At 29.5% G+C, this 72089-nt stretch overlaps 7 protein-coding genes across 7 annotated transcripts in view; 5 read left to right on the forward strand and 2 right to left on the reverse strand.

Moving 5' to 3' along the window:
• The first annotated feature begins 10095 nt into the window (after positions 1–10095).
• Positions 10096–10856, forward strand: LOC135952268 (uncharacterized). Its single transcript, XM_065502130.1, has one exon. It carries the CDS (start codon positions 10096–10098, stop codon positions 10801–10803), a length of 708 nt encoding a protein of 235 aa, XP_065358202.1. The 3' UTR covers positions 10804–10856.
• A 5303-nt stretch (positions 10857–16159) lies between these two features.
• On the forward strand, positions 16160–25108 carry LOC135963632 (IQ motif and ubiquitin-like domain-containing protein). Its single transcript, XM_065515567.1, has 9 exons — positions 16160–16738; positions 16808–17063; positions 17144–17361; positions 21388–21734; positions 21798–21961; positions 22593–22725; positions 24269–24381; positions 24439–24623; positions 24698–25108. Exons 1-9 carry the CDS (start codon positions 16230–16232, stop codon positions 25026–25028), a joined length of 2256 nt encoding a protein of 751 aa, XP_065371639.1. The 5' UTR covers positions 16160–16229; the 3' UTR covers positions 25029–25108.
• Positions 25109–25138: 30 nt separating this feature from the next.
• Positions 25139–29749, reverse strand: LOC135963633 (uncharacterized). The gene is made up of 6 exons (XM_065515568.1): positions 29682–29749; positions 29229–29490; positions 28461–29168; positions 27865–28389; positions 26159–26228; positions 25139–25554 (listed from the first exon to the last, which is right to left on the reverse strand). The coding sequence occupies exons 2-6, from the start codon at positions 29446–29448 to the stop codon at positions 25338–25340; spliced, it is 1740 nt and encodes a 579-aa protein (XP_065371640.1). The 5' UTR covers positions 29449–29490; positions 29682–29749; the 3' UTR covers positions 25139–25337.
• A 931-nt stretch (positions 29750–30680) lies between these two features.
• lqfR (clathrin interactor lqfR) lies at positions 30681–49239 on the forward strand. Its single transcript, XM_065515570.1, has 7 exons — positions 30681–31114; positions 41474–41675; positions 41736–41885; positions 41946–42153; positions 42231–42324; positions 42395–43263; positions 48334–49239. Exons 1-7 carry the CDS (start codon positions 31062–31064, stop codon positions 48927–48929), a joined length of 2172 nt encoding a protein of 723 aa, XP_065371642.1. The 5' UTR covers positions 30681–31061; the 3' UTR covers positions 48930–49239.
• Positions 43680–46637, forward strand: LOC135963634 (telomere length regulation protein TEL2 homolog). Its single transcript, XM_065515569.1, has one exon. It carries the CDS (start codon positions 43909–43911, stop codon positions 46525–46527), a length of 2619 nt encoding a protein of 872 aa, XP_065371641.1. The 5' UTR covers positions 43680–43908; the 3' UTR covers positions 46528–46637.
• Positions 49240–64187: 14948 nt separating the features above from the next.
• On the reverse strand, positions 64188–67527 carry Nop56 (Nop56 ribonucleoprotein). Its single transcript, XM_065515571.1, has 3 exons — positions 67373–67527; positions 66832–67234; positions 64188–65535 (listed from the first exon to the last, which is right to left on the reverse strand). The coding sequence occupies exons 1-3, from the start codon at positions 67373–67375 to the stop codon at positions 64436–64438; spliced, it is 1506 nt and encodes a 501-aa protein (XP_065371643.1). The 5' UTR covers positions 67376–67527; the 3' UTR covers positions 64188–64435.
• A 2245-nt stretch (positions 67528–69772) lies between these two features.
• Positions 69773–72089, forward strand: part of mats (MOB kinase activator-like 1) — a 4964-nt gene continuing 2647 nt past the window's right edge. The window contains exon 1 of the mRNA XM_065515573.1: positions 69773–70011. Coding sequence (XP_065371645.1) covers positions 69998–70011 — 14 coding nt within the window. The 5' untranslated portion in view covers positions 69773–69997. The remainder of the gene's footprint in view (positions 70012–72089) is intronic.

The raw sequence follows: 72089 nt of genomic DNA on the forward strand, positions 1-72089 counted from the left end.
AGTGCATTAAGTTAAATTGAATTAATTAATTAATTCAAAGCTTTAAGATATGATATTTTAAACTTGATACTCTTTTATAGAAGTTTCGATTTTGACATTCAGCCAAATTTTGCTTGAATAACGAATACTAATTTTTGGCCTTATCTGAAACCGATTCCGAATATTCATATATTTTTCGAATTTTATAAAACTTTAAAGACTTTTTCTCAGAATTTTGATTTTTTGGCTAATCAACTTACTGCAGCAAGCCCTTCTTGATTTGTTCCAAATCATGTCAAAAATTCAATTTACAAATCAAACTGTCTATTGCTTTGCGTTTGACAGTTACTTTATTTAAAGCGCGTCTAATTTATTTAAAAAAATCAAATAAAAACCCATTTGCTTAAATCATCTGGTTTTATAATTAAAATTTTGCATTTCGCAAAAGTTGTTGGAGAATCCCCGGAATTTTCCAGATTTAAAATGTTGTTTTATAACATTTTTTGAATTCTTGTTAAATATTAGTAGCATGTATTAATGGATTTTTCCAAGATCAACTTCCCTGTATTTGAGAAATTTGTTAGATAATTATTACTGAACTTGACATTTAGGGGAATTTAATTAAATTTGTTTTCATACTAAGTAAAAAATTGGAATAAAAAGATAACCTTGAATAAGCATGCAAACGAATTGAAATAATTTGAAGTAGTTGCGGTATTTTTAACAAGTCATTCAGTAATATTTGTCTGGCAGGCTAAATAACACTACAGGCAGAATAACAATTGAAATAGAAAATAATTATAAAAATTACTTACATATGTATGTACATATTTACTTTTGAAATGTTTATGTTACTTTTTAAATAATTTCGAATGAAAAAAAAATAATACAATCAATACAATTATTTTGAGAATTCCACATTAATTTGTAAAATAAAAATAAATGTTCTAATTAAAATGTTCAAGTAATTTGCACAAATTGTTTGTTAAAGAATTTAATATCATAGAGATTAAAATAATTGTAGAAATTACGTTTTAATAATTTTTTTACGAGTATTATTTCACACCAGTTCTCCAGTTTGTTTTTTAATGGGATTAACAAATGGGAAGAATACGATAGTTAGTAAATAAATTTAGATTATAAATATAATCTTGTGGGAAACTTGTAATTATTCGCAGAAAACTTTCAAACATATTAACAAGATGAAATGAGAAACATGTTATACTTTGACAACCGTTTTAATTGTTTCAAATCGATTATATTGGCATTCTCAATTAATCATATTACATCGGGGTTATTGTAAAAGATTTCGAAATCAATTTTAATATACCAACTCAAATTGTATGCCTAAGGAAAATAATGATATTAGAGTTAAGGTACTTTCACATTGTTGAAATATTTTACATACCACAAAAAATCAATACTTCTATTACCATTGAACCAACATTTATTTCAATAAACAAGATTCAGATTAGAAAATATTTCTATATATGAACATTATTATACTGTTTGACGTAATATCGAATACACATGTGTTGAAAATAGTGGTTATGTTTTTTTTCGCCAAATATTTCATCAAGGTGAATGTACGTTTACTAGCATTAAGAGCTTAGATAAACGAAGCAATGCATTTGTAATGTAAGGGGATAATGTTTATTCTGTATGTTTCGAAACGTTATTTTGAGGCTTCATTGCTGCGTTTCTGGAAGCTGCCACTAAAAATATTTTGTTCAATTCGTGTTCATTTGTTAATATTTCATTCAAATCAAATCTTTAAATTGATTTACATTTTTGTGAACAATCTTATTGACTATCGGCTATACTTCTCTTGTCACTTTACGTCAACACACTTTTTATGCTCCGTTTAATACTTTTTTCTTCTTCTAACTCTACAAATCTCACATTAATCTGTTGTCATATTTAATATAATTGTTTTTGTTTGATGGTTAAACAGAAATTGTATACCAGACTACACACAAAACGATCTCTATGTAATCATTGTAATGAAGAATGACAATCAGCATTTTTAATATCATATTTCAAAAGGTTCTCTTTTTTAATAAGTTAAAATTTAAAAGATTTTAATTAAGATTTTTAATGCTTTTTTCCATACATACTATAAAAAAAACTAGCAAATTTAATATAAACTATAAATAATTGTTTCCCTTTTAATATAAAAAAATGAACAAATTTAAAAAATCTTAATCAGCAAATATTTTATGGCAATATTAATTTAAATTTTTAATTTATGAGGGACGGCGTTTTGTTGGAACGACCGATTATTAATGGTTTGTAAGTGTGTACAAGAGGAGAACAAACTTTATGTAAAAGGGGGCCATAACAAATTTAAAAATTTGATATAAATTTTTGATGATTTTAAAATAAGGTAGTATTGTAAATATTTTTAGAATAATATTTTTACGCAAACTTGAAATACAACTATAATAAATTAATGTTTGTGCCAAGTTGATAAGAAATCGATGAAATGATGAGGTCGGACTGCAACTGTTGAATTGTTTAAAACATCAACAAGTGTCACATCAAACATTGTCAAGCTCTTCGAGCATGCATTACAAACGAAATCAATAATATAATTATCTCAAGTTAATTGCAGCAGGATATTAACAATAGCATATCGGAAATTTTTTTAAATACACCTGTTGAATTTTTGATCAACTTTGCGTAAATACTCTACCATAATTGTTTTAAAATAAACAAGAGTCCTTGCTTAACAGTTTCCGAATTTTATTGCAAAATATGTCACTTTAATCTTTTAGGATACATGGGTAAATTTTTTTAAAACTTTGCATATTTCTTCAATATTTCAATTTATAACATAGACCTCACCATAGTGGGGAGGGTATTATGAGTTTGTGCAGATGTTTGTAACGCCCAAAAATAATAGTCTTAAGTATACCCACCTTAAAGTATACCGATCGACCGAGAATCACTTTCTGAGTCGATTAAACGATGTCCGTCCGACCGTCTGGCTGGCTGGCTGCCCATGTAAACCTTGTGCGCAGAGTACAGGTCGCAATTTTGAATAAAGTTCGATAAAATTTGGTACATATAATTGTTTCGCCTAGCCCCCATACAAATGTACTCCCGAAATTGAACTTTATCGGTCATAAATGTTTAATTTATGTATATAGGTATTTTGCTCCAAATAAGTTTTATATATACGGAATTCATGACACCAAATTTTATTATGATCGGTCCATAATTGGTCATAGCTCCCATATAAAAACCACTTCCGAAAATCACTTTAACATGCATAAATCTCCAAAAATTTTGGTATACCCATAAAATTCAACATAAATAACTTTCATATAGACATACATAAATCACACGTCTTAATTTCATGGTGATCGGTCAATAAATTATTGATATTTTAAAAGAAAAATATTTTTGCTCATTTACTTAGTGTAGGGTATTATATGGTAGGGATTGACCGACCATACTTTCTTACTTGTTTTGTCCAGTCGTTATATGAAAACGAATCACCTCCAAATATCATATTGAGAAAAAAATTTAAAACATATGTTTTAATCACAAAATTGTTATCAAAATCTGTATCAGTATTTCTACAACTAAAGTGAATTCGTGAATCTGCTTAGGCTCTATTGTCCGTTATGACAATCAGTTTTAAATATACACCATTAAATCTAGTTCTAGAAAAGTGTTACAGAACCCTAAAATAGATTATTTGTGATTTGTTGACAATATCCATAGATGTTTGTGAAAGTAGCAGCAGAAAGTCAGTTGACACAGATGAATTACGATTTAAATAACCACATTTCTGTCAACCCAACTAAAATTTGTAAGACACAAGAGACTTAATCATTTGATAAGTAATAAATTCGTTTACCACAACAAAAACAATTTTCTCCGTATGACAAAAATTTAATTTTAATATTAATCGATTTTTCTTTAATGAAAAAAAAATTTTGAAAATATTTTTCCCAATTTTGACCCATTGTTGCTCCAACTTAGTATGTCGTTATATACGTTGTTGCAAAGGCCTTTGAAATATATATCATTAGATATCCATATTGTCTATATTAACAATTTAGTAATCCAGATATAGATCAAAAATAGGTAAAAACTCGAGGTTGTCCTGGTTTTTCCTTATATCCATTTGTGCGACGATTTTCTCGGCCCACGGAAACTTGATTTCAACATACAGACGGACATGGCTATATCGACACTGTTATCTATAACGATCTAGAATATATATACTTTGTGGGTCGCAAATGAAAAATGTAGAAACTACAAATGGAATGGCAAACTTATATGTATATACCCTTATCAATCATGATGAAGGGTTTAATAAATCCCAGGGATTACCGGGATTGAAAAGCTTTTTTATATATTTCCCGAGAATGGAAAATGTTCGAGAAATTAGGAACCCAATTTATAGAGCATACACCGTTTTTTAAAATTGGATTAATTTAATTAATAATAGATTTCATCGTTTGAGATTCCTTAGCTTTAAACAAAATAATTAATATAAAATATGGGCAAATTAATTAAGTAAATTATATTAAAAACACACTTCTTTTGGGCGAATTGAGTTAACCAAATGTCCCCCTCTAATACGTAGGTAGACGTCCGTTTTTTTATTTTACAAAATTGTTAACCATATTTTGCAAAAACCCTTCACCTATATCGTCAATGCAGCGTTGATATATATCTGATCATCAGTTGTTTGTGTTTTTTTTATTAAAAACCCGGTCTTTTAAATCTAAAGAAGCTGGCGGCCAATTGACAACGTCAAATCGACCAATTTCGCGACCGGGAAATTTCGTATGCAACTGAATTAATTATTTTACTGGTGTGGCTCGTAGTGCCGATTTTTGTTTCTTCAAAAAATCGATTATTATGAGAAAAATAAATGTAAAAGGATGGTAGCTCAATTCTTGACATTTCATCAAAACCATAGCCAAAACCTTTACAAATTGTCATTCTTTATTTTAATAGGCCTAGGTGGGCTCTACGACCCACTTTAAAAGCAGAAATATTTCTAAAGAAGGGAGGATGTTTTTTAAGCTGTGGTTTCAAAATAAATTTATATGGTTAAACAAATATTTTCAATATACAGACTTAGTATCTGAGATATAACCAAAGTTGTAAACAATCCAGATTGTCGTGTTTTTTTTATTATATCTCATCGGAATGACATACTTATATATACTCTTACCACTCATGGTAAAGGGTATAATAACGATCTTCAAAATGAAAACTTAAGTACTTTATAATGTCATTACCTAAAGTAGATGTGGGTATCATGTGTGATAACAAAATCCCAAGGCTATTTTATTGTTTATTTTGCACATTATACTCTAAACTAAATATAGAATGACACACAGTTTGTTCACCATCACTTTAGTGAAATTTTTAAAAAGAATTTTTATAATTGAAAATAATAAAAATAAAAAAATGGTTAAGGTTCAATGAAGCAAATTAAAAATTTGCATAAGTTATGGCGACAGTATATCAGCGAGTATATAGGGTAGCATACTGAAGTAAAATTAATAACCTCGGGCAAAAGTACACACTTAAATTGAAGCATTATTTGTTTAAAAACTTAAACAGCTCAAAGGTTTTAGAACAAAATATCAAACAGAAGCTTTAATAAGAGTGACAGCAAAAAGGCAAATCTACGCTTTTGTAAAAGCAATAATAAACAGTAAAAGCTTTAATAAGACTCTGCTTAAGGGTTATTCGAAAAGCAAACACAACAAAAAAGAAAAACAGCCAAGACCACCAAGTATGTTTAATACTTATTCATATTTTTGGGCAACAAAGAAAATCACAGAACAACAGTCAGCAGCAAAAATAAATAAACTCAAACGTACATGTAATCAGTGGTTAAACGATTGATGTTAAACGATCGAATGTGTTCAAACTTTTCATTAATTAATCACTCATTATCTCAAGTAGACACAACAAAACAAAAAATAAAGAAACATATACGTTGAAATACGATATGATTGTTGACGATTAAAGTATAAAGATAAAGATACCAAAAATATATACATAATATTGTATATTCATTGAATTAATGAACACACAAACGAACAACTTGAACATAAACATATTGGAGCTGTTTATTATTTTAAGGCGTCTTAAGGCGGGCGTTGACTGTTTCTGTTTAAGATGAAATGAGGGAGAGAGAATACAAAATAAAATAATAAATACAAGATGCCCATGCGCGTGCGAATTTTAGCGATTTTATTTTACTAGAAGTATTAGAAAAAGTAGACAAAAATATATTAATGGTAACCAACCAACATGCTAAAGATGTCTCAGACTTTTAATTTATTCGAATATGTATGTATATAAATTTGATGCTTGGTTGCACTTTAACGAACTTTTGTAATTTTAAATCAATCATTATTTTTGTTGGCAGAGTTGAGAAGGAATTGTTTCGTGTAATTTGTTGTAGCCATGCGATCTTGTAACAAATATTTCGTGTGAAATGAATGGATTCAAATTTAACAACATGCAGGACAATTGCTGCATCATTCTGTTTTCTAGAATAATAAGATAATAACTAGATGATGCCATTTGCGGAGAGTTGTTAATTTTTAATTGAAATTATTTGTTATATGGAAATTAGAGGGTATATATGAGGAGGTCCATAACAGAACGCCATAATTCCACTTTTTAAGTTATTAGTTTTTATACCCTACAATCACCATAGTGGGGAGGTTGTTTGTAACGTTCAAAAATATTGTCCTAACACCCAGCTTAAAGTATACACATCTGCTCAGGATCATGTTCTGAGTCGTCCGTCCGTTCATGTAAACCTTGTAATCAAACTACAGGTCGCAATTTTAAAGATAATTCGACAAAATTTGGCAAAAACTTTTATACGCTCCCATAATGTTCCATAGCTCCCATATAAGCACCATTCTCGAAAATGGTGGAAAAACAAATGAACAAAAATTCATAAGATCGAAAAATTTTAGGAAATCATTACGAATTAATTCATTCCTTTGAGAATTCATTGAATCGCTCAAGTTCTCTTCTTCAATTCTAATCCATTACAAAATTGCTTAATACAATCAATTTACTGCATGATTAAATTTTTATTCAAATCTATTAAAAAAAAGCTTTAGACAATTTTTTTTTTCAATTCAGTTTGGAAATGATTAAAAGAAAAACGAAATTAAAAATATTTTGTATAAGTTTTGAATTAACAAAAATTTAGCCATTAAAAGGAATTAATTCCATTATGAATTAATTCAACAATAAAATAATTCAAGTCAAATAAAAGCCTTTGAATGAGGCTAAAGAATATGTTTTGTTGGAAATGGTTTTATGAAATAAATTGCTGAAATTTTTAATTTTGAATTAAGATTTTAGTGAATTATGCTTAAATTGAAGTAATTAGTTCGAAGCTCTTATTGCTTAAAAACCCGGTTAATTTAAAATATTGATTTTCGGTTTACCGGTTTTAATCAATCGATTAACCATTTTAAATTTGGCACTAAAATCAATAAATTTCAAGTTTTTATGTTTTTTTTATATTTTTTTCATTGTTATACAGCTAATATCAAATATTTGGTCTGATATAAAATCAAAACTGCTGATATAAAAAGTTCTTTTAATACGAATAGTACTTGAACCTACAATAATTCTAAATAGTAGAGAACGATGAGTTCACTTACAAACTTTTTAAGAAATAATTACATAATGAAGCTATCAAAAATTATTCGGACTCTGATGTATAGACATTCCGTATAAAGATCCATTATACCAATTGCAAGAAAAGGCTCAATTTCGAAAAAAAAGAAGTAAAATTTTAGTGATGTATCATAAAGAATATAGTTTATATTCCAGGATTTCTGCGAATATTTTTTTAGAAATTCCCTGGAAATTTTTATTGGCAAATTTAGGAAATTTCTTTATAGGTTTTCCGTGGATATTTTTGATACTAGCGACAGAAAATCAGTTGACACAGAAGAATTACTGATTATTTTTACAATTTTGTCACCCTCATTTGAATCATTTGATTTGCAATAAATTTAGATATTACAGGCAAAACTATTTGGGTTTAAATTTGTTTCTGATTTCAAAAGGTTCTCTTTGGAAACGACTTTTTCCAGATTTAACCTAGTCGGTCCTCTGGAATCATTTAATAAAAGTATAAACTTTATTGAATTTTGACCGATGATTTGAAACATTTTACTGTTTTTTCGGTTACAAAAAAAAAAGATCGGGAAATTTCGATATTTATTTTACTATGTCCACTTATTTATTCGCAATTATGTTATATTTAAGTGTTGACGTGCCCACTTATATATAAATGGGTATTATTTAAGCCCGATAGAACTTGAAATTGTAAAAAGTAATACTAAAAAGTAAATTTTGATTAAAAACATTCGCGGGCATATGGCCACCGCGACTGTTCTTGATGAAGCGCACTCTGGACGTCCAATTTTGAGCCACTTTTTAGAGCATTGCTAGCCGTATATCATGAATAACACGAGCAATGTTGGCCCCCAAGGCGTCAATTGTGACATCACGTCAAATAATGGAGACCTTAGAGGACAATTGGCAGGTCCATTTTTCGAAATGAAGTTATCGAAAATTTTTATTTGAATAAATCGATAGTTGCGGTCGCCGATGATGCCACCAACGTATAAAGCGCACCAAACGGTGCATTTTTCTGGATGTAATGGAGTATGTAGGGTCTGTTGTAGATTGTTCTCACTCCATATGTCGCAATTTTATTTATTAACAGACCCGTGAAGCCATAAATGAGACTCATCGCTGAACACAATTTTGCTTTCATTGACTAATTTTCAAAGACAATTTGGTAACGTTGTTCAATCATGCAGTATGACAGTTCGTTTGAAGTTAACCTTTTCGTAAGTTCTATAAGTCTTAAAAAAATACTATTTATTGTTGCATGTTTGTAATAAACAATATGAATTCATTTAACTAGGCAATAATGAAGTATGAAAAACATGATGATTTTCCTCCGTACATCTGTGATATTTCAGCAAACTCAAAGTCAAACACATGAAACATGATGACAGCTAACCAAATCTTTAAGAACATTTGAAAAAAACACTAATTCTTGAGAATGTTAATATTGTAAAATACTATTTTCTCAATTTCAGAGCACAGCATGACATTTGTTTTGTGTTACCCCATAATTTGACAATAACTTAATGATTGGTCCAACGGAGCAAATTCAAAAATACGACGATCAGTCCAACATAAATTCTAATTTCAGCTGTCTTTTCATAGTGGCATATTTTTAAAATATTTTCAAGTGGAAGAAGAATTAGTTCCTTTTAAGAACTGTGTCTTTAAATTAATGAATTAATTAATTAAGATCTGTATTACTAAAAAAAATAGTTCTTTCTAAGCTTTTCTTTTAAATGATAACATTTCCATGAGTTATGAATTAAATACTCAATTGCTTTATAAACTACATTTCAAATCCAAGTAATTAAACGCCCAATTAATTGCGTTTTTTATGTTATACTCATTTATCCAAACAAAAATATTTATGCGTAGTAATTAATCATTAATTATATGGTTTCTTTTCTTATAAATCTGTTGCTTGTTGTCTATTATGTTTGAGTATGAATTAATAATAATTTTTTATGTTATTTTTTTTAATGTTGAAATGAAACAACTGTTTTTTTATAAATAAATGTCTTATGGGTGGGTGATTATCTGACACACTTTTATTATAATTGACCAGTCGCTGTCGCTTGATTGTGTGATATGGTGCGAATAGTGAAATGATTATTTCGCAAGTGTCAAATTTATTTGAATAATAAAGTTGTTATAAATGTTTGGCAGTTTATATGTTGGTAGATTTCTAAGAAGTTAAATTAATGGGTTTAAAACAGTTTTGAATAATAACACTTTCAATTCGGTGAGCAATGAAAGAAAAATGGGTTAAGGCTTGAAAAAAAAAACACTTTCGAAAAGTTTAATAAATTAATCAATAAATATAAAATACTTTTGTTAATATTTAAGCACAAAATTATTATTTAATAATAGTAATATTACAAACATTTTTTAAAATTAATTTACTAATAATCGTCTCTCTCATCCATAAATTTTCTTTATTTTCATTTCAGCATGATGTTTACACGACAGTATATGACATTATGTTTAATCTCATTCCTAACAATTCTTGCCACACCTGCCTTTCTAGTCACAGCCTACATTATCGATACGTCTAAATTAACAGATGCATCATTATCATCATCTGTCCAATCAACACCCTCATCCTATTTAGGTTCAAAAGTTCTATTTCAAAGTCCCAGTGTGGAGAATATTTACAATGAACTGATTGTCTCATCGAAACCTTTAAATTTGCGTAAATATTCCAATCGGCCCAAAACCAAGAAGACTAAAAAAGATTCACGAATCTATTATATACCCATACCACCACTGCCATATCGTTTTATTCCCGGCATTGGTTACGACTATCAGCCAATGAAAATTAAACCTCTCCTCGTGGAACCAGAAGCGGCTGTGACTACGGAGAAAATTAATTATTCCGGTTATAAAATTCCAAATCCCTATAAACAATATCAACAGCAATTACAGATGTCCTACTTTAAACCGTTGATGGCAATGCAGGAGAATTATAAAATTCCCACAACCCAGGCACCAGTTCGAAAACCCCCAGTGGCAGAGAGTAAAGTTTTTCGTGTGGATCGTGATGATTATTATTTTAATGGTCGGCCATTTAGATTACAAGTGGCGCATGCTGGACCAAAATACAATTTAACACCACAAAATTTGAAATCATCATTTTATTTCGATAAAAATATTATTTATTAAGTTATTTCTTCATAGTCTAAATATAAATATAAATGTAAATTAAAAGATTAAAATTGTTTAAGGTGTTTTACATATTAATAGGAGAAACGTGGGTTTAATGCGCGTAAGTATTTAATATTATTAGTAAAGAATGCTTAACAAATTCATATAAATAAGGATAAAAAGGGAAAAACATTGGTAAAATGTATGCCTTTTGTTATATAAACATGAATATCCTGGATTCTCAATCACGAATCATAAAAGCATGTCCAAAAAACTCATGCTCCTTTGAAGAGTTTTAAAATTACTGCATACAACACGAAAAAAAATACCCAAATTTGGAGTAAACGAAGTGATCATAAGAAAAAAATTTCTATTGAATTATGAAATAGGCCCATGGATCGGTATTGAAATGACAAGGAATTTCTTAAACAAAAATATTTTTAACTTTGCATCTGTTTGCTGTTTAGTACTGCGAACATTTTTACTTATTCTGCTTTATAAAATTGAAAAAATTTAAGCATGTTGATATATTTTTTTGATATTTAATGGCAATAATAGTCATAGAAAAATACACATAGTGCGGAAACTAGGAAAAAACTAAAACAAAAAAATTATTATGTTTTCACATACATTTTTTTACTAATACAATCTCACCACTTAGATTTTTTACAACTGAGTTAGGTCTTTAACAGGACAGTTTTCTACCTATGTGTATTTATCTAAGGTAGAAACGTTATTCTTTGGTTGAAACACTGAATATTAAAATTTTTTTCAAAATCTTAATTCCGTGAAATAAAAACTAAACAGATGGGGAAATAAATCTGTAACTTCTAAACATATAGTCCGAAGTCTTGAATTTGGATTTGGGGGTAATTCTCTTTATTTGATGGGAGCACAGGGAACCTATACCAAATGCAACGTATTCGTTTGAAGCTAGCATTGGCCGAAAAATGCCCAGAATATGCGGCATTATGACAACCTGTTACTATTTAGAAATAAGTTGTTAGGAAGTTTTGCCTCCCTCACCCGCCTGACTACTATTTGTTTCGAACGATGCAGAACGCTCTCTCTGTGATACGCTTCAGTTCAGAACATAGTATCCGATATTGGCTTGGTTAATTCTTGGCCTCAAAAGATAAGCAGTTCTTTTGGCTCGGAATCCCTATGTTGCCAGAAAGATGGGAAAAGCAGCTAACATTTTTATTTTATTTTTGGAAAAAAAATTTTAATTCTTACACTTTGATATATAATATAATGTTCTAGTAGATTCCATATATATAAAAATCTTTTAAATCGGATAGAGATATAAAATTTGGCATAATTTTTAAATATCCATATACCCGAGTTACATCAAAGATTCACCTCTATTGAAGGTGAATTAAAAAATGTGAAAGGATTTTATAAAAAAAGTAAATGAATATAATTAATACCAAATTTCTTGTTTGTTATTAGTTATCTAGATTAGAGTTAATTTCAAAAATTTGATTTGCGGGTATCATGAACCTTCATGATTTTGCATAAATAAAAATTATGGTGACCTTTTTTTGGAAAATTTTCACTCTTGTGGTGGTTCAACACACCTAAAGACGAGCATTTTGAGCACATTTTCTGTAGAGCAAAAATGGTTGAATATATTGCAAATATGATTTCACCGGTCGATTCTGCATCAAAACCTATTTTTAAGGATTCAAAAAACATCAGTTGGTTTTTTGAATCCTTAAAATAGTTCCAATAACCCACAACAGGTGACGCAAATCTCATAAAAAATAAAAACAAGAATTTTAGTTTTTTAAACATGCACGATGAAAAGGCAAAACGGCACCAATATTTCCTTTCTATCACAAACCATTAAAGTTATAAGGCTTCAAAGTTATTTATTTAACAAGAAAATAATAATAGGTAAAAAAAGTTTAGAAATTTTTTTATCAGTTTGTCAAAACATTTTTAAAGCCACATAACTTTTAAACGGGTAGTGATAGAAAGGAAATATTGGTACCGTTTTGATAAGAAAAATGGTGATACCCGAAAAACAAACGAAGTTACCTGATCACAAACGAACTCTAATCTAGATATTCCATAACTATTTACTTTGTATGGGAGGTGCCACGCCCCACTTTAAATGTTAAAATAAAAATCAGCTTCTTGTTCTTTACAAATATAGAGGAATATACAGTACAATTTTCAAGACGATCAGTCCAGCGATTAATCTCCTATAAGGTACAAACAAGCAAATAAGCAGGCATGAATATGGATAAACATACATATAATTCCTAATTTTACCCGTGAAGATCGACTTTTGAAAAGGTACTTTTTAAATATATATTTTTATGACTATATTGAGCTAAATTAAAAATGTTTTACTTTTAACACAAATATTCAATGTGTAAAAACTGAAGGTACCAATTTTTCCTGTTTTTCCCCATTTTTTATCTCTTTGTAAGGACGATTCTCTTGTAATATTGATATGTAAATTTAATTTGCTATAAAAAATATAAAAAAATCTCTTTGTGGTCTATTTGTGACCTATTGATGCTTTCAAGTAAGGATCTATCTATGTTTAAAATTTCAATGAAATCGGTTCAGCCGTTTAGTAGTAATGGTAACAATTTTACCGGCTTTCCCCCTGTTTATTCCTTTCTGGTCCAATCAATCACAATTAATTAATTCGACTTTATGAAAAAAGGATTATAAATATCTGTCAAACATACCCAGAGGGAAATATCTTAGCACACGGGTGGTCGCAAGTTTTATTTTCTTAAAGCATATGTCCCCCTCTACGATTTGCTGATATACCATTTTGCAATCCGACATGTAGTTTAGAAGATTCCAATTTATTACCACTTTATCGATAGACCCAACTAAGTGTCAAAAATATAAATATTTCATAGATTTTAATATATCTTAATCAAACCCGCAAATGCAAATTTCCTGAAACAAATTTGAATCAAGCTATTATAAATACTAAACACTTCAAGGAATTTTAACTAGATTTCATGATTATGTATAAAATATTTCCAACTCTTACACAGAATATAAAATTAATCAGCTATAATATATTGTTGTATAGAAGTAATTCTAATTAATCATAATCGATTATTGATTTTGATCAAAACCTACTTTGGCTAATTAGGAACAAAAAAAACCAACAAACATACCTGCTTGTAAGATTTAATGTTGATTAAAAGATTATAAACAAAATTTAAAAAAATCAATAATCTTTGCAACAATACTTTAAAAGACAACAACAGTTGACATATTAAACTCCCATAAAATGGTAATTGGTACGTTAGGGAAAAATAAATATTAATTAATTTTTGCCAGAATACGCTACACCTAAACATGAGGGTGTAATTAGTTTATGCTATGTTAAAAATATAAAACTAAATAGATATACATACATATCGCACTAGTTCCTCTAAAGCAGTGTTTAAAAAACTAGACTACAAGTAGCAGTAGCAACGAAAAAACACAAGTATTCTAGTTAAAAAATTAATAAAAACTCGTAGTCAATAATTACTACTACTACTGCTACCTTCACATTTTTTGTAGTTGTAGTAGTACTAATAAAAGAAAAATTTAAAAGTAGCAGAGTAATTTATTTTCTATTGCTACCTTAAAAAAGAAAAAGTTTTGATGTAGCAGTCATTAGTTTTTTATTAATTCTGCTACTTTTAAAATTTAGTAGTAATAGAAGTAGCAGTTGAGGTAGTAGAAGAAGTAGCAGTTAAGTAGCAGTTGAAGTAGCAACTAAGTAGCAGTTGAGGTAGCAATAAAATAAGTCAAAAATAAAAATCTTCAGTCAAAAAATTATATTATGTGTTGTTGTTGTGAATGTATATTTGTGTTGAAAACAAAAGTTCGGCTTTTTTGTTATACACACAGAAAACACGATCTTTCTGTTAGCAACACGAACATCTGAGACGAATAAAATCGAATAATTCTTTCAAACTCTCTCAAAACAAAAACAACACACAGTGTTTAATTCTGTCAATTTTGGTTTTATGACTGAATATTTTCTTTTTTGACTACTTTTATTGCTACCTTAACTGCTGCATCAACTGCTACTTTACTGCTACCTTAAAAATTAAAACTCGATATAGAGCAGTAGCAATGATTTGTATTTTTATGCTACTACTCCATTTACAATTCATGTTTTATTACTACTGCTCTGTTAAGAGTTTTATATTTTGAAGGTAGCAGTAGTTTTAAAAAAACAAGAAAACGAAAAAAGACAAATGCTACTGCTACCGCTACATACACTTTTTTGAAGCAGTAGTTGTAGCAACAGTTAAAAATTTGTTAGTTATCGTAGCTTTTTAAACACTGCTCTAAAGAGCGTCAACTCAAAATTTTATAATGTTCAGTAGAAGCAAAAAACTATTATTTTTTCAATACATTACAATGAAACAACTGTATTTTTTCACGAAAGAGTAGAGAAAATCATAGCAGATTTTTACAGTGGGTAGATATGACCACTGCACATCGATATCTTGCAAAAATTTGAGTTGACGCTCTTTAGAGGAACCAGTGCGATATTTATTATAGGGTGGGTCAAATTGTAGGAGATTTCTTATGAGAAAGTCAAATATTCGTTAATTTTCACAACAATTGTATAAATTTTCGCCAAAAAAAGGTGATAAAAATTCCTCTAACCGCATACACATTTGAATATTTTGGAATGGGTTATTCGTATTTTTCCATAAACAAGAATCGGTATTCGCCTTTGTCGCAAAAAATTTTACCCACTCTAATGTCAAATTATTTACGAAGACCTTGACAAAGTAAACATAGTTTGTGCTTCTATACAATCCCTTATTGGATCTAAGATAAAGATCAATGAAATCGAGGAGTAGCGTTCTTATTATTATTATTATAATTTAACTATGTAATAGTAAGGAAGAAGGGCATACAAATGTCTTATTTGCTTAGCGTTTAAACAGATTGCTAATACAAAATTAATTATAAAGTATTTTTTGAAACGAACCGACTTAAATAACAACATAATTAATAAAATATTTGATAAATTTATTAGTTGGCATTTATTGTTAACAAAACAGAGTTATTAATTTTAGCAAATTGTTTTGTATGTTCCAGATGTGATGTTATTTAACACTTTCACTCCCACAAAAATAACATGATATAATATTTACGAGCGTATTTATTTACATAATACAATAATAGTTAACCAAGGAAACTAATGGCAGCCAAGGAAACAATTGTTATTTAAATAAAATTTCTTTAGTATTGATTAAATTTACCTCTATAGGAATTATAGTGTTTGGTGAAATAACAATAGTGGCAACGTTTCAAAAATAAAAATAATTTAAAACACTAAAATATTTCAAATCAAAACCTTCACTAAAATACCAAATATTTGTAAACATAACTTTTTTCACAACCTTTTATTTAAATTGCATTTAAATTTTATTAAGAACTAAAATACCATGAGTTGTGACATCAAATTGCCCATGGTTAGCGAAATCATCTTGGCACCAACACCCAGATCTTTAGGGAAATGTGATGCCATAAACAAAAAACCAAGACATTCACGTCAATCAACTCAATCATCGACTGAAGATGATCGGCTGTTAAATACCCAAGGAGAAGATGAAGAAATTGTTGATATTGAAAATGTTACAGTGAAATTTCGAATAAAGGGCAATCAAACTATAGCACAAATTTATCCCAACTGCATGACTTTGTCTGAAGTAAAAACCGATATTGCTAGACGTTTTGAAATTGAACCGAAATTGTTGATTCTCAAACAAGGCCCTCAAATACTATCGGATTTGTGTTCCATACGAGAAACTGACAATGATGAATATGGTATACATGAATATCTGCTGGAATTGAATGTTAAATTGAAACCACTAAAAATCGAGCAGCAGACAAATGCTAATAAGGGTGAGGAGTTAGAGAGACAACCAAAATTGGATTTGAATGTTTATTACAGGTGTAGAAGAGATTTATTTTGTTTGTTGAAATGTTTCTATTAACATTTTTAATTTGTTTTCTATTGCAGCAAATATCATTTGCCTGATTTTATTACGGTCTATATACCTGCTGAAGATTCACGAAATGGCAAAGCTAAAAATATTGTTGTAGAAATACAAAATCGTTCGATTGCCAAACCATTTTTATGCGGTTATGTGAATAAAACTACGGGTATTGAATATTTGGATGCTTTCACCCAGACCGGACCCTTCATTAACATGTGTAAATTCCAAAACTATGCTAGCCGAGATACACAGACCCGAGAACTTAAACCAAAATTAGTTGTAAGTGTGACCCGATAAAAGAATTTAATTTTGGGTTAATATTGAGTTTCTAATATGAATGTGATGTCCATTATTTTAAGGATACAATGCATGATCAAATGTCACAATGTTGGCTAGATGGTAACAATGTCCGTTATTGGTCTGAGGCCTCAGATTATTATATAACTGCTGGCAAATATACTACACATGCCCAACAAGAAAGACGTATAAACAGAATGGGAAAAATACATTTAATACAGCGTAATTTTCGTCGCTGGAAGTGGATGAAATGGATGAAGCAATGTGCCCAGGAATATAGGTAATATAAGCAAAATAAATACATACTTATCAAGAAAGAGATTTAAACTTATATGTATACCCCCACCAATACAATACGGGCACCGATTTTTGTGTATTTTATATAAAAACTGGTTCACCCGATTTGATAATTTTCACCATTCTAGATTGCATTAAAATGTTATCGGAAACAAAATATATATAGTCATAAGTCTGAACTATGTTTTTCATATACAGTATTTTTTTAGTATTTCATTGATATATACTTTTATTTACTTATATTAACAAAAACAAGTAAGAGTGCTCCCTATAAGCACTAAGCCTAAAAATTCAAGCACTTGAACATTTTATTGGTGTTTGGCTAATGTTTTAAACTTGTAAAATATTTAAAAAATAGATATTTTGCTAACAAAAAACATGTGGCTTGAATTTGTGTTTCCTTTTAACTGGAGAATGCTATTGTTATAAATTGTAATACAAATATAATTTATTTGCTTGGCACTGGAATCAAGGCTGGGTTGTTTAAAACTTGAAATCCAGCAAAAATGCTTACATGGCTATATTCGGCTGTGCCGAATCATATATACCCTTCACTTTAAGATAAATATTAAGAAAAAAATTGGTGAAAAAAATCGGGTTAAACATTTTTCTATCCCGATTTTGACCTATTGTCGGTCCGAATGGAATGGTTTTTAAAATATCTATCAGTATATGTATATCCTCATTTGTATATATTAATAACTTTCTAGTCCAGATATTCTAAGGTAAAAATAGTGATAGTCGTGTTTTTTGCTTATATCTCAGTCTTTTATGGGTCGATTTTCCCGAATTTAAATAACAACCGAACGATGAATATTGTGGATATATTAATATGTATATCAATCATGTTTGTAAGTTATTTTGGGGCTTCGAAATTTTGATTTTAACAGACCGAAGGACATTGCTATATCGACTCCGCCATCACGATCCAGAATATACATATCGCACACCCAGTTCAAAAGTGACGCAACTCAAAATTTTAATTTTTCAGAAATCGAAAATAAATATATTCCAATTGAAACATAATGAAAGACATCAGTGTTTTTTTTAGCCACAGTTAACAACAACAGAATACACTGATATCTTTTGTATAGATAAACAAGTATAAACAAGACAAATTAATTTTGAGTTGTGTCACATTTGAAAAATTTCGCGGGAATATTTTTTTGTTAATTTTCGGGAAATGTTTGTCGGGAATTTTCGGGAATTTCTTCATAAGTTTTCTTTTAAAAGTTACATTTTTAAGATACGTTTCGATGGCCAAATTTTTTGCTAATTGAATTGTTCTATTATATCCATCGATTTTATCGGTTCTAACAAAGTATACCAAGTAGTCCAACTCTCTATTTTATAAATTTACTCTCTCATATATACGGGTACGGGTATTAATTTTGACGTTTTATTTTGTTTGTAGTAGGTTTTAAAATATAGAACAGAGTTTAAATTTTTGGTATTGAAAATAGAACAAAATTTAAATAAATTAAAATTTAAAAATTTTTTTAGAACTCTGTGTGTCTGGTGAAAATTCAAAGGGCACCAACACATATACATTTTTGTTACATTTTGGTACTTTTTCACTAACACATGTATAGAGTTAGGTACTGCTGTCAAAGAGTTGGACTACTTGTTATACTTTGGGTTCTAACAACAGATAGTCAGTTGGCAAAGAAGTATTACTATTGAAATAAACGAATTTTTTCACTCAACTCAAGCCACAGCAGAATATTAAGTATTAAGATGCGTAACATTACATCTTTTAGGGATATTCAATGATCATTATTCATATTTAGAGAAAATAATAACTAGATTTAACATGGTCGAAATTCTTAGGTTTTATAATTAAACAATTACTTTATTGATTTCATACTGATTAAAACTACGACTGTGGCAATACCGATCGAATGCCACTATTAAATCAGAAACCCTTTTAAATGCTGGACCAACAACCAAATACAGTTATTTTATACTTCTTTTAAAACCCTGGTAAAATTATAAGTCAATTTATTCGAAAAAAATTTTCTGGTTTTTGGTTTAATTTAGTGTTAAAAAATTCCCGGGAATGAAACGATTTTTGAATTTCCTCCCGGGAAAGAAAAAAAGTCCTGGAAATTAGGAACCATAGTTCTATTGGATAGTAATATAGAAACAATTTTTCAACAAAATCGGTCAGAACAGGTGTTTTTTCTCATCCATGTAACGATATTACCTATTGTTCTTATCAAAAATTGTCGCAAATAGTTTAGATAGCTATTTCTTCAATCTTTGGAAGAAAAAAAATAAAAAAATATGTATTTTTGAGTTTTTTTTTCAAAATGGGTCCTTTTTTTCTCCAAAGAAAGCTTAGATATTTACCTTTACGAGATTTTTAGTCGCTGAGTGGGATGAGAGTACCAAAATAAATGTTTTGTAACTCAAGATATAAAATTCTTGCCTTTTTTGCTAAAGAAAAATTTTTTTGACTTTTTTTCAAAATGGGCCCTTTTTTATTATAGAAAGCTTAGGTCTTTTAAGGTCTTTTTAGCCGCTTAGTAGGATGCTTGTGGGATATATGTCAAAATAAATGTTTTAACTCATAAATAGAATGTTTTTTACTCCCCTCTAACTCAGAGAGTTCTTGACCGATCTTGTACCGATCGGTTTCAAAAGTTGGTTCACTTGACCTGAAATCCCCCATATATATATTTGTTTTTAAAAACTGAAATTACGGTGTATAGTTTTAAAAATGTTTCCATGCTAAAGTTTATTGCTATATATTAGCAATAACCATGTGTTCCAAATTTCTAAGAGCTAGTTTCTTACTTGTCAGTTAAACGTAGCTTAACACGCTGTAATATTAAACCTGAAACATATTTAGCCGGGATATAACCAATGATTGTGTTTCTCACTAATGGATTAATTTTGTTAGCATTGCCATATTTTTGACAAAGTGACATTAAAGTATATAAAATGTATATTAAAAATTATATTGATGTTAATAAAGTAAATCAAAACAAAGACCTGCTGTGCTGAATTATTTATTGTATGGCTTATCTGTTTGTGCTTTGGCATTTTTTATTTAGGTTTAACTCATCAATGATGCTCAGTTAAACCTAGATTATATAGTAAATAAACATTAAGTGAGAAACACAATTTTTAGTTTAATCTGGGTTTAAACGAAGAATGTAGATTATCTTTATCATTGTGCCGTTTAATCGCTTAGTTGCAATGTTATAGAGGTTTAAAAATTTTATTTGATTTTCATTAAAAATCTAGATTTTGGGCCAGATATTTTGTGAATACAAGTTGAGCTCCTTTCGCGGTTTAAACGCTCAATTATAAAGGTTTAATGAATCGTGTAGCCAATTAAACACGCCTATTTTCAATATTAGAAGGGATTAAGTATTTTTGGGATTTACATATAAAAAATCAACAAACTCAAAGAAGTTTATAGATAGTATGTTTGAATTTTAATATTTACAGTTGTTGTTCGACCTTTTATGTGTATACATATAATAAATAAATTGTTCAAGCTCTATGCAGGGCACACTTAGAAAGGTGACTGCGATGAAACAGCTGATTATTTTTTTATTCAGTTTGAACTGTCAATTCACTTGTGGTTGTTGTGGCAAAAAATACAACAAACCCAAAAGCAAAAACAACAACAGGCAACTTTGACAGTTCACCTTCCTTTTAACAAAAACAAAGTAACTGTTGTTTTTGTATTGTTGTAGTGATGCAGTCACCTTTCTAAGTGAGCCCTGGCTCTATGTATGTTTGTAAATATTCTTTATTTCGATATTCTTTGAATATCATCTTCAGGGATTATTTATTGAATATTTACATAAACATTACAACGAAAGCTCTTTTATGTCCTCCCAGACGATTTTAAAGATTTCTTGGGACCATTTGCCATTTAAACGCTTATTTACAAAGTTATAGGTTTTTAAAGATTTTCATATAAATATATTATCGAATTTTGATCAGAAAAATAAGTGATGTTTAATAAATGGTTTTTTAAATACATTTTCAGACGCCTGGTAGCAAATCGTTTGGCCGAAGAGGATGCCTTTCAAGAAAACCAACAAAGACGTATAAAACGCGAACAGAGAGCCAAACAATTTCCACGATCCAAAGATGATTTCGATTTGCTGTATGGCGAGGTACAAAAATGGAAAATGGCTGAAATGAAACGTATTGCCAGCATGTATGAGGGAGCATCGCGTTTAGCAGAAATCAATATATTATTGGACAAAGAAATCACACTGTTGGGTGGCATCGATCGCCAGCGGCAATTGGTGTTTGAGGCAATGAAAGATTTTCGCCAGGAACAATTGCTAAAGAAAATGGGCGAACCAATTAAATGGGTGGGCTATGGAGGTGAGCTTTAAATATATACATGCTTCAAAAGACGTTTTATAATTAATTATTGGTGATATTTAGATACCGTGGTTCATTTGGATCTGTTGCGCACGCAAAGGGTACGATTTTTAACGGAAATTTATAAAGATTTACAAAAATCGTTGCCCAAGGATAAACGTTTGGATTTGATTAATAAAGTCAGAGAGATTTTGTTAAATGAACAAGATTTTCCCGATTTTGGTGAGGTATGCTATTTATAAAATAGTAGAGTCCGACCGAAGCCACTTTTTTCAGGACGAAACCAAACCTAATATTCGGCTTAATCCGAAACAAACCGAAACTTTTCAAATAAACTACAAATTTCCTAAAAAAAAAAATTATTTTAATTTTAGAGCATGTTTCAGGTCATCTTTAAGTGATTGTTTTTTTACCATAAACAGTATTTTAACCCTCCTTTAGTCGCAATCATTTTCAATCGAATGTATCAAATTGATATCAATAAAAAAACGTCGCATTTGAAAATAATATTTTCACTTTTTATTACGAAAACATAAAAATAATATTAAATTCAAAGTATTTAAAAGAGTAATAAAAATAAAATTGCAGTAAAAATATATTTTTATCAAAAAATAACTTCAAAATTTAGAGCGTTTAAAAAAATTTAAAATAATTTTTTTTTGCCTGTATCAACCAAATCAGTTGCGACTAATGGAGGGAAAATTAAAAAGTTTCTGTGTTCCATTAATTATATTCAAAACATGTTTCTCCTTTAAAATTCCATAATCTTTGTTTTTAAAATACTAGTATTAGGCCTAATTCGGTCGTACTTTATTTTTAATATTTAAGTATTTATTGTATGTTCTTTTTTATATGCAGCTTTATGATTTATTTGATCGTGAAAGGAATTTATTGGTGTATACAAAATATTGTTATGTGGAAATTTTACGTAAACGTCAAAATATCTTATTTGTGGAACTGATAAAATATGAAAAAGAGAATAAGCCTCATAGTAAGTAAAACTAATATAGAATATATTGAATATTTTTCAGCAGATTTTGTTTTTTAAATAAATTATTAGAAATATTATTTAATGTCGAATGCAAAAGTTATGTTTTGCCTCAAAGTATGCCACATTTCTGTGCATATAATTTCAGAATAATTTGTGCTAATATAAACCACAGAGAATTAATTATACATAGAACGGAAAGAGTTTCCGATTTACATATATGTATTTATCTATGACATCCGTATTAAAATGAAAAACTTTTCGAAATTTATCCACTCTTTAGTTAGCACACAGTTTTTTTTATATTTTCAATACTGCAGTAATAGAACAAATTCATTGAATATTCTCGAAAAATTAAGAATTTGTGGGCGTCTTAAAAATTACACAGTGATACAAAAGTTAACGAATAAAATATGCTGTTATTCTCATGTAACATTTCTGTTTTGTTGGAGTCCACAGGGTACAGAAATACTTATAGTTTTTCTCGATCACTTCGTTTTAGTGAATTAACTGCAATCTTAAAGTTACATAAATATCTTCTTTAGAGAATAATTTCAAAAGTGTTTCTATTGACATATGGGCAATTCCATATCATAGTACGTGACATTTGTTCGCCTATACAGTGGAATAGATTTTGTAAAAATAAGAGTATCTGAAAAATAATTTGGTCTTTATGTTCCATTCAGAGGGTACTATATTTTAAAATAATAAAAAGTTCTTTCGAAGTTCTATCGAGCGAAATAGGGGTAAATCGTACGTGACATAAAACGGAAGTCATTTTGAGGTACATGTAGAAAAACATGCGAAAATTTTCGAATCGTGAGATGCATTATGTTTTCTTTTAATTTTCCTTTACAATCCGTCATATTTAAATAAAAACAATCTTTGGATGATTTTATAATAAATACAATTTAATATCGTACGTGACATACCGTACGTGACAGATTTTTCACTTATAATAAAACAATATCCATAGATTGAGAACAAATATTAATTTCCATAAATTTTAATTTACAAAGTTATAGCGATATGAAGATCTTTTAGGACTTTATATAAATATCGGGTGAGTGATTTGTTGATAAAATCACTATTTACAAAGTTATAAATGATTATAATTTTCTTTTTAAATTTTCATACAAATAATAACTGTTTGTAGATGTAGGAACTTAACTTATTTCTTTAAAACACTTTAGTTTCTACAACTTTGTTAATATACATAAAAATATTTTTTGTGATTGTTTGATTTAAAAATATTTTACTTTTCATTATAAATATTTTTCTTGATCAATAAACTTCAATATTTAAATATAAAAAATATAAAATAAATAATTGTACCTACAGTCAGATATGTGAGTAATCACTGACTAAGTTCACTATGCTCGTCAAACGCTTATTTGAAGAGAAGTTTTATAGAATAGGTTTCTGGATTTTCAAATATAGGTCTGAAATATTCAAATTAGTCTGAAATATGATTGAGCTCGAAATTTGTTATTTCCATTACATTATATATGTATTTATAATTTGCAAATTTATTATTTATCCCCAGAACAAGGAAATCGAATGTGTGCGGTTTGCAAGCAAGTAAAACCGTATACACACTTTGCCATTCGCACCAGACAATACCAAGTGGACACTTGCAAGAAATGCTACTATCTCAAGGTAAACAAACATTTTTCTATCGAGACTTAAAACTAAATAAAATTTTTACTTCCCTAGGAAGCCTGTACAGAAAACATGGTTTACACGTCCATACTACGCAGTGTACAACGGGAGGAACGTAAAAAGAAATGCACTGGTTCATTTGCTTTTATAATGCAAATGGACGATGTGCGTCATATAGTAGAACAAATATGGCATGGTCATTCTATTTTAAGTAAATGTGAAAATTTAACTAAATTAAGGTAAAGTTTGGCTTTTAGAAAATACTATAAAAATATATAAAATGATTCCATTAATTATTTTAAATCTTCAAAAGATTGCCACGCTGGAATAAAAACGAGGAATGGTCTCCCTGGAACTGTATTTGTTTAACCGAAACTGAGACCCTCAATCACAACCGCGTGGAGGATTTAGAGTCGGTATATGATCATAAAATACGTTTAGAGGTGGGAAATCGTCATATGTTGGCCAGAAATGCTTTTCATAATTTGGCTGCCGTTTCGGTGGAATTCACCGAAACTGGTAAATGGTGGCATACAGGTTTGAATAAGCAGCGCACAGTGCATTTAGAAGATTTAAGCTCAAAAGCTAAACCCCTTAAACAAGAGTCGAATGGTCGTAATTATAAAATGGGTAAAATTCTTTAAAATTTATAATGCTAAAAAACAAAATCATTTTAATATTTTCGAAAATAAAACTAAATTTATTTAATAAAAACAAAGAATTGATTTGCATGCTTTTATGTTTTGCAAAAAAAAAAAAAACATACAAATACAATTACCATTAAATTAATTTAAATAAAAATTTAAACTAAAATGTTTAGTTCAATTATTATTATAGTAGATATTTAGTTCGTTTTGGGGGGATGATACTTATGACTTTAAGTTAACAACAGCTTCTTTTTTATTATTATTATTTTAAACTAAAATTTATATTGTTTTTGTTTGTTTTTATTTTCATTTTGTATTAGTACTAATGAGCGCTTTAAATTTACTTTCCAAATACTGCACTCTTTTTAATAATTTATCACTGGTGTTGAATTCATTGTACGGCACGGGTATCACTTTGTAACCACTCTTCTCCAATAAATCAAAACTTAGCGATGTTATGCCACTAGCCGATTTATGGGTGCCATGGCAAATGTCATGATAATCGACCACCATCAATGCAACTCTTTGAAAATGAAAAAAAAAATTTAGTTAAAAAAAATTGTACTATATGAAAATTAAATATTTACCAACTTATTATAATCAATTTTTAAATTTATCAAAAGTTTATAAAACAAAACTTGTTTAATATACATAAAAATTGATTAACAATAAGACCTTTAGAAACTAAATTCAGTAACCTCAACAAATAACTACACCATTTCCAATTGTATTTCAGAAGTTTCTAATTGTATTTCAGAATTCTCTAATTGTATTTCAGAATATTCAAATTATATTTCAGAATTTTCCAATTGTTTTTCATGTATTTCAGAAATTTCCATTTATATTGCTATTAGAATTTTCTGAAATACAAATGAAAGTTTCTGTAATACAATTAGAAATTTCTGAAATATAAATAGGAAATTCTGAAACATAATTGGAATTATTCTTGGAAATTTCTGATAGTTGGAAATTTCTGAAATACAATTAGAAACATCTGAAATACAATTGGAAATGGTGTAGTCCAAAAAATCAAAAAACATTAAAAAACAGAGTGTCTTTTATATAAATTTTCCTCTAGTTTGAGTTTTTATTCGTGTTACTTTATCTAGTTCTTAATATGTACTTACTTGATTCCATTGGCGTGTTCTTTATCTAGGGGCAAAGGATTACGTTTAGCATCAAAAACACACATGGCATCTGTAATTATTTTTCATATTTGTTGTTGATCTTTTAGTTAATTGAATTATTTTTTATTAAACAAACACTTGACATGTAATAAAGTTAAATTAAAAACACATATTCTATAGCAACTTAAAAAAAATAAAAGCAAATGATGGAACAAAAGTATTAAGACAATTAAAGATGAGTTTAAATGAAATAATTTACAATGAAATGTTTTATGAATAATTTTTAAGACTCTGAGCTAGGTTTTTATAGCCTTCACCATGAGTGGTAATGGTATATACATACAAGTATGTCATTCCGTTTGCAATTTCATTTGAGACCCCATAAAGTATATATATTCTGGATCGTTATAGATAACATAGTCTTTCATGTCCGTCTGTCTGTTGAAATCAACTTTTCGAAACCCGCCAAATAACTAACATACATGATTGATACACAATATACCCGCTATTCGGAAATACATTTTTTTTTTGAATAAAATAAGATTTTCACAAAAAAAAATTTTATTCAAAAATAGCATACTTTGATGAAGATTAATTTTCAAATGAAGAAAGTCTTAAAACATAGTGATAATTTAATAACTAAAGAATTTAAATGTAAATTTTTAGCTATTTTTTAAGTTATGTTCGAATTTTCGAAAATAAAGAAAATGTTGAATCATAGTGGACATTTTAAGAAATTTCGAAATTGATTTTCATCTTGTGGTAATTTAATAACGAAAGGGCATAAATATATATTTTTAGCTATTTTACGAAATTTTAAAATCAGTTCGAATTTTCGTAAATAAAATGTTAAATCATAAATTAACTTACCATCTTGTCATAGAAACATTAATCACAAGCTGGGTATTAGTTGAGGACGCCATTGACTATGCTATACCAGAAAACAGTTAACATGTTGCTTAGGGTTCCTAATCGGTAAAATTTTTCCGGGAATTCCCGAATATTTTTTATTAGAAATTCCCAACCATAATACACAAATAACGTGATTTAAATTAGCATTAAAAACCAAAACCAAAACTAGTCCGACTATTTGGGAACCCTAATGTTGGTCCATCCTGACCTCAGCAAACATTATTATCAATTTATCATACTCAAATTTCGTGAACAGTTTCTTCTTATTTAAAAACGGACATCTATGATCATAGGAACCTTATTACGGTAGTCGAGCAGAGAGCCCTTTTAAGAAATAACGGTAGATTAGCGATAATGTTACCCAATATTGTGTATTATAATTTTTACGCAAATCTATATATTTTTCTCAAAATCCTTTATATTTCTGCCGACTTGTGTTAGATTTGTCTGTTTTTATCTTTATAAACTATCTATAATCTAGTTAAATAATAATAAAGTTAACTTTCCAGAGAAAAAAAAATGTAATGTGGTAATCGCAATTAAACTGAATAAGAAGTATTAAATATTTCAGCATTTTCTTCTTCCATTTTTGACTATAAATGAATGTATTACCTTGTTTTTAAACGTAATTCTTTAAATTAATAATTGCTTGTAAGTATGTACACATGCATGTATGTATTTATGAATGGATTTAAGCTGATATGAATAAATAAATAAATATAATAATAAAAGCAATGAAATAAAAAAGCATGCAAGATACCAACTAACTAACAAATACTTTCAAATAAACTCACCAATTAAGAAACCCATTTTGCTATCTACCAAACTGTTAACATGGTTATTGGCCGGTAAAAGACTCTTTAATGCATCCTTTAAACCATTAACTAGAACTTGTTTCGACTTTGGATGGGCCATAGGCACATCATATACTACACTGTCGTTTGCAATTACAGGTCCCTTATAGTCAGTAGCAATTAGTTGGGCATAACTGTTTAAGTTTAACAACTTCATTTTTGAGGTAGCCGTAAGACCGCTTTTATCAGCTTGTAAATTTTCCACAAATGTTTGGGCTAGAACACTTTCCAAATGTTTATTATCACATAGACCCAGCATGGTCAATGCCCAAACATGATTAAGCCAATCAACATGTTTGGTAAAATCTTGTTGCACTATGGTCTTGACAAGTTTTTGGCGAATATCATCGATATTGGCCGGTTTGAAATTTAAAATGGCAGAAGTTAAAAAGAGAGCACTAAGATCTTGTGGACGACACACCTCGCTGTGTTTCAATGTCCATTGGGTGAGTGATTCCAAAATGTCTGTAAAAATAAAATATTAAATTTAAATACATACACACAAAAATAAATTGTATTAAGTAATTAAGACTCACCCAAATCTCTATACTTTAAAATACCCAAACTAGTTAGTATCGAGCCAACTACAGCCGATTTGTCGGTATTTTTAGGTAACGCCATTTGAATATCGGCACATACCTTGGCAGCCAAAACAGAATCTTGGAAGTTTAATGTAGCCATTGCAAAGAATATATCAGCACATTGTTTTAAATCCATAGGTTCAGTTACACTGCTGATATTAAAAGCTAAGGAGCGTAACAAAGGCGTACTACGACGTTTACGAGCTGCCAACGTGCTCATTACTTTTACCATTTGTGGTAAGCTTATGCTGGCAATTAATTTTGCAGCTTCATCATCACCAGCAACACCCAACACTGTATTGAGATCATCAGTTCTGAAACCAGAAATACGTTTTGGACCATTCTCGTTACCATTGCCATTGCCATTTTTAACTGTACGCCCTAACATGCGACAAACTTTCAAAAAACGAGAATCATTTTCAAATTCATTTAATTTCACACGATTTACTGTGCTCCATTCAGCCAGAATTGAAACAATTCTAAGAGCATGCTTGCGGGTCAAAGAGGTGTTGTTGCCTTCGGCCACCGACAAAAGACCGTTTATTGTCTTTGCATTATTGATACGTTCTTCGATATTTCCAGTACCAGCGACTGATGTTTTATTAGCAGTACCAGGCGCTGAATCGTCTTTGAGGTTTTCAAAGGCAGCAGCTATCAAAGAATCTATAAATAAAAGTTACATCCATAAACTTTTCGAACAAATCCGGTTTATTTTTTACTTACATTTTTGTTTTTTTGGGTTCTCTGCTTCCTGGCTGCCTACATCTTTGGTATCCTTGCCGGCATTTCCCGATGCACTTTGGGCAGAATTTGAAGAACTCGACGATGCTGCCTCAACAGCTGCCACATTAGATGATGATGCTCTCATAGCATGGCCAGTGTTAAATGTTGCCCTTCTGAACATCTGTGTGGCCGTGGTTGCGTAAAATCTTAAACCCAACATCTTTGTATTTATTTTGCCTTAAACAATTCCGAATTATCGCCGCTGGAATAGGTAGAAAAGTTTACATAACCTTTTTGTTTTGGTAAAAATCTAGACTTAATATCTAATATTTATTGAAATATTTTATCAATTAAATTTATAAAACTTGCTGTTTGTTATGTTATATTTGGTTTGAAAATAATTTATATAGTTTTTGTTGCAGGTTTAATTGAAACTTTTGGTAAAAACTTTACTTTTCTAAAAAATTAAATAAAAATTCTCCACACGGGGTTGTTAAAAATGACGGCAGACAACTAGTTGGTTGTCTAATAAGAAATGTCAAATTGACATGTTTATACTTGGTTGATAATGCAGTATACGGAGAACAGTGTTGTCTCATTAAGTAGCACTTAAACGTTATTTTTAAAAAATGCTAATCAAATACAGAAATAAACATTATAACCAAAATATAATAGGCAACTAACTCTCTTTAACAATAGATATTTGGAAAATTGATAAATTAAGATCATCAAAACAACGTATATTTTAATAATTTCTTTGGTGTTGGTAGTTCTCATACTTATAAGCACAAAAACGTTAAAAGTTTTGCCTGCTCTCTCTTAGTTTAGGATTTATAGGAATTTAATGTCAATATAAATTAAATTTCTCATATATGTGGGCAATAATCTCATCATTATGGGTATCATTGAATGGTACTGTTTATTAACATTGTGAACTAAAAATTCCATTTCGAATTTATTTGACAGTACTTCAGAATATGTTGATATACAGAAAAAGTGATTTTAGCGAAGCCGGTGTTCGATACACCACATAGTTCAAAGTCCCTTCGTCCGGCCGAAGCCCTGCTGTACATAAAATATGAATATTGATTTGTTCCAATTGTTGCAAATGGGCTAAATCTTATAAGAACTGGAGCGATAATTTTTAATATACTGAACATTTAATTAATTAAAATTTTGTCTTAAATATTTCGAAATCGTAACTTAACTGAATATCCTGAGCTCATATATTTAGCTCTAAATCGTACATAACATATGGAATATCAGACTAGATTACTCATATACCCCAAAAGTCATACCACCAATTGGTTTACGTTATTTTTTCAAAATAAGAGAACGTTATTACCTTCAACGAACGCAATAAGATATACTACAACTTTATCTTACCATTTATATACAACCGTTTAAAACCAATTACTACTTTTTATAGCAACCAAGTGCCTGCCAACTTCACTTGTAAAAAAATTTTTGATGGCGACAGCAATTTTTCGTCAATCATTTTTATTCTACAAATAGTTTTGCATTTTTTTGTAAATTTCATTTAATTTTTTTAAGATTACTTTTTGTTGCAACCTAAACATAGAAGAAAGTATTAAATACGAGTAAATTTGAAGCAATTAACAACGAGAAAACCATAAAACGTATGCAGTGAACCGAAATTAAAACATCAAAAAAGAAAAAACTTGCAATTTTTTCTTCTTCCTATCAGTTTAAACTTGTGTCATATATTCGATTGTGTGTGAAAAATAAAACGAAGTGAACGATAAATAAAATAGAAAAAAAAGAAATAAATTCCGTAACACAGTAAAAAACAGTTTCAAAATAGGTGAAAAAATGGTAGACAAATTTATAAATATGTGGAAAGTGCGTGAACTGGCTGACAAAGTGTAAGTGAATAAAACTAGCGTAGCAATAAGAACCTATTTTTTTAACATTTTGTTTTCGAGGAGTTTGGGATGGGAGTTTCCCACTACTTACTCATTCATTTGCGGAACGTTTTGGCTAATAAATCAAATTAACTAATATGTGTCATAAATTTGGTCAAGGTAATGAACGACAATTGCAGACAACAGCGACAAGAACTTAAACTATAGTTACACACAAACTAAATAATACAAGTCTCGCGAGACAAGTATGGAATTGAAAAGAAATAAAAAAACAAAGCTATTTTTTAGTATTTTGTCTTGGTCTTTTTTTTATTTATACATATGTATATGTATACATACTTCTATTTTATTTTGCTTTTTATCTTTTCATGTTATTTTAAGTTTAGTTCACTTGCACGGATTGTCTCTAGTTGTTGTTGTCAATTTGTTGCTTTAGCCTTGCACTGCATCTAGTTGTAGTATCCAAACATCAACACACAAAAAACTAAAACTAATAGACAACCCATCAAGCAGAGATGAGAAAATAGTTAATTACTGGTTTTTATTTTCCCACCTTGTTTATTTTAGATTTGTATGTCTGTATGTATTTCTATTGGATTTTTACTTTTCTCTAATGTTTAACGCGTGCAAATATCCAATCACTTGTTCTGTCCAATAGACAGACACAGCAGCAAGTGTTTGCACACATGTAGGTACATGGAGTAGCTTTCTAACCACCTGTTTCTTACATTATGCCATTTAAGGAATTTTACCATAATTTTTCATACATAATGGCTATTTAATAGAAAATTTCTTAACAATTGCCAATAAATAGTATGTATCAACGTCAAATTACGAACATTTATTATGTGTCTTCTTTTGTTTAATTACGCTAAATGTTTACTTCTATGAAAAAAAAACTTGTTAGCTAAAAAAAAATTTATTCTGAAAAATTAGTATAAATTAAAAATGCTACAAAAATATGAAATCATCTTAAACATTTATATTTTTAGCTACATAAATTATGTATTAGTATTTTATAGCTGAAAATAAAATTAGTTCTTGCTTTCACAAAAGTGTTAAAGCAGTGTTTAACCTTGAAATAATGGCTAAGTGTTATTGCTCCCTCTCTTTCTCAGTTTATACCTATTTACATGCATTTAAAAAAATATTTTATTTTAGCTTGTAATACCAAAATTAAGCGGTTCATTTTCATAACAGATATTACCAAAGATGTTGGTCCAATAACCATTTCTATTTACTTATTTTATCCAATTTGAATTTTGCATTTATATGACATTTAATTTAGGCTTTTAGAAAATATCAAATTAGATTCGATGATTAGTATCACAAATTATTCCCGTATGGTTATTTTGACGTTCTACAACAATGATTGTTCATTGTAGGTTTCCAAAAAAAACCGAAGAATTTCAAAACCGCGGTTTCGGTTTTAAAAAATTTAAAACCGATCGGTTTTCTGATAATTTATTAAATATCAAGTGTTATAGAAACAAAATCATTTGATAGTACCTATAGGAAAAGCTAACAAATTTAAAATTCAAGAAGATAAAGAAAAATTGGTACATTTTCTTTTAATTGTACTTTTTAATATATTAAATTAGTTAGCTTATGTACATTAAAGTTGGCTAATATGCTTCCCAGTAAAGAAATAATCAAGAATAGGCTCAATGGTATTATGGTACCAAAAATTGAGAACTAAACCAAACTAAGGAGTACTTTTTCGTTCTTCAAAATGGTACTTTTTGAATTTTCTATAATATTGAACCTATAATCTAGAAATTTTTTTGATTTCAAACTTGACGGGGGTTCTGTTGTGGAAATTTGGTACCTTATCTTCTAATTCTACTTTTTATTATATTAAATTATTTTCTTTTTTGTAATATTTTATAATAATAAATCTAAAAATTAGACCCACATGATTCTGAATGAGTTAGAATTCGCAAAAGGTCACTTTAGTGGTACATTTCTTTTGCATTTTCAATAATAATAGTCCCAGAAATATGAAATTAGGCATTCATGATGCTGAGTGGGAATACAAAATGTGGGTCTTTATGGTACTTTTTTAATTCTAAGAATACGTTTCAAATGAGCTGGAATCCACATTAAAATGAACCAGTAAACATGAAACTAGAGACATGTTATCCTGAATTATTATTAATTCACAAAGGGAGACTTAATATTAATAGTACTATTTCTTTCTTCTAATTGGGGTGGCGAAGCACACCAGGTTAGACAGTACACCATACTTTTATTAAATAAATAAACAGAATTTAAATTGTCAGAAAATACTTGGATGAATATTTGGATGAAAAAGTTTGTTTTTCATTACTAAATTTTTAATTTTTCTACTGAAAATAGATTAAAATTAAAAACCGAAGAATAATTGTCGGTTTCGGTTTTAGGCCTTGAAAAACCGCGATTAAAACCGAACACGAAACTCTAGTTCATTGGATGTGCTTTTGCAGAGCGAGACAAAAAAATAAATATTTCAATAGTTTTTGATTGATTTCTATTGACATAATCGATTAACCGTTAATCGGTTAACCGATTACTTTTGGATGGTTAACTGTTCGAATAATTTAAAATTACCGATTTTCGAATAACAAATAAACCGATTAACATGTTTAGAGAGTATAGAAACTGACATATTTAATTTACATGTTCATATTTGTTTGTATTTACATTACATAGACGAAATTTTTTTGGAAAAGAGTTTTTTATCAGAATTTAACGAAACTATTAAAAGTATTCAATATCTAAAACAATCCAAAAAGGGCTCCAATGGTATAACTAAAAAAAGAACAGAGATATTGGATATTCTTTATCATGATTTCGATTTCTCCAACAATACATAAGCGAGAGAGTTTTTTCTATATCAAGTCAAGTTTTATTAAATCTAAATAAAAAAAATAGTTTACAAGGAAAACATTTAAATTATATTGTTTTTTTTTAAAGATTATTTCAGAAGATTTCAATAAAAACCTAAAAAACTCACATCGGTATACATAAAGGATCGCAAATACCATATTTGCTATTATTTTTTGGTTGAATTGTTATGTTTTGTTTGTTTTTTATGTATTTGTACACAAAATTCGTTGTTGTATTTTCAATTTAAAAATAAAATAGAAATTATTCGGTTAATCGAATAATTTTAAATTAACCGAATACATCTAAACCCCGATTAATTATTTGCTCGATTAACCGATTAAACCAGAAACCCGATTAATTGAATAACCTACATATTACTGAAACCAGCTGATTCATATCTGTACAAAGATTGAAATAATCAGAATGGAGATAATTACAATTCTAAAATTAATTACTTTCTAAAATAATTGACTCAAATGAGAATTATTTGTATACCATACAACACCATAGTAGGAAGGGTATTATGCGTAGCAACTTCTTTAAAGTATACCGATCGACCCAGAATAACTTTCTGATTTTAAAAACAATCAATATGTCAAAATTACTATTGCACGGCTCTCTTTCTTACAAATACCATCCTAAAAACCACATTTAATTCTCTCTTTGCCTGCTTCTGAACACACACTTGCAAACTTTTAACTTGAAAGGATTGTTGGATCATTATAAATTATTAAAAATAACTAACTTCCCAACGAACTTGATTCCGAACCGAATGAAATCTTCAGCCACTTTCGTTTGAAATTGTATTCGGTAGAAGTTATAACTTGTTTAACTTTTCCATCAAAAAAAAAACTTTCAAAGTAGAATATGTACTTTATTTGCTCTTTATGAAGCACTTCTAAAATATTAACTCTTTATTTCTAGTATTGTTTGCTAGATAAGATTGAAGCTTAATTGAATTTATGTAAGTTATATTGTATGTATTTATGTATATAGAAAATCAAAAAACAAATATTACTAGCATTAATCTAAAAATTATTGTATATATGTCAAACACTATACAATACCATGGCGTGTCTTTTAAACAAGATAAATAAATCATTAAATGCCTTTGAAATTTAAAAAATAAAAAATTGTATAATAATATAATAATAATAAAATAACAATAAGAATAATGCAATAATAACAATAAAAAAGTAAAGTGTAAATAAGAAACTAAAACTTTGAAATGAAAGTATTGTAAAAATATAATTATCTACATATATATTGTATAACAAAACTTTTATCAGTTGATGAAAAGAAAATGTTAAAAAATTGATAAATATTTGTTTCTTGTTCTATTCATTTATATTTAACAAGTTATTTTTAAACAAATACAAGCGCGCTTGATTTGATTTACTATTAAAAACTGATCAAAACTTTTATCATAAAGTAAATTATAATTCTTGCATTTATAATAATGTCAAAAAAGTACTTAAATATTTATAAACAAGTACTCGTACAATCACCAGCACACTCTAATTAATGTTTTAAAAATGAAAAATGTCCGAAATGATTGTTTTTAAAATTCAGTTACGGAAATAAACTGTATTTTATTTCCGTCACGCTAGCATGATTAAAGCGGGAAGTAGGGGGAGTTGGTTGTTTTTTAAAACCGCTTGTTTTTTATTGGTTTTGTTTACGTTTCAAGTTTGTTGAATTTAATTTGCCTTTTCTTTCGTTCTTCTTTCGTTATTTATTACGATATTAATTGGGATGAGCTTTTTCAATTGCTGGCTGGCTACAAACTCAACTATTGGGAATGTATAATTTGTTAAATACTCGTCAAACTTAATAAACTACTAAATAGTAACAACAAAGATACATACAAACATAAACTACATAATAACTATACGAGGGCAGATCAGTAAGTCCGTGACTTTCTGAAGTTTCCGCCTCTTATCTGTCAACAGGCATCTGTCGGTTGACTCCTGTCAAAATTTGTATAAGCTGCGTCATTTAGTTTGTGTTTGACAGCCATTGCTAGCAGACAACCGCGTGACTTGAGGAGAAAATGGTACAAAGTGAATTTCGTCTGCTCATTAAGCATTCTTTTTTGCGGAAAAAAGCCACCACTCAATCCTAGGCTAAGCATGATAAATACTATGGCAACTCTGCACCATCAATTTCAAGGGTGAAAAAGTGGTTTACTAAATTTCGTTGAATGGCAGAGATTGTGGAACCCATAGGCATGGTTCAGTGGTTTCAATGTTGAATGATCACTTGGGTATTGAAAAACTTTCCGCAAGATGGGTGCTGTTTTCATTGCAAAAATCCATGAATTAGGCTACGAATTGCCCCGAGTGACTAGTTCTTGTTTCTAAAGAAATAACTTTGACGATGAAATCATCTCATAAACAAATACATATTGGCGTCGACAAATCTTATTTGTAGGAAGGGGTAAAAAAATCGTAGAAATTTTGGACAAAGTGTATAGAGTCCAAAGGAGACTGACTATGTTTAAAAATAAAATGATTTTTTATCCAAAAACCAATGTTTCATTCAAAAAGTAACCCTCGTATATTGTATATTATTTGTATTATATCTTATTGTTAATGTTGTTGTAGTTGTTGTGGTTTTGTTGTTGTTATTGTTTGTTTAAAGTGTGAGAAACATCAATTTAATGGTATTGCACAGTGAAATTTATATATTTACATAGTATACAAACAAAGATACATACACATCTGCTCAAAATAATAGATACACCTAATTGAAAAAAATTTAAATGGCGGTAACATTGAAAATTTCCTCGCAAGCGTTAAGAATACATCATATTATTAAAATTTCTATCTGGCAATGTCATGTCAGTCAAAAATCTGGCAACTATTTGCTTTCATGTTGATTTTTAAAAACGAATTTATTTGAATTACAAAAAATTATTTGCTCATAAAAATGTATCTATTTTCATCAGTAATTTGTAATTTGTTTATATACAATTTTTTTTTTGTGCAATTTTTTGTTCCTATTTACGTGAAACAGTAAGTATAATTTAAATTTTAGCAACAATTTTATAAAAAATAGGACTCTTTTGAAGAAAATGGGACGAAATCATCATTGTACCGAAGATGAGAAAAAAATTGTTCAAACGATGAGAAATCAAGGAAAATCATTACGGGAAATAGCAAAGAGAATAGGAAGATCTTTACATTTTGTCCAAAATGCTTTATCTAAAAAACAAAAAAGAGAAACTCGCGGTAGACCAAAGAAAACCAGTCCAGAAACAGATAGGCGGATCGTCCTTATGGTTAAAAAAGACCCTTTCATATCATCGAAAGCTATTTCTGCGGAGCTATGTAACGAAATCAGTCCACAAACAGTTCGTCGTCGTCTTTTACAAGCTAAATTGCCGGGAAGAATTGCCAGAAAAGTGCCACTAATGCGCCAAAAAAATATCAAGACAAGATTAGAATTTGCTAAAGAGCACTTACAATGGTCCGGGTGTGAAGGCGAAAAAAAATGGAGAAATATTTTATGGAGCGACGAAACAAAAATAAATTTGTTTGGAAACGACTGCCAAAGAAATGTACGCCGACCAAAAGGAAAAGAATTCCACGTTAAATTTACAAAAAAGACGGTAAAACATGGCGGGGGAAACATAATGGTTTGGGGTTGCTTTTCATGGAATGGTGTTGGTCCGATATTCCGAATAGAAGATACCATGAATGCTAGTGGGTATAGAGACATATTGGAAAACGTAATGCTTCCATATGCATCGGAAAATATGCCATTAATATGGACATTCCAGCAGGACAACGACCCAAAACATAGTTCAAGATTAGTTAAAAACTGGTTCTTGGAGAATAACGTACCTGTTTTAAGCTGGCCCAGCCAATCCCCTGATTTAAACCCAATAGAAAACTTGTGGAGTGAATTAAAGATAAGGCTTTCGAAGGATGTTTTCAAAAATAAAGACGATTTATGGGAGAAAACGCAAAAAATATGGTACGAGATTCCATTGGAGAAGTGTCAGAACTTGATATCCAGTATGCCCAGAAGAGTGGAGAAAGTTTTACAAAACAAAGGTGGATATACTGGATACTAGCTTTACTTTAATAATAAACTAATTTTTTTAAGATAAAATTTATTAGCTTTTGTTTAATAAGAATTTTTAAAAATGTATCTATTATTATGAGCACCAAATTTTTCGAAATTTAAGAAATTTAATTTACTTTATAATATTTATTATTAATTATGAAATATTTTGTTTTTGTTTTTTACTTTCCTTTTAACTATAAATAAAAATCGACTGAATTTTTTTTTATAATTTTACAATATACCATTATTTTTTTTCGTTTTTAAAAAATAAATTTTGGTGTATCTATTATTTTGAGCAGATGTGTATGTACTTAAGTTCATATTTACAATCGTGTAGGAAGTCATTTGGTAAATAGTATAAGTTAGCGATATAAACACGTATATTCAAAACGAAAAATTTTTTTTTTGGTATAAAATGAAAGTAAGTCAATAGGTTTTGTAAGAAATTCAGTTATCATCGATGTGTATTTTAGTTAGATATTGTTCTTATTTTAAATAAAATAATATGGGACAAAGAAAAACTTTCTATTTTGTCGTTTTTCTCTTATTTTTTAATTCTTATAAAAAAAATTCTTTCATTTAACTTTTTTACCCATCACCATGATTGATAAGTGTATATACAGTGAGTGTCACTCAAAATCGTACAACATATTTTTTTTTAATATTATGAAATTATACAGGCAATAATAGATGATTATATAAAAAATTAAAAGTCATTTTATTAATTGGAATAAAAAATATGTATTTCAACAAAAAATATGTATTTCAACAAAAAATATAACAAAACCTCAATTCCTTAAAAAAATTAAATTAAATTAAAAATTATCACAAAATTCATACTTCACTTAAATTCGTACACTTATATTAAATTTTAATTAAAACTTTAAAAATTAAAAAAAAATGTTAATATTAAATAATCCTAATACTTTGTAGGGTATCCTTTGCTATTGTTTAGTGCCTGCACGATTTTAAGTGAAGAGTTGATATTCTGGGCACTGACAGTGTTACCCAATTTTTTTATTTGTAGATAAGGGCAATTAAAATTATACCATATTTTCTGATATGTAATAGCACACACAATATAAAAATAGCATTTTAAAATATTTCCAAAACATCAACTTTCTAAAACTAATGAATAAAATTTTACTACGATGGTGTACGATTTTAAGTGACATTCACTGTATATATATCCAGAAATTGCTACCCCAAAATTTATATATTACTAGTTGATCGCCCCGGCTTCGCCCGGTAGCATTTACTACTCTTAATTCTTCAAGTTTCTCCAACTCACGCACACCAGGCTGTTCTTATTTATTTGCAAATAAAATATCTAAATTTGAACTGCATACTTTAGGCAGCTTTTTTATTACAGTTGACTGGACTCACAAAAAAAATGAATTTCCGAGTTTTACCCGGAATTTTTGAATTTTTTTCTTTACAAACCATCTCCTGAAAATTTCGAATCGAATAAAAAAAATCAGCCAAATCGCTCCAGCCGTTCTCACGTGATGACATTACATACATGGACCATTTCATTTTTAATTATATAGATGATCCACTACATCATATTGCATATGCTATCATCTACTATCTAAAATAAGCAAATTATCTATAACCAAAATTCAAAATAACTTATTATCAATTAATGATTTTCTAAAAAAAAATAACTTATACCTTTTAAGTTTAAGTTTATTTTATTTCTTTTAATATATTAATAATGTTTACATTTGTCTTATATATACATTAGAGTTAATTTAAAAAATTTTATTTGCGGGTATCATAATTTTTCTGAAGGTTTTTGCGTAAATAAAAATAATGGCGTCCTAATTATATCATGTTTGTTAGAACTATTGCAAAAAAATGCTATTTTTATAAAATCGCATCGGCACCATGCGATTTGTTCTCATATAACGATTGAACAAAAAATGAAGACGTTATTGCAGGTCTACAAAAATAAGTACACTGTTCTAAATTAAAATATTGAATGATTAACATCGCGAAGTTTTTAAAAAAAAAACTGCTCAAGGACTCATATACCTCCCATATATCCTGAAAGGTAAAAGTGAAATATTTTAATGATAGTAATTAAACATATTTTTTTTTTATTAATTGGAGCAATTAGTCTTGTAGAGCAGTTGCACAATGTATATAAACACCACACCAAATTTGGTTAAATGCTATACTTTGACACAAAAGTTTTAGCAAAATTAATTTTTCTCAATATGTACATATAATACATAATGACTCAAAAGTAATATTAATATTGATTCATAAATAATCAAAATTGACTTAGATAGAAATCGGTCAACCCTAATATACAATGTTTGATTGTGAAGATTAGTGAATATATTTTTTAATTTTTTAATATGTCACTAGGATCGCCCGGTGACCGAAATTCGACCACTATTAAATCGCTTTTTATCACTTTTAAGGAAAACATTTTGAAAAAAAAGAGAAAAAAACATTTTAAACCATATCTATTTCATTAATATTGGTGGACAATAACATACATACTTAAAAATGTACCACAAAAAAACGTGTGGCCTATTTATATATAAGCTTATATCTAGCTTTCGTTTCATTTAACTGTTCAATACGGCGCGATTAGTCAATAATTCAATATATGAAGAGGTCCATGACAAAAGGCAATAATTCCACCTTTTAAGTTTATAGTTTTTTTTACTGAATCCAATTCTACACATTAAAATCTATGTAAATATTGTTAAAAACCATACCAAATGTCAATGTATGTAATCGTAATTCAATACAGAATATAATGGTTCATACCAAAATTATACATTTGCAGTATATCCTACTCACTTAAATTAAATTTATTAATTTAAAAAATCAATAAAAAATATTTAAAGTGAAATTATTCCATTTCCGAACATTATTAATCAAATCAGATATCGCTATATGAAATTTAAAACGAATTTTCTGTATTCAACAAAATTCTAATTATTCAATCAGCTATATTTGCTGTAAAATTATACAGCAGGAAATTTCTGGTCCATGTAAACTTGCAACTGGGCTCATATAAAAAATCTTAAATTTCGTATTCTTTTTTGTTGAATGTCAGCTGTACAAAGTAAGCAAATTCTGTCAAAAGCTTCAATTTCAGTAATATTGCAAATTTTATGATATTGTCGTATTAGAGATTCAGAGTATGCGAACAGTCAAGAATTTCCAGGTCTGATGGTTCTAAAGAGTTAGAAAATCACTTATTCACAGTAAATACTAAACAAAACCTTGAATTTAATTTAATTTTTACTTTTGTACTAATAATAGTTGACTCGTCACTAAATCTATTACTTAAATTCAGCAACAAGTTATTTATAAAGGACTGAATTAACAGTCATTGCAATATCTAATCTCAAAGCCTATTAAAAAACAATTATATAAATTTCTTTCTTGCAGCACAAATGTGGTCATGAATTATACAGAAATCGAGGGCAAAGTAAGAGAGGCAACCAACGATGATCCTTGGGGTCCAACGGGGCCTTTAATGCAAGAATTGGCACATGCAACGTTTTCCTATGAAACATTTCCCGAAGTAATGTCAATGTTATGGAAACGTATGTTGACAGACAACAAAACCAATTGGCGTAGAACGTACAAGGTAATTACATATTTCTTAATTAATACTTTTCACCAAATATGTAACAACTTTTTAATTTAGAGTTTACTATTGCTAAATTATCTGGTACGTAATGGTTCTGAACGAGTGGTCACTTCATCAAGGGAGCATATTTACGATTTGCGTTCATTGGAAAATTACACCTTTACAGATGAAGGTGGCAAAGATCAGGGCATTAATGTTAGACATAAGGTATTTGGTTTATGACTATCTATGTATGTATATATGTTTAAAAACAACTTTTTATTAAAGGTTAGAGAACTTATAGACTTTATACAAGATGACGACCGTTTACGCGAGGAACGTAAAAAAGCAAAAAAAAATAAAGATAAATACATTGGCATGAGCAGTGATGCCATGGGCATGCGCAGCGGCGGTGGCGGCTATAGTGGCGGCGGTGGTGGTGGTTACAATGATGGCGGCTGGAGAACTTCACGTAGTGATCATGGTGATAATTGGTGTAAGTTAAATGAATCGAATATAGAAATATTACAAAGAATTTTGTTTTTTTTTCTACTAACTTCAATTCTTTTACAGATTCCGATTCACGTTCCGCAGATCGCTATGAAGACGACGATGCTCAATATGAGGGAGAAAAAGAATTTTCCGATAGTGATTCACCGAGTCCTAGGTATAATAAACATTGTATTCATACAAAGGAATAACATTGGTAAATTTAATACATTTTATCAAAATTTCAGAAGAAACTATCGTTACAATGATCGTGCCAGTCCTGCTGATATTGCCACGGAGGTCAAACCAGCGGGCAATTTAAACATGAACATACGTCCTAAATCAGCATCTTCAACAACATCAGCCAGTATGTCAACGGGGGTTACAGTTACAAAGCAGCCAACCCAACACAAACCGCCGGTGGGTAGTAAAAAAATCGATATGGGTGCTGCTGCCAATTTTGGCAAAAAATCGGCAGCTACAGCATCGAATGCGGCCGGAATACACTCCCCCACCCATCGCGATTCACCCGGTGAGGGCAATACTGATTTAATAGGTTATTCCCCCATTAATAACAATAATTCCATGGGCATATCATCGTCACACGAAAGCAATAATACAAATACTACCACCACTAACACAAATAACAATAATGCACTCGATGATCTGTTTAAAACCTGTTCGCCTAAGAATGAAAAGACCCTTAATAGTGCTGCTATCATTAATGATGATTTGGATGACTTCAATCCAAGAGCAGTTGAGCAGCAGCAAAATGAATTCGGGGATTTTGCCTCGGCATTCGGTGGTGTGTCAGCTGAACCTCCTTCGGCTAGCCTAACAGCAATTACTTCCCCAGTAAACGATGATTTTGCTGATTTCTCTGCATTCCAAGGTAGTTCCAGTACTAGCAATAGTACAGCCTTAACATCTAGTATGGGTGGCTTGGATGGTAATCTGTTGACAACAGCCACACCGGCCAATGATGCATTTGATTTATTTAATTCATCTCCAGCTGCTGTTAATTCCACAAATGCAACAACAAACTTGGGTGCTACCACAGCTACAGATCTCCTGGCTGGTCTAGGGGATCTATCGATACATCAAAGTATGCCAATGGGTAAGTTCTATAATTTTTGCTTGACCAATCGTTTATTTTTTATAGTTTAAGCCAAATTTTGAGTTATTTATTAACATTAACAAGAATGCGATGCTTTTGTTTTTCTAAAGAAAAATGTAATATATATTGTTTAAGAAAAATACAAAAACATTTACAACTAAAATAAAATTGTCTAGGTTGTATTAGAAGACTTTTGAGTTCATTAATTAACAAAATTTTACACAAAACATCTAAATTAATATATTGTGTTTAGATGTGAAAGAAAAATAATACAATAGAGTGCATGTAAATTAAACATAAGAAACGTTTCCAATATGATAAGTAGTGCTTTGAAAGTAAAACAATAAAAAAAAAAATAAAACAATATACAGATAATACAAGTATTTACGTAGACTTTGTAAAACAAAACAAATGTTTTATAATAATTAAAGCAAAAAAAAAAAACAATAATTTAATGGAAACAAATGCCAATTGGAATCCTTCAATTTTTCACTTTCAGCCGATGATGATGGCAACGGTGATGACATATTCCCCGAAAACATAAGGCTTGAATTACAAAATGTCATACAACAATTGCGCACAATAAGCACTATACAATCCGGTCAGGAAGTCCTAAAAGTTAAGGAAATTTTACAACAACTGTGGATGAAGGATTGCCTACCAGGTTTTATTACAGCCGAAAAAATCTGTAATTTGGATAAGGACAAAGTGCCTTGGCATTCAATAGCTACTCATGAATATGCAGATCTATTGCAAGCTGTGCTCCAATTATTAACCACTGAATGGCCAGGGCAAGTGTTGGACATGCAGGAAATGTTTATTTTCAATATATTCAAAATCGATTACAATTTCGATTTTATTATGGAAACCTGGTCGTGTTTAATGAACAAATTACCCCAATCACCCCAAAGCATAATGACAATCTTCGAATTTCTCTTGGAGGATGACAATTTTTTATCGATAACATTTTTGCAAATATGCAAGGAAAAGTCGCGTTTATTGCAACAATTTAAAGCAACTCTAAACACTTTACCCGAACCAGAATTAGAACAGTTTAACATAAAAGTCAAGGAATTTATGCAGTTTCTAATATCTTTACCAAACCGCTTAGCTAATGCTGTATTGGGTAAAGTTACTGATTTCTTTAAGACCAACTATTATGCCAAAACTGTAATGCAACATATACTCAAAACCCTGTGGTTTTTGATACACTGTGATGACCAGGAACAAAAATATTTCGATTTGAAATTTCTCTCAGATATATTAAGCCGTTTAGTTGTAGACTTTTGCAGCAATACAGAACAAGATTCAGATCTTTTTAAATTTTTAGAAATTTTACAAGAATTATGTCACTACTCCACTCCCCGAAATCGTGTACAAGAAATATTTTATTTAATGGATGATAATAATACCTCTATTTACCGTCTGGCCCTATGTATGGTTAAAGGCTCTCTAGATGTTCATAAACTCTTGGGGAATTGTGTTAAAAACAATGAACTTTGGCAATTTTGCTTCCTGCACAAATTATCTATGCTAAGAATACCTGGTCAAGAACCAGCTTTAATTGCTTTAGTACGCTACATATCCTTAGTAGATGCTACCTTGTTAAAACAACTTTTTGAGAATCTGCTAAATATTTGGTCCAAACGTATATGTTTGCAGAAATTATCCCAAAACGAGCACTTAAATCTATCAAAACTTTTAATAATAACGGCAAAATATTATTATTTGGATGATAAAAATAATACCACAGAGAATGATGATTTTAAACGTTTATTACACCAGGGTCTGCGCCATCATTTGGAATGTTCAGATTCTCTGCAACGTCATATTGGCATGAAAACTGTAGAACTGATATTTAATTTTATTGCGGGACCAAATGCCCAAGAAATGGAACAATTGAAATTTGATTATAGCGGCATTTTAGAAACTCTCAAAGGAATCACACTAACACAAATTGATAAGTTGGCTAAAACCATAGAATTGACAAAGGATATGTCTAAAAATAGAGATCTCAAAGACTTAGAATCATTATTGGAAACTTTTATGAGCCAAAAACCCAGTGAAGATGTAATTACAAACTCTAATAAGAGCTTACTTCCGAAAAAGTTTATCAAGGACTTGGATAATTTTGAAATAACACCTCCTCCCTCAAAATCTCCCAAAATGGATTTAGATTCAGATGACGATGATGATTTAAAGCCCTACGATATGTCAAATGATACAGAACAAATTTTGGATAAAAGTCCCAAATTTCTACTAGACTTGTTGACTACACTCTCAACAAAATGTGAAAATTATGAATATTTTGAGGGAGCATTATCAACAGCTGAAAACCTAATACGCTCACAATTGCCCAAATCGGATTCACGTTTGGCGGTAGATTTAATGCAATTGTTTCTATCGCTGGATATGCAGTTTTATTTTGAAAACTTTGATGAAACCAAATTTAAATGTTGTGTTGCTATCTGTGCTACTTATCCCGCAGAATGTGCCGAATATATATGCCGGCAATTTCACACAGACAATTCTTGCTACAATGCCAATGTGCGCATTTTAATGTTACAGATTTTAGCGGCAGTCGTAAAGGAATTAACAGGAGCAGTAGAAATGGAGCCTTCCACAGAAGATTCTATTGCTGCCGTTAGCAGTCATACACACTTGCGTAAATTCCAGTTTGACAATGAACAACAAAAACGTTTAGCTATAGCCCAACAAACTATACGCTTAAGATTGCGTGATAAAACTAAAAGATATTTTACCAAAAGTAAAACATCCCACAGTTCCAAACCAAATCGCTTTCACCCAGTAGTGGGTACGTTTTTCTTTTCTCTCGTCCGAGGTGAGCGCACCAAACAAATGTTGTATGTTAAATATGATCGCATAGCTCATGATATTGATACAATGCTGCTGGTGAATTTCCTGCACACACTTTCCATTATCGTTATGGGAGCACAAAATTGTCCCATACTTCCAACCATGGCCAGAGAAATATTTGATTTGTGTGCGTTTGTGCGCTTTAGTTCAGAATCACGTGTACGTTTGTCATGCCTAGAACTTTTGGGCATAACCTTAGTAACTACGCCAGAGTATGTTTTGATTGAACAATTCAATGACCGTCTATTGGAGTTGAGATATTGGCTGGAAGATTTCATTAAATCACCTTTAGTCGGAGGCGAATCATCAGAGGAATGTCGTGATCTGGCTTCACAAATTTTAAACACCTGTTATAAAATAATGAATCCCGCAAATATGGAAGAGTAAAGTGCTTTTAAATTGTTACGAAAACTTTATAAATTGTAAACATTTTTATATTAAAAATATTTTTATCCAAAATATTTGAAATAAATTTTCAATTTGTGTATTTAAAAAAATTATTTTATAAGTGAATTTTTAATTTTAGGTGTTTTGTTGAAAGAAATATGTTTGTCGTAACTTTTGAAATGAAGAACTTATTCGGTATTTAATTTTATATATTCACTTTCCTATAGAATAATAATACAGGATAAAATAATCAAATTCTTAACAAAATAATCTGAAAACCAGACGGCGTCTCTATGTTAATGCTGAAACCACTTGGTATTGTAGCTTTGAAATATCATACACAACTTCTAGGCCTCTTGATTTGCCAAGAGGAACCAGTAGCAAAAGTTTTGAAATTTCTTCTTCAGGAAAGTCGATAGCTCAATAACAGAACTTAATTTGTTCTCAGATCGCTAACTGGCACAATCATTAGATTTATCCAAACCGTTTCACATGGTCGATCAGTCCATGCCGATACCAAAAGATGACATTGATAAATATACGATTATAGCGATATATACTACAATTGCTCTGTTCTCAATTTGCAAAAATGGATGAAGATCCATTTTGTGGTATGCAAACATACTAAATTAAATTTTTGGTTTGTTTTGAAAAAAATGCAAAATTTTTATCTCAGTCAGTATAACCATGTTATTAAATATATAATAGCGTCAAACTTGTTTTAATTATTGTTAAATTTCTTTTTCAAAAGATCGGTATGAAATTCTGTAACAGGGATAACATAATAAATTTGTTTAAGTTTTTACAAAGCTTTTTCACATGCTCCATAATGTGAATCATACTGATTTTAAATAGTTCATATTGTTAAGGACTGTTACCGAGAGAACATTTCTGGCTGTATTTTATTTAATTATAATTATAATATAAATATATTTATGCATTATAACATTAAGGAAGTCATATATAGAAAAACTTGAACACTATCATGTATGTATGTTTTGTTAACGAATCTTTGTAATAGTAAAGAAAAACCTATCATTATTATTGCTAAAGATTCGTTACTGATATCGTTCTCGAAACTTCGAGAATGAATATTTTTCCAATCGTTTGCGATAATCGTTTTCGAATATTTATAAGATTCTGGAATGCTCTGTTTTGTCATTATGTCTTCCTCGATGGTATACACCTATGTAAATTAAAATTTTTAAATTTATTTATTTATTTGCACTTTAATTGTTTTATGAAAAATATATACAACATTTATTTATTTTTGATTGATTGATTTATTAATTAATTTATTTTTGCTTATACCAAATACAAACAAAAAAGCATTTCTCAACATACCGGGAATAGTACCACCGCGGACCCATTAGGTAAACTTGAACATAATAAAAGCTTCGAACAAAAAACGCACGTAATTTTGATTTAAAACAAAGGAAAAACTCCATCAAGCACACTCTAAAATATCACAATGTAATTAGTTTTAGAAGAGTCTTTCCTTTCTTAAGAAAAAAAAAAACTGAACAAAAACTTCCTTTTTTGTAATGCTTCAGCACCTATAAAACAAAAACAAACAAACACTGCTGTTGTAAGCTTTTGTCCAATATTTTGCTATATTATTATATATTTTAGTAGAGCTTCTCAAACTGTATTTGCAAATTCACATCATTCTGCCTACATACTACTACTGTTATGCAAATGTCCAATTTTTATTTTTTTTTTAACATTTCTTTCTTTCTTCTGGAGTCTTTTCTCGAATATTTTTGATTTAAATTATGTGTATGATTTTCTTTCTATTATTTTTAGACAATATACTTCCACCAATTGCCACATCCGGCAATAATCTATTACAACCCGTAAGTGCTAATAATAATAGTTCACAACAATCATCATTGACCACCGCCGATGGAAACACATCAACTTATAACAACAATAGTGCGTCAACACAAGTCGGTGCTACCTGGGCTGATAACTTGAAAGCAGGCAATTTGAAGCTTGATCTAGATAATTTGCTATCGGGCAAGGCGAATAAAACGAATGCACCGGCACCCTCTATGAATGCGCTAAAAGTGCAAACTCCTAATGCAACACAACAAATCACAAATCCCCAACAAGTGCCACTGTCTATACAAACGCCTACGATGGGCAATTTTGCTGCATTTGGTGCCCAAACGACTACTCCGCGCATTTCTCCCGGTTTGGGTAGTGCTGCTTTAGTTGGTGGCGCACCCACATTTTTCAATACGACATCACCAAACATTCCATCACAACCACAACAGCAACAATCACAATTTGCTAATTTTAATCAAATGAGTAACATGATGCAACCACAAAAGGGATTTGTTAGCAATACTAACAATAATAATAACAATAATTTGCAATCCTTTGATTTATTTCAATGATATCTAATGGCTTAAATTTGTTTCTTTTTTTTAATTAATAATTTTTTATTTTTTTGTATTAATTTAAATTAAAAATGCAAAAATTATTATAATTATTATTGTTTTTCCATGTATTTTTTATAATATAATCTTACTTTAAAATTCCTCTTATTTTTTGCAATCTTTATGATGTTCCCAACCAACACTTTATTTAGCAAATATATAATTTACAATAACAAACAAACAAAATATATACATACATATTGTGAATGAATTATTATGAATTATATTAGTATTAATATACAAAAGAAAATGATTTTTTAAACAAGAATTCGATTTATTTTAATTATACATACTTCCAATTAAGGCAAGGAATTAACTATTTTTGGTTAATAGTAATTGCTGTGTAAAATTATGAAATGATGATTGATATTCTGTAAGAAACCAATAAATCTAAAATATGTAGCTTCCGATCAAAATCCTCTAAATTTGGACTCATGCTATATAAAAAGTCACCTTCATTTACACTGCTCTCCTTCAAGTTATTTAAGAAACAGTTGCAAAAGATCCAGTTAAATATCAGATTTACTTTCCAAAATTTTGCTTTTGGAAACCACCTAAATAGATTAACCTATTTCTAGAACGTATGCAAATAGCCATTGTTCGTTCTTGTTTGGCGTTGGGATCAATGTGTCCTTCAGAACTGGTCTAAAAAAGCGTTGCGGGGCTAACACTGACGGAAGAACTAGTTCTAGTTTAAAAAGAAGATGAGAAATATTTATTGTTTCTATAGGTAATTTATTGAATAAGTCTTATCAGACTTATATTTACCAAATATATTTCTGAATTCATTCAGGCGATTTCCTCCTCCTGCTGGTTCAAAGAATGAATTATTAAGATTTCGATCTGTTAATAATATAGTAATAGGACCTGCTAATACTGGTAACGATAATAAAAGTAATAAAGCTGTAATTACTACTGATCAAACAGTCAATGGTATTCGATCAAAAGTAATTCCTGTTGAACATAAAAGATAATTTCATTGAAAAGATTTCGGAAAAAGATTTGTTTCACAAAAATTGCCAATGAACGCAATACTGTTTTATTTCCTGTTTCAGTCCTGTTCCACGTAATTTCAAATCACTAATCGTTTTTAAATCACACGTGTAATTTGTGCCTGTTCTGTAAATCACACATTTAAGAATTTTTCGGTGTGATTTTAAAATCCAAAATCACAAGAAAACATTGTTCAAAAAAAATATTGTTGCCATTTAAGCTTTAATATTTTTAAATTTACACAAAAATCTATTAAATTTTGGACTGTTATCAATAAACATAAAAATTTAAATAAATGTATTAATTAATTATATTTGTTACTCTGGCAAGCTGCTTTGTATTGTCCAACAACAAAATCAGAAATAGAAAATCACAAAAATTAACTAACTTTTTACAACAGAAGACACCTCTTTAAAAATTTTAATTTGTATGGTTTTTTTAATAAAATAATTTTACTACATAATTCTGTTAAAGAGCACGTCGAATTATTCATTTAAGCAATTTATTACAAATTTCGCAGCAAAGTGTTTACAAAAATAAGCAAGAGATTTGAAATCGACATCCATTTAGCTGAACGTTTCAAAATCACAAAATTATGTGCACAGAAAGAACACCATTTTTGTGGTTCAAATCACTTCTATAAAATGTGATTTGAAGAACATACCTGATTTCCAGTATATTTGTACAATTCCTTGATAAATTTGTTATTTAATTTTTATTACTTATTTGTGTATTTATGGGAAAAAAAGCATTTGAATTCCTTTTTGAATAATTTAAATTTTTTGCACATTTTTTTATTTCCAAAAAAAAAAAGTTTTTTAATCGGTTCCAAAAAGTTATTCCGCAACTAATATGTGTTCTATTCAACTAATCCAGCGCAAATGTATTACTAGTGCCAAAGAACTGGTTCCTTGCTACCCTGTAGAAGTGACTTTAATCATAATAGCGTTCCACAGAAATTTTCCATAAGTAATTGCGACATCACTAGTTCCAAGGTTGTCATTAAAGAGTCTGAAGTGGTTCTGATTACACTTGTTCTAGAACTAGTTATTTTAAAACAAGTTTAAAAAATTATTATTGGGAAATGTTGTTTCACGCTGAAAGTGTTTTGTATTTTTTTAACAAAAATTATCTTCAAGGTTTTGCTTCATAAATATAGTGAGATATTTCATTTGGTCAATTTTCCAGACTTCATCGAAAAGTAACGTTATACCTTCGGCACTGCAGATCTGTTACAACAACTATGCGATTACTATATGCATATTTTTTTTTATTTTGAGTACATTTATCTCATTTTCATTAGTGTTCTGTAAATCGAAACCACCTGGTTTTACTATCGATGTTCATTCCCACGACAGCCGGTTCTACGCATCGGAATGACCCGAGTTCACTCGGCCAAGGGCTGTCAACTCAGCAACAACTGCTGCTACAACTACTACACCAACAACAACTATCGATGTACAAAATCGTGTGATTTGTATGCCTCCGGAAAGTTTATCGACTCCTCTATTTATAAGGATACAGAATGAAAAATGAGGAAAAATTAAAAATACAAACGAAATTATATAATTACAAAGACTGAGTCCAAAAAACTTATACACACTATTCCAGCCAAAACCTATTCCTGGTCCATTAAATTAATATTATTTTAATCACTTTAGCTTTTAAAACATGTCAGATATTATCTTTTCAAAAGTATTAATTTTCAACTGTTATTTCGGTCAAAATGGACACCGAAAAAATGTACGTGAACAAATATTTAAACTTTTCAAAAAATAACAAGCCATTAAAAAGTATAAGGAAGACTTGAACATTGAAAGGAAAGCTGTAGCAGGAAGAAAAAAGACCTAACAGACCTATTGGTGAGGCAAAAAAAATCGAACAACTCTTTCCAAGAGCACCGAACACTTTTATCAGAAAAGCAAAGTTAAATGCTCTGATTCTTTTGTGCGCAGAGCCAAAGCTAATGCTGGGTTGAAGTCGTATAATGTTCAGAAAATTTTAGATCGCAATGCGTTAAAAAAATTAGAAGCAAAAGAACGAGCTAAAAAAATAGAGGTATAACTTTATAAAAAAAAAAATAGAGGTGTTGTGTGATGGATGATGAAACTTATGTACTGGGAGACTTTTCACAACTTCCCAGTCAAAATGTTTATTTGGCTGATGGACGAGGCAATCTTCAAGAACAATTCCGGACATAAAAACAAATAAAATTCCACATGAAGTTTCTTGTCTGGCAAGCCATTTGCATTTGTGGCAAAAGATGCCAATCATTTGTGACATCAGGCACAATAAACACAAATATACATATCGCACTCGTTCAACAATACTGTATTAACTCAAAATTTTAAAATGTTCAGTAGAGGGCAAAAACCATAGAATAAACACATAGAACGGAAGGAGAGAGTAATATATATTGAAAAATACAGTTTGTGATTACATTTTAAGAGAATTTGAAAATCCAAATACATCATATTAAGCAAATCCCATTTGAAAATATATTTACATTGTTTTTCATTAAATTTTTTGCAATTATTGCAAAATAAATCTATTTTTGAATTAATACCATTTTTCTGAAACTTCTCGATATTTTTTTTATTATTTTATCAACAAAACAGTATCAAGTCAAAATACAACCAAATTTAAATAAAACAATTTGATTATTTTTAACTTGAATAAAGGCTCAATTCATTTTTTATTAAAATATACGATGTATTTCTATTTAAATTTTTGTATTAACTCAAAATAATACCTTTTTGTTGATACAAGGTAGTTACTAGGGTATTCAATAATTCGGGTTTCTGGTTTAATCGGTTAATCGAGCAAATAATTAATCGAGGTTTAGATTTATTCGGTTAATAATCGGTTAATTTAAAATTATCCGATTAACCGAAGAATTTATATTTTCATTTCAAATTGAAAATACAACAACGAATTTTGTATACAAAAACATAAAAAATGGCAAATAAGGTATTTGAGATCATTTTTGTAAACATATCGCCTATTTGCTGCAACAACATCATTACCCAAATTCGTGTTTATTGAACTGAGTAATACAAAATATGCGCTGTTCTATAATCTTTCATATAGTTTTATCAGTTTTCAAAAAAATAAATTATTTTTTGTGTGAGGGTGTTTTTTTGTTGTAAACATTGTAAAAATTCATGTTTTCTCGTATATTTGATAAGTAAAAATTTGGGTTAAATACAGGTTACCCCCAGTAACACGAAGTCTGGTTATGTTTTAACTAATAGTTATACTGACAGTTTTCATATAAAAATAATTTTAACCGGCAGTATAACTATTAGTTAAGGCATAACCAGACTTCGTGTTAATGGGGGTTAGAAAGATATTAAAATCTCCTATTTAAATTTCTGAAATCGCATGACTTGTTGAAAATTTATTTAAGAAATAGTAAAATGTCATAAAATATTCAAAGATGTTTTTCTCGAAACGACTTTTTTTGAATTATGACGTTGTTGCAGCAAATGAGCGATGTGTGAGTTTTTTATAGTTTTAGTGAGATCTTCTGAAATAATCTTTTATAAAAAGAATATAATTTAAACGATTTTTTTCTTTAGATTTAATAAAACTTTTCTTGGAAAAAACTCTCTGATTGTATATTTTGGAGAAATCAAGAATATTCCTTTTTGGATTGTTTTAGATATTAATTTAATAGTTTCGTTCAGTTATGATAAAAGACTCATTTTAAAAAAAAGTTTCGTCTATACATGTAAATACAAACAAAGTTTCAAATACATGTAAATTAAATATGTCAGTTGTTATACATACTCACTAAACATAACATGTTTATTGGATGTTCAAAAAATATCTAATTTTAATTTGAAATTTGTATTTGAATTCAAATGGAGAAATAAATACAAAAAAATTTAAAGTGCAAAAAAAGGAATTTCGGTTGATCGGTTAATCGACACAAATTAATCGGTTTATTTGTTATTTGAAAATCGGTAATTTCAAATTATTCGAACAGTTAACCGTCCAAAATTAATCGGTTAACCGATTAACGGTTAATCGATTGAGGAAGAGTAATCGGAATACGTTGAAATTTTTACAATAGATAGATATTGATGTTGTTAGTTGATTTCTTGCAAAAAGTGAATTTTTACAAATTTTGAGTTAATACAGTATTGTTGAACGAGTGCGATATGTATATTACGGAGTGTCTACATAAACGGGTTTACCTTTGATACAAGTATAAGTTTTATTGGCTCACTCTTAATGGTGAAGAGTAGACAAATATTAAATAATTTTTATTATAACCCCTATTTTACAACATTAATTCTTCAAATATTGTTATTTTTATTGGATTGTTAGTTTTTTCTAAAAAATCTAGTTATTTTTAATTTTTTACGATTTCAAAAATATTTTGCCGATTTGAAGAATTTTTAGCTCAATTTTGACGATTATCTGACAGCAGTAGTGGTGAGTACGAAATATCCGTAAAAACTAGTAAAAAGCATATATGGACGACACAGCAAATACATACATATGTATACGATAATCAGGTAAGTGATGAAAAACGATTTAGATGGAAAATCGATTTGAAAACGACTAAAGGTCTGATGTGTTTGTTTGAATCGTTTTGTCATATTAGTTTCAAATTTGGATTTGTTTAAAACGGAATTTATTGAATTAAATTTTCACATTAATTAAGGTAAACAAAGTTGGAGAGTTGCTTATTTTGTTGTTTTTTTGTTATAAAAAAGATACGGAATTAAACAAAAATTGAATATGAAATCAATCGAAATTCATCACACCTAAATCGTTTTTGAAATTGATTTCAATTTTGAAAACGATCGTTTTTCATCACATGCCTGAATGTATTTGAATAAGATGAAAGTGTTTTTTTTTCCAAATAATATGTAATTTGAAGAAATTTCGATCATACATATTAAATTTATTATTTTAATTTTTATAATTAATCATTGCTAAATTATGTATTCATTTTATTTATTTGAACTTTTCTAAATATGAATTTTTAAATCAATTAACAATATACATAAAATTTGAATTTATCATAAATTATTCTTAAAAATCATTAAACATAAGATTTAAAATCGAGTCATAGACAAAATAAAATGAAAACGAAAAATCAGACATAATTTAAGGCATATATAATTTAATGGGCAAAAAAATACAACTAAGGGATATTTAAAATAAGAAGAAAAAAATTATTTTGTTTAATAATGTAACATACATAAATATTTTAGTAAAAATAACTAGTAATCCCTTTATTTATGTGAGAAAAAAGTATTACCATTTAAGAATTTAACATAAAAATAATATTAAATACAAAAAAAAAGAAATTTAAAACAATATTATTATGTAGTCATTTGTAATTAATTAGTAATTTAATATAATAATTGTAGTTATGTATGTGTATAAATCAAGGTTGTAAATGTGTTTTAAAAATTATTTATCATGAGCAGTTTTCTTCAAAAAATTTAATTACAACAAAACTGGAAATAAAATGGTAATCAATAATTATTTACATATATTTAATAATACAAAAATATAAATCAACCTATTATGAATATTATACTAAAAATAAATCAATAAGAACATTCGTTTAAGGATTTTCCTTTAAAAACAGTTTTATATCAAATGAGTATTTCATTTATTTATTTAAACCTTTATACAAGATTATAAGCCCATATTTTTTCCCATTGCATTTGAATAGGAAAAATGAGAAAAGGGAAAAAAACCCCGGGAATTTTTATTTATAATTGGGCTGTGTGTATTCGATTAAGGTTAAACTTTAATTTTGAAGACAATTGGTAGAACTTTCAGACGACATAACAAATGTTATAAATAAAGGTGAATTCTAGATATTATAACGTCTCGAATATGCCAAAAACGTGATTTCTTCAAACATGCTGGTGTGATGAAGAAATTCTGAGGTTAAAAAAAGTATAAAAAAAAAAATTTGTTCGGTCTGTGTTATTCATGATTAATTGTAAACTTAAAAACGTACTTAGCTAGTGTTCTGACTAATTGACCGCAGTCTATTTGTTTTTTGACAACAGAGTAGCGCCGATAGCTTATCCTATCTATTTTTTTTAAATATTTTTAACATTTAATTGCCCAATTCACAATTGATGTTGTAGTTTTGTAGCATTGTATGTCATAAATATTTTTTAAACAAATTTTTCGAAACAAAAATAAAACATTAATAAAAAAAAATTACGACAGACAACGATACGACGCTACAACACCAATTGTGAATTGGGCAAATGTGTTTTTTGTTATTATTGTTTATATTGGGGTTTGGCTATTTTTCATTATTTAAAAATTATGATTAGTTTTGTAAAAAAAAAATACTTAAAAATTTATCCAGGGGGTCGATTCTGGTTCTGTGAAACGGTGAAATGAAAAAAACTTGTCATTTTCGTTTTCATAGGAACTTTTCATATTATCATTTCACAATTACAAAAATTGCGATTCCCGTTCTTCAATTTGTTTTATTCAACTTTTTTTTTCATATGAAAACATTTCAATTTATTTATCATTTTTTCACTAAACGAGAATCAGAAACTCTATGAAAATATGAAAAAAACTTTTCATTTCACCGTTTCACAGAACCAGAATCGACCCCCAATTGTGTTTAAATGTTTGTATTAATTTTATGTTCGCACAAACATGTTCAATATTCAATAAATTAAGCTTATTCAACTAATAGGTATTGAAATATATGTACAATATTTGTTGTTTTATTTGAATTCCATCACTAAATTATGTTTTTCTAAATATAACCCAGTAAAAAATAAAAGTTCAAAAACATCTTCAAATTCAAGGTAGTAGATTTTTTTTGGCGCATATCTCGCCATTTGTGTGTCGATATTCCCGAATTTAAATAGAAACCGAACCGGAACTATAGCGGATATTTTGGTGTTGTATTTGGGGGTTTCACAAATATGATTTGAACAGATAGACAGGGATGAATTATCGACTCTAATGTCTACAACGATCCAGGATATAAATACTTTATGTGATCGCAAATGAAAAATGTAGGGTGAAATGTATAAAAACATCACAATTTAATAAACTAGATAAAAAAAAACATACTGAAATATATGTATACATACATTTGACCAAAATGCGATGATTCAAATGTAAAACTGGGATGATTGGGACGATTTTAACGAAATTTACCACATAATAAATACACTGTAATATTTATCAAATCATAGACTTTTTGACTCGAGACCATTTCCGGCCCAAAAATATAACATCTACAAATTTAAAAATTTCACAAAATTATATATACGAGTATAAAGATAACTGCACATAACTTTTAAATAATTAAATGCACAACATTAACTTAATATGAGTTGAAATATAGAGATATACAGTGTAAGACAAAAATGTGTAAATGATGGTCATATATTTACACTTTGTGACACCATTTTTAAAGTGCAATGTTTATAAAGAAACGTTTTGTGTTTTTTTAAACAATATTTATTAAGGATATTTTAGGACTAAATAAATAAAATATTTCCTTAATTATACTCCAGTAATCTAAAAAAAATAACTGCAACCCATTTACACACTTTTGGCGCAGATTACTAAAGTAACTTTTTTAGTACTTCGAATAACCTTCTTTCGCGTCAATGGCAGCCCGAATTCTGGAGGGCATACTCTCCACCAGTTTGCGACACTCTTCTTGCATTATAGATCCCTAGATATCATGGGAGCGCTCCTAGAGCTGAGTTGTGTTTCTAAATGCATTTTGATAATTATAAACGCGACGTTTTAGAATTCTCACCAAATTCTCAATCGGATTTAAATTCTGAGATTGTGGGAGTCAATCTAGCAATGTAATTTTGGCGGTTTTTAAAAAATTAAGCGTCTTTTTAGACTTATGTTTGTTGTCGTTATCTTGTAGTATCACAGTGTTTTCAATTTGTCCACGCCAATCATTCAGACTATCCACATCTGTTGTCTTGATAATGTCTATATACATTTCTGCATTCATATTACTACCAATTTTATGGAGTTTTCCTACACCTTTCGCAGAAAAACAACCACAAAATGGCAATATTCCACCACCATATTTCATAGTCGTCATAAAATCACGGTGTTTTAATGGCGCATTTCGTTTTTGGTAGTCATATTTTGGTCCATCAGTTCTAAAATGGTTAATTTTCGATTCATCTGTACAGATAACTTTTTCCCAATCATCAAAGGTCCATTTCTTAAAAAAATTTACAAATGTTAGTCAAAGAGACTTGTGTCTTTCAGTTAAACGAGGTTTTTTAACAATCTTTATTGCATAAAAACCACATCTTTTGATTTCTCTAAGAGATGCACGTTTTGAAATCTTAATTTGGTAGCATGAAGATAGTTTTGGTTGTACCTCACGGGGACTATTTTCTTCTCCTGATGCAACTAGACGTTATACAGTGAGACCATCTTTTAACAATAGAATTGAATTGCGTCCACAAATTGGTGCTGGAAAAGCCAAACCACATATATTCGCTATGTTCTCAACAGATTAAAAGAAATATTGAATTTGGTGGATATTTTTCGATGGGAGATACCATTTTTCAGCTGCTCGGTAACAGAATTTGCAACTTCGGTGATAATCTTCTTCATATTCAATATTCCTTAAAGAATTGTAAATTGTTAACTAGTAACATGTTTTAACTAACTGTCATTAATGAAATTGATTAAAATTGTTCTTTTTCTAAATAATAATAACAAGTTTATTTAACTTTAAAGAAAATGCGACAAAATTGTGTAATTCAGTTTTTAACTTTTTGATATCCTGGTATTTAAATGCCATTACTTGAAATTAATTTTTTTGTATTGCTATACTTCACTAATCATGATCTTCATATTGTGTAAAAAATATTGTCAGATTGGTAAATGTTGAGCATAAAAATTCAAATTATAGATATTTCCAAATTTATTTACACATTTGTGTCTCGTACTGTATATCTACGTCCTTTAAAATGTTATGAATTAATCACAATTCTTTTAAAAGTTCAATCCTTGTGTTATAAAATTCAAAAATCATATTTTTTAATTTAAACAAATATGCTGACACATTTTGATTCATAACTTCTTAACTAAAAGAGTTTTATCAGGGTGCTAATTACAGCTATCGAACACGATCGAATGAATACTTATTCGAACGTTCGAGTTTTTTATTTTTGGTATTCTCTTTATATAATGATTGTGCTTGATAATGAACGCTTATTAGCGTTCCAGTACAAACTCGTTCGTTCGAGCACAATCATCATAATTTTCTATACATTTTATTCGATATCAAATAAGAGAATACCAAAAATAAAAAAAAATCGCACGTTCGAATAAGTTAGGTTAGGTAATCAAGCAGCCGTCCAAAACCTTCGTCTCGTACAGCTCACTTGGGTCCATTTATGGTTCCCCTTGTGGTACCTGAGGAGAAAAGAGAAGTAAAAGAAGAGGGGAATCTATAGATTGAGTCAGAGTGAAGTTTGTAAGAGGAGAAGAATTCAACTAACGCAGACCATCATAGGACAGTTGCTGGGTCACTATCAGGTGCAATTTGCATGTTGGGTCTTAACAACCTCCTGCTTTCCCTAATAAAGGCGTATATGCACCTTAATTCCTTCCCAGATGTGTAGTCACATACCGGGTACCGAAAGTGCAATTTCTGATGATCATAGCCACCATATTGCTAAGTCGTATTCGTTGTAAGCGAAGTAGATACGACGTCCGTTTACAGTCCAACGCAGGCTATATCATCCTCGTAATGGCACAGGTGGATACAATTGCCTTCGTTATCCCTGTGTCCTCGTACTCAAATGACTACAACTGTTGAATGTCTCGCCATCTCATTAAGGATGTCCGGCATTTCTGGACCATAGATGGGGGTAGTGCAAAATTAGTGCAATCATTTTGTTCATATTTAGTGCTGAGTTGAAAATTAGCTAAATATTAGTTATAGTGAGTTAAAAAATTTTGCACTCAAAATTAAATTAGTTGATTTAAAAAAATGCAATCATCAGTTTATTGCAACTTTTTTGTATGCACTAAGTTCAAAATGGTGTAAGTTTATTCCTGTACACTAATTTAAAACTTAAGACTAATATTTCATTAAAAACAACAAAAAATATTTAAAATTCTTATTTTTCGAATTTGGATTCAACAATTTCATGACTATTCATTTTTGAAAATTTAGTGATAGTATGTTTAATGCAGCCTTTTTTGATTGCAGGTTAAAATTTTGCACTAATTAATTGTAGTGCAGATTTTTGCACTAAATCTTCGTTTAGTGATAGTTAAAAAATTATCACTAGCTATGTTCAATAACTAAAAGTTGTTACTATTTAGTAACAATTGTTACTGGAAAATCGTTCATTAACTCAAAAAACTAGCAAGTAGAGAAAAAATCATGAGCGTATAAATTTTAGAGAGTGTTCTCTCGTTGCAAACTATTACAAGTTCTATTTTGAACTCGTAATAGTTAGCAGCTTATATTGTTTTGTGTTATTGTTTATTTATTTACAATTTTATTATTGTGGTGAACAAATTTAAAAAAAAGAATTTTTAATAAAATTGAAGAACATTTGAGTATTTATACATTTTAAAAGGAATAAAATAAGAAAATTGTGTGTATAAAACAATTGTTACTGGAAAAGCGTTCATTTACTTTTTACTATTTTTGAGAATTTAATAGAGAAATTTTGTAAATTTTGATTTTATTCTCTCGTTGCAAGTATTTACTGGGAAAGTAAATGAACAGACCTACTATCACTATTTTTTTTAGTGCTAGTTAAGAAATAAGCATTATCACTAAAGCTGATAATAAATAGTGCAAACTAAATTTTTTGCAATTTTAGTGAGTGATAGTGCAATGCTGATTTCAATCAACATTTAGTGCACTACCCCCAACTATGTTCTGGACTATATTTGTTGTAATCAGTATGATCAGAAAGATTTTGAATACTTTCTATTAAACAAGCATGTCCGCAGGGTCTATAATTCCATGCGTTGCATTCTAATAAGTATTCGATCGTGTTCGACTGCTGTAATTAGCCTCTAGAACTAATGTGCCACGTTTCTTCATTATTTATTTCAATCTATCTTCTATATAAATAACAAGTAAGAAAGTATGGTAGGTCAAGCCCGACCATATAATACCCTACACTAAGTAAAAGAGCAAAAACATTTTTCTTTTAAAATTTCAATGATTTATATTTTTGAGTGATTTTTGCAAGTGGGCCTTATATGGGGCTATGACCAATTATGGACCGATCACCATGAAATTAGGTCGTGTGATTTGCGTCTATATGAAACTTTACTATGTTGAATTTTGTGAGTATACCAACAACAGAGACCGATCATAACAAAATTTGGTGACATGAATTTTGTATATATAAAACTTATTTGGAGCGCAATCTGTGGAGATACATTTATAAATTAAACATTTATGACCGATAAAGTCCAATTTCGGAAGGACATTTGTATGAGGGCTAGGTGAAATAATGGACCGATTTCAGCCAATTTCAATAGGCTTGGTCCTTGGGCCGAAAAAATAATATGTACAAAATTTGATCGAAATATCTTCAAAATTGCGACCTATACTCTGCGCACAAGGTTTACATGGACAGCCAGCCAGCCAGCCGACCAGACGGACGGACGGACATCGTGTAATCGACTCAGAAAGTGATTCTAAGTCGATTGGTATACTTTAAGGTTTAAGGTGTTAGACTAATATTTTTGGGCGTTACAAACATCTGCACAAACGCATAATACCCTCCCCACTATGGTGGTGTAGGGTATAAAAATCAAATGTCGTTCGTTGGTAATTGCATCAGTTGAGAACGGCAAGACCGATTTAGACAAATTTTTTTTTAAAATGTTGGCCATAGTCAAACTTAGGTTTTAACGGAATGAAAAATTGACCATCGGAAAACGGCTGCGCCGATTTGACTAATTTTTTGTTTAAATGTTCATAGTAATCCAATTTAAGTTTTTACTGAAAGAAAAATTTACCACGCCAATTTTTTTTTTTGGGTATTTAAATAGTCCTCAAAAGTTTTTCCAGAAATAAAATTTGTCCAAGTCTACTTATTAACTACATCTACCAAATACATCGATCAGACCAAAATTCAATTACTTATATAAAAACTCACAATAACTTCCATCATTAATAATTGGCCAATAAGCGTTTAATTAAGAAACGGAGCACGATCTGTGATCACTCATATATCTGACAAAAAAACTCGATTTTTTATATAAAAACTCACAATATCTAAATTCGCTAATAACTTGGCCAACAAGCGTTTAATCGAGAAAAGGAGCTCGATCTGTGATCACTCATATTTCTGGTCAAAAATCGATTTTTTTATGTAAAAAAACTCAAAATATCTAAAATCGCTAATAACTTGGCCAATAAGCGTTTAATCAAGAAAAGCAGCTCCATTTGTGATCAATCATATTTCTGAACAAAATTCTATTTTTTATATAAAAACTCAAAATAAGCGTTTAATCAAGAAAAGGAGCTCGATCTGTGATCACTCATATTTCTGGTCAAAAATCGATTTTTTTATGTAAAAAAACTCAAAATATCTAAATTCGCTAATAACTTGGCCAATAAGCGTTTAATCAAGAAAAGAAGCTTGATCTGTGATCACTCATATTTATGACCAAAATTCGATTTTTTTTATATAAAAACTCAAAATATCTAAATTCGCTAATAACTTGGCCAATAAGCATTTAATCAAGAAAAGGAGCTCGATCTGTGATTACTCATATTTCTGACCAAAAACTGATTTTTTATTTAAAGGAGCTCGATCTGTGATCACACATATTTCTGCCCAAAAATTGTTTTCTTATATAAAAACCCAAAATATTTAAATTCGCTAATAACTTGGCCAACAAGTATTTAATCAAGAAAAGGAGCTCGATCTGTGATCACTCATATTTCTGACCAAAAATTGATTTTTTATTTAAAGGAGCTCGATCTGTGATCACTCATATTTTTGAGCAAAAATTGTTTTTTTTATATAAAAACTCAAAATATCTAAATTCGCGTTTAATCAAGAAAAGAAATCGATCTATGATCACTCATATTTCTTAACAAAAATCGATTTTTTATATAAAATCTCAAAATATCTAAATTCGCTAATAACTTGGCCAATAAGCGTTTAATCAAGAAAAGGAGCTCGATCTGTGAACACTCATAATTCTTAACAAAAATCGATTTTTTATATAAATACTCAAAATATCTAAATTCGCTAATAACTTGGCCAATAAGCGTTTAATCAAGAAAAGGAGCTCGATCTGTGATCACTCATATTTCTGACCAAAATTGGACAATAAGCGTTTAATCAAGAAAAGGAGTTAGATCTGTGATCACTCATATTTCTGACCAAAAATCGATTTTTTATATAAAATCTCAAAATATTCGTAGTAACTTGGCTAATAAGCGTTTAATCAAGAAAAGGAGCTCGATCTGTGATCACTCATATTTCTGACCAAAAATTGATTTTTTATTTAAAGGAGCTCGATCTGTGATCACTCATATTTCTGAGCAAAAATCTATTTTTTATATAAAAACTCAAAATATCTAAATTCGGTAATAACTTGGCCAAAAAGCGTTTAATCAAGAAAAAGAGCTCGATCTGTGAACACTCATATTTCTTAACAAAAATCGATTTATTATATAAATACTCATATTTCTGACCAAAATTCGATTTTTTATATAAAAACTCAAAATATCTAAATTCGTTAATAACTTGGCCAATAAGCGTTTAATCAAGAAAAGCAGTTCGATCTGTGATCACTCATATTTCTCGATCTGTGATCACTCATATTTCTGGCCATATTTCAGACCAAAATTCGATTACTTATATAAAAACTCAAAATATGTTCGTTGATTTACATGTATAGGTTTTTGACAACAGACTTAGGTTCTTTATTCTATGACCATAAGATACATTGTAAGTATTTTAAAATCAAATGTAAATCAAACATAACCCAATATGAATAAAAATTATCATTCAACAATACGTTTTTTTTTTTTATTTTTAACTATTTTTATACATTTCAAACCGCTTCTCACAAATTCACAAATCGAACACAAGCATCTTGAATACCAAGTACGTATATTAGATATATTATTAAACTCATTAAAACGCACGAAGTTAGTATTTCAAAGATTTTCGATTTTTGCTACTGAACAGCACCAAATTTAGATATTAAAAAAAGTTTGTGTTTTTGTAATTTTTTTATTATGTATTATTTTAATTTTTATTCTAAAAACTAACATGTAAATGCTTAGCAATATGAAAAAATTATAAAGCCAACATAAGCCGCATATTGTTTAAGAAAGTAGTTGTAATTCAATAGTAAAATGTTTGTAGTTTTGTAAGGTAATTGGGGGGATAAACTTAAATCTAAGTAAAAATTAAAAAAATGAAGAAAAATAGATTGCATTGATAATTTAGCAAAAACAATTATTCCTTGTTTTTGTTCTTCTTCTTTTTCTTCTTCTTCTTGGATTCACCATCAGCGCCATTTTCTTCAGCGGCAGCAGGTGGTGCAACTTCTTCCGAATTAGTCTCCTCTGCTTGGGCTGATGTGCCATTGCCGTTAGCTTCATCTAGCTTGCGTTTCTTATTCTTCTTGTCCTTCTTCTTTTTGCCGGATTCGGATTCCTTAGGTTGTTCTTTAGCAGCAGTTTCGATGGCCTCTTTCATGACTTCGATATTTTTGCGAGGAACTTCACCCGATTCGTAGAACTTCAAACGATCTTCGACCTGTTGTTTAAGAGTCTCACCAAATACCGATGTAGGCTGTTCCAAGAAACAATCAATACGTGAAGCTATCGAACATTTGTTGGCCAAGAAACGTGAGATACGACCCTTATTTTTCAAACCAGCGCGACCAATGAACGAGGAATGGTAGAGTAGACCATATTTGGGAGTATTGGAACGAGTTTTAAGGGCACGGAAGAGAGCCTTTTCGGCTCCCAAAATTTGTACAGTGGAAGCTGGATATTTAGCCAAATTTGTTAAACTGCCAGCATGAGATATCAAGCGAGCACCAACTTGGTCACCAATCAATGACTGTAGATTAGGAGCCACACATTCCATTTTATTGTGCAAATATGTGCCCAATTTCTTACGGTATTCGGAGAGTTTTACCACACGTTCAGCAAACATTTCAATGTTCATAAGATCGACAATTGAAATATCCATACCCATTGACATTTTGCCAGCATCAATAATAGCTTGCGCCTTGGCCGAATCCATAACAATTTCTTCCAATTCTTCGAGTTTATCTTGTGTCAAAGTTTTACGATCCTTAATAAATTTAGCAGATTTGGCAAACATATAATTGTCTGGTACAATTTTGACCAACTCTGGGAAGTGGTAGGAGTACCATTCTCTGATACGCATAGAAAACGTATTAACATCCTTATCCAATTGATCCAAGAGGGCAATGGACTGAATTATCATGTTATCGGAACGATGAACATTGAACTTGACCTTGGCACGAGAATAACTGTGACCTAAACCCAATTGAGCAATGCCAGCTGATTTATCGGTGAAACCTTAAAAATAATAAATAAATAAAAAAAATTTTATATTTGAGACCTTTATAAAGCATTTTCTAAAAATATATACAGTGACTCAAACGCAAAATCGGACAAGAGTTTGTCTTATATAAATGTGCTCTAAAAATAAATAGATGTACCAAATAGTTTTTCGCTTCTATTTACAATCCACATACCTATATCTCTAAAAAATAACAAAAACTAAAATTTGCATAATTGAAACTGTAAACTTTTGCATAAAAACCAAAATAACTCAATTTTTTGCGTCAAACACAAAATCGGACAGAGCATATCCTTTGTTGTCTCGAATGACCTGTAATCGCGTTTGAATCGATTTTTAGCATGTTTTGGCATACTTTTGGCACTCTCCTAGCTAATTTCTCCCAAAGATGCTCAATTGCATTAAAGTCTGGGCTCTGTGCATGAGTTTCTATAAGTTTGGGAAAGTTATGGATCAACCAAAGATTTGCAACACCTGATGTGAGCTTGGAACGTAGTCTTGATAAAAGGAAAAGATGTTTTCTGTACCAACTTTTTCGCACTTTGCTCTAAATTTTGCTTCAAAATGTTGAGATAGACAAAATTGTCTATTTTGCCATCGATAAAATGCAAATTTGCATACTCCGGCACTGTACATAGTAAATCAACTAAAAATTAAGAATTCTTTAAAAACTTGTAATTCCCATGAAGTTTAAACTCTAATAGTTTGAAATTGGTAAACATATAGTGATTAACTACATATCGCTCATTTGTTGCAACAACGTCATAATTCAAAAAACCCAAATTTCGAGTTAATAGCACAATAATAACTAACAGGGTCTTGTGAACTAGCTTCTATAATTACACGCATTTTCTCCATAGAAGAATTTTGTCCTAATAGCATGTATTCAACATCGTTAAGTTATCTAAAAAAGTGACATATTTTGTTGCGTTTGTCATTTTCCTTAAAAAATTTTAAAAATATGTCGATTTCAAAACTAAAAAAACGTCTCATGAAAAATTAAATTTTTTTGAATAATGACGACCTGACGAAATGAGCGATATGTATATTTATTTACCCACATATTCTAAATTCACAAAATTATAAAAAAAATGCTCCATACAAAAGTTGTAAAATTAAATTTTTTCAGAATACGTGTTTTAATAAGATTGTGTTCCATGTTTTAATTATTACGTTTCTATTTATAGATGCAATAATTTTAAGAATTATCACCTTGAAATTGATTGAAATATGTCATATGTATTTGAAACTTTATGTTATTAAAAACCTGCTTATTTTTTTTATTTACTCACCTTTAACTAATTTATGAAAATGGAAACGAACACCACGAATAATTTCTGGCACAACACCCGTTTGACTGCACTGTACACCAATGGCTTCTGTAATGGCCGCACCTAATTTAGCATCAGCAATACCCAAAGTGCACTTCTTTTTCTTCAGTTTCGCGAAGAAATCATCCAAAAATACCACCAAATCTTGAGGTACAATACCTTCGGAAATAGCGTTGATATTTTCCAAAGCAGAAATGGCTGTCTTGAAGGGAGCAAATCCAGCCAATTTAACCAGTGAATTGAATTTGGCGAACTCAGTTACCGAAGACTCCACTTGTGGCAAAAACATGGAGATCTCTTCGAATTCCTTGACGGAGAACAAAGCGAACCCAGCCGCATGTTCGTACAAAACGTATAGTTGAGACTGTAATTAAGACAATATTCGTAAGTTAGACTATCAGTGAGCTACATTTTTATAGGTTATATTTTGTTTACAAATTTAATGTTTCTTTTTGTAATTTGTTATGTTTATATTATTTTTCATGAAGTTTTCTTTACTTACCATATTTTTTTATAAAATATGTCTGATTTTTTATTGAAAATTTATTTTTTTTCTTTAACACTTCACTATCAGCCACAATTTTTTTCCACGTGCGCGTTTAAAAAGAAATATTCAATGTGTGTTTGACACAAACCTCGTTGTTTTCATGTGTCAAACAAACAATTTAGTTTATACAGTACCTGTCAAAACCATAACACTGTGAAAAATAAAGAAAGTGATGCTCTAGCAAATTATACTTATTTTTTTTTTTAAATTTTACATTTTTTACATTTATTTTAAACATTTGTAATCAGATTATTAATTATCTATATATATATATTAGGGTGGGCCGATTTATAAGGACAAAAATTTGTCGATATTGTGCCATCGATTTTTCGATGAGGAAAACAATTTTCCACTACGACATATCAAAAGAATTATTTTCGAGGAGCCCAAATTTCAGAAAAAGTCAATTTATTTTTATTTTTAAGGTTTTTTAATAGGTAATTAAAAAAATAGACTGATTTTTTTTTTAAATATCCGCAACTGATGTCGTAGTCTGACAGACACCGCAAAAAGCTAATTTTGCGTACTTTCATAAAGTGAAACTAAATAAAATAAGTCGTATTTGTCGCTTTATGTGCATAAAATATTTAAAAGTCTTAAAAAAAACTATTTCATTTATAAAAGTACGTTTTTATGAATTTTTTTGACAGTTTACACGGTTTTACACAAACAAAAATGACTATTGTTCTTGTATTGTTGTAGTTACGCTGCCACCTTGTTAATACATCTTGAGCTGTGCTCCTTATTAAATGCACCTTGGTTTAGGCAAGCTCAAAAGAGAATGAGAAGGCCTTTCAATTTCTGCATTGTAAAAGGGGACAAAGATGGTCAAATATAAATCACATCCATTGCCTATGCTGATATTATCTTGTTTGTACAAAATCTGGGTATTTCAAAAATACCTTTATAATTGATTTAAAGGTGAATATTACTTGGGGGTTACACGACAAAGTTTTGCCTTTCAAGTTTTAATACACTCACATTTTTTACTAATACACTCACACTTCTAAGAATTGAAATTGAAACTTGCATTCAATTTCTCATTCAAGTTGGTGTTTCAATTTTCAATCAAGAAAACAGCTGATTACATTTTTTGCACAATTTGTACTAAAATTGTTTTCAAGTTGCGTGCAGCCTACTTCAAAGCATTAAATTATTACAAATAGGGAACAAATCAAAATCCGCGTAACAGTTTATATTTTCATAATTTTTTTTCTGTTAATATTCACATTTTCTGTACTGCCGGCCTTCGGCCGGGTGAAGGGACTTTTAACTCTGGGGTGTATCGAAGACCGGCTTCGCTAAAATCATTTTTTCTGTATATCAAAATCTTCTGAAGTACTGTCATATAAAATCAAAAAGGATTTTTTGGTTCACAATATTAATAAACTGTACCATTTTATATATCGTATTAAAGGTATTGTGAAGCACTATTCAATGATACCCATAACGATCAGTTTGTTTTCCAAATATATGAGAAATGTACTATTATATGTATTGACTTTAAATTCATATAACTCTTAAAGTTTAAGAGTTATATGAAAACCGTTAATATTTTTCCCTGCTCTCTCTTAGTTTAAGACTTAAACTAAGAGAGAGCAGGGAAAAATATTAACGGTTTTGTGCTTCTAATTATGAGAGCTATCAACACCAAAGAAATTATAAAAATGCAAGCTGTTTCGCTGATCTTGATTTATACCGCATGAAATTAAAAATCTAACCCCCATATGCATAAACAGTTTGTAAATTTATCAAAGGTTTATAGAACAAATTTTGTATGGAAATTTTTTTTGATAAACTTTTAATTGAAAAATCTTATATTTAACAGTGTAAAAGTTTCGTTTTCGGACAACCAAATATAATTTATACAGTACATATACACCGAAATGCCAATACCGTCATATGATTAAACATGTGTGCACTGTAAAAAATGGTGGAATTTTTTTTTCGGGTAATTGCGAATTGAATGTAATCAAGGTGCAATGATAAATTACTAAATAAACGTCAAAACAATGAAAGTGAGAGACAATAAAAACGAAAAAAAAACTTTCAAGCAGAAGACAACAAAGAAAGATAAAGAATAAGTAGTTTTTCTTCACCAAGGTGGAAGTGCTAGACAATATATTTTTTTTGTTTAAATTCTCATAAAGTCATCGCGTTTTTCATTTAAATAAATGCAAAAAAAGTTATATTTATAAATTGTTAAATTCATTTATGTTAAATAAGAGGAAAACAAGTACAAGTCGCAAAAATTTCATCTTCCAAAAATTGTTTTGAACTAAGATAGAAAAATACACATAAAAATTAACAAATTCGTCACATCAGCTAAAAATAAAATTACCGTCTACTGCAACATCATCGTCTTCGCCACTACCGCAATTAGTGGTGGCCTTACAGTCACTCAGTCAGACAGACAGACAGTCATCAAGACATTGCAGTGCGTTTTAATTCTTCCTATTCTTTCATCTACAAAATTGCAAACATTTTGTAGGAGAACAAACATAAATAAAACTTGAAAGTTTACTCACTTTTTTCCTCTTGGATTGTTTTATCGAAATTTGTTTAAAACACAGCAACACAATGGAGTTTTTGTTGTAAGTATGATTTTGCAATTTTTAAATGAAATATAATAAAAGAAATAAAATGTAAAAGAAATTCGTTTATAAGTTTTGTTTTCGTTGATTTATTTGTTTTCTCTTTTCGAAATTATTCCATTCGAGATAATTCCAAAAAAATAGCTCTGCGTCAGAGAATAACTTCAAACACATGCGATTCTAAGGTGCATGATATCCAGCGCATCTCCTAGGTCATCAGTAATCTTCAAGCACTTATGACAAATTTACATTGGTCGCTTGACAGTCGACAGGAGACTTTCAAGCAGATTATTTTTTTGCGCTGCCGTTCCAATCGTGGAATGTTCGCAAAGGAAGAAAAAGCAAATGCAAAATAAGACTCTGTTTTTAGTTACGAACAGGAGAGCAAAACATAATGTCAGAAAACTACACTGTTGCCTGATTTGTCGACAGTTTGGCGATTTTTTATTGTAAAAATGGCAAAGTGCGATTTGCCTATTTTAGTCCTCAAAATGGCAATTTTAATTAACAAATAAAATGAATACTGGTTCGTATAAAGTTTGAAGACTGTCATATTTATATTTAAAAATAAGTATTTACTTTGTATGATAGGTGCCACGCCCATTTAGCCAATTCCATTTATGTGAAGATGTGCACATGGTACCGAAGTAAATAGGCTTTCACAGTTAAATTTCACCAGATATTCTATAATAACTATTTACTTTGTATGGGAAGTCCACGCCCACTTGAAATTTCAAAATAAAAAGTTGAATATTGTTCCATCCAGAAATATAGGAATATACAGTAAAAATTTCAAGAGGATCAGTCCAGTGGTTTTTATATACTGTATCAGCCATAACTAAAGCACCCCCTCAGTGAACAAGTTCTCACTAGCATTGATATCGGGAGATTAGCTGGCCAATGAAGAACTTGAATCTAATTGCTCTGTAGCCAAGACTTACAAACTTTGGAGGTATGCTCCCTATAAATGGAATCTCTTCACTGGCATAAGGCAACATTACATCTTTCAAAATATCACGGTACATGAACCGATCCATAATCCCATACATTTTATGAATTGGCCCAATGTTTAATTGTTTCTTTGCAATACTTAGGTTTCAGGCTTTCTTCTTTTGGTCTGCGTACACGCCTTTTAGGTTTTGGATTCGTCAGAGAACAGTACTGTCTTCCATTTTTTGGACATTCCAGTCGATGTGGCCTTTTGCAAACCCTAGTCTAGCTTTCCTGTCCTTAGCTGATATAAATTTTTTTTGCTGGCCGTGGGCTGAATAATCCTGCTTCTACTGCTCTTCTACGGATTGTTCTTTCGATATCGAGCTCATTTTCTTGAATAAACGCTCATTGGCCAAGTTATTAGCGAATTTTGATATTTTGAGTTTTTATATAAAAAACCGATTTTTGGTCAGAAATATGAGTGATCACAGATCGAGCTCTTTTTCTTGATTAAACGCTTATTGGCCAAGTTTTTTTATCGATTTAAGCTATTGTGAGTTTTTATATAAGTAATCGAATTTTGGTCTGAAATATGATTGATCACAGACCGATGTATTTTGCAGATGTATTTAATAAGTCCATTTCGCACAAACCAAAACATATTTTTTGTTATTAATTTTGACGTTTTATTTTGTTTGTGGTAGGTTTTAAAATATAGAACAGAGTTTCAATTTTTGGTATTGAAAATAGAACAAAATTTAAATTAATTAAAATTTAAACATTTTTATAGAACTCTGTGTGTCTGGTGAAAATTAAAAAGGCACCAACACATATACATTTTAGTTACTAACACATATTTAGACTTAGGTACTTTTTCACTAACACATGTATAGAGTTAGGTACTCCTGTCAAAGAGTTGGACTACTTGTTATACTTTGATTTTAAAAAAGCACCGAATATTACTGTGTCTAACACATTCTTATAGAACGCTGACGTACTTATGAAAACAACTTAATTTAACCAAAACCAATGAAAAATTAGATGTTTAAATCACATATATGTATATACAATCTAGTAAACACACTTCTGATAACTCTATTAACTGTAAAAATCTATCCAATTTCGTCACGCTACATGACTTTAAA

This window comes from Calliphora vicina, chromosome 1 (assembly GCF_958450345.1).
Source record: "Calliphora vicina chromosome 1, idCalVici1.1, whole genome shotgun sequence".
NCBI lineage: Eukaryota > Metazoa > Arthropoda > Insecta > Diptera > Calliphoridae > Calliphora > Calliphora vicina.

Excerpts from the sequence above, each read along its gene's own strand:
- LOC135952268 (XM_065502130.1), top strand. The coding sequence starts at position 10,096 with ATGTTTACACGACAGTATATGACATTATGTTTAATCTCATTCCTAACA.
- LOC135963632 (XM_065515567.1), top strand. The coding sequence starts at position 16,230 with ATGAGTTGTGACATCAAATTGCCCATGGTTAGCGAAATCATCTTGGCA. Across the intron at positions 21,962-22,592 it reads ATTTTCCCGATTTTGGTGAG|CTTTATGATTTATTTGATCG; the intron begins GTATGCTATTTA and ends TTTTATATGCAG. Across the intron at positions 22,726-24,268 it reads AAAAGAGAATAAGCCTCATA|AACAAGGAAATCGAATGTGT; the intron begins GTAAGTAAAACT and ends ATTTATCCCCAG.
- LOC135963633 (XM_065515568.1), bottom strand. The coding sequence starts at position 29,448 with ATGTTGGGTTTAAGATTTTACGCAACCACGGCCACACAGATGTTCAGA. Across the intron at positions 29,169-29,228 it reads GAACCCAAAAAAACAAAAAT|ATTCTTTGATAGCTGCTGCC; the intron begins GTAAGTAAAAAA and ends TTTTATTTATAG. Across the intron at positions 28,390-28,460 it reads TTTAAAGTATAGAGATTTGG|ACATTTTGGAATCACTCACC; the intron begins GTGAGTCTTAAT and ends TTATTTTTACAG.
- lqfR (XM_065515570.1), top strand. The coding sequence starts at position 31,062 with ATGGTAGACAAATTTATAAATATGTGGAAAGTGCGTGAACTGGCTGAC. Across the intron at positions 41,886-41,945 it reads GCATTAATGTTAGACATAAG|GTTAGAGAACTTATAGACTT; the intron begins GTATTTGGTTTA and ends TTTTTATTAAAG. Across the intron at positions 42,154-42,230 it reads TGATCATGGTGATAATTGGT|ATTCCGATTCACGTTCCGCA; the intron begins GTAAGTTAAATG and ends ATTCTTTTACAG.
- LOC135963634 (XM_065515569.1), top strand. The coding sequence starts at position 43,909 with ATGAAGGATTGCCTACCAGGTTTTATTACAGCCGAAAAAATCTGTAAT.
- Nop56 (XM_065515571.1), bottom strand. Across the intron at positions 65,536-66,831 it reads TTTTCATAAATTAGTTAAAG|GTTTCACCGATAAATCAGCT; the intron begins GTGAGTAAATAA and ends ATTATTTTTAAG.